The sequence below is a fragment of the Hevea brasiliensis genome, chromosome 1 (assembly GCF_030052815.1).
Source record: "Hevea brasiliensis isolate MT/VB/25A 57/8 chromosome 1, ASM3005281v1, whole genome shotgun sequence".
Lineage (NCBI taxonomy): Eukaryota > Viridiplantae > Streptophyta > Magnoliopsida > Malpighiales > Euphorbiaceae > Hevea > Hevea brasiliensis.
In genome coordinates this window covers 80,259,329-80,331,417 of record NC_079493.1, presented here as the reverse complement: position 1 = coordinate 80,331,417, position 72,089 = coordinate 80,259,329, and the positions used below count along the sequence as shown (strand labels likewise).

General features: G+C 30.9%; 2 protein-coding genes and 2 non-coding genes across 4 annotated transcripts; 1 reads left to right on the top strand and 3 right to left on the bottom strand.

Annotated features, from left to right (window-relative positions):
* Positions 1-10,593: 10,593 nt before the first annotated feature.
* Positions 10,594-10,700, bottom strand: LOC131169606 (small nucleolar RNA R71). The gene has a single exon (XR_009140504.1). It is a non-coding gene; the product is annotated as a small nucleolar RNA R71 (small nucleolar RNA).
* A 1,101-nt stretch (positions 10,701-11,801) lies between these two features.
* LOC131183180 (uncharacterized) lies at positions 11,802-12,587 on the top strand. The gene is made up of 2 exons (XM_058153415.1): positions 11,802-12,008; positions 12,096-12,587. Exons 1-2 carry the CDS (start codon positions 11,802-11,804, stop codon positions 12,585-12,587), a joined length of 699 nt encoding a protein of 232 aa, XP_058009398.1.
* A 7,608-nt stretch (positions 12,588-20,195) lies between these two features.
* LOC131169671 (U6 spliceosomal RNA) lies at positions 20,196-20,301 on the bottom strand. Its single transcript, XR_009140567.1, has one exon. It is a non-coding gene; the product is annotated as a U6 spliceosomal RNA (small nuclear RNA).
* Positions 20,302-43,549: 23,248 nt separating this feature from the next.
* Positions 43,550-45,064, bottom strand: LOC110647323 (E3 ubiquitin-protein ligase PUB23-like). Its single transcript, XM_021801092.2, has one exon. The coding sequence runs from the start codon at positions 44,970-44,972 to the stop codon at positions 43,710-43,712; it is 1,263 nt and encodes a 420-aa protein (XP_021656784.2). The 5' UTR covers positions 44,973-45,064; the 3' UTR covers positions 43,550-43,709.
* Between the last annotated feature and the right edge of the window lie 27,025 nt (positions 45,065-72,089).

The window sequence follows — 72,089 nt, the reverse complement described above, 5'->3', positions numbered from 1 at the left end:
GTTGGTGTGCACAAACCTCGACCAGTGTTTCCTTCCCTTTTCACGAGTCTTTGGTAGCGAAACACAATTTGAAGTGTTTCAGTACTAATTTAAACTGTCTCTATCGATGGTGTTTGGTAAATAATGCACTGAACTCAATTATTCACTTAATCACCTAATATACCGACCCTCGTTGCGTTTTAGGTAAATTAGGATTTAGTGTCGTTAATATGTCACATTTGATAGGGTTTTAGGTTTGGTATGTTTTACCAAAGTCATTTCCTTGCTTAGTGCATTTTAATGCAAATTCTTTGGATGACACTGGTTTGACCTAACCGGACGATCTAGTTCGCTCGGTTTTCGGGTCTCGGTCGAAACTAAAAACATGTAGATTTAGGTCTTATGGACCGCGGTGCAAAATTTCAGGTCAATCCGAGTTAAGTAGACCGAGTTATGGTCATTACACTCTTGCTGGTCAAATGGTACCATTTTAGGTCAATTTTAGGTCAAATTGGTCAATTCTGGTTCGGCCAGTTTTTGGATCCGAACTTGTGCAAGTTATTTGACTTTCTTATGGTCATTTCTGGGCTTTGGTGTCTTCATAAGACTTGTAGGTATGGGTCTTAACTATTCTTGGTTAAAATTTCAGGTCAATTGGACCTGGTTTGAGTGAGTTATGGCCTAAACACTCACTGCTGCCCAATTGGTCATTTTTCAGGTCCTAATTGCACCTAATCCGAATTGGTCATTTTTTTACGTCACCTTGCAAGCAGAATTTTGGCATGGTTTCTCAATGAAAGTTGGCACATTTTGTGCCTAGTTTCACCTCAAATTGGTCTCATACCAATTGAGGTTACACATTTAAGGTTATAGGCTAAAATGTGTACTGCCCTCAATATGCTTTTCACACCCCATTCAAAACACATATTTACCTTGCAAAGTTTACTTCCATACCCTACCAAATCAGTTTTGGTACATTACCAAAAGCACTTTCTACTTTACATTAACATTATTTTGGGCAGATTCCAATCAGCCTCAACACACCAATATCATTCACAATTATAATTTCTAAGTACTATTACAAACACCCTAACCATTACAAATTTTACACACACTTTACAAGATCAATCTACATACATATCATCAATCCTTCTAGGTTAATATTCTGCATACATTTCCTTCAATATATACCATTACTCAAGTGTCCCCAAGCTGCCACAAACCATTCTTCAACATCAAAGTCCGTCCATTTTACAATTTCCCATCCAAGTGCATAAATCACCACATAAACATGAAATAATTCACTAGGTTACTAATTCATCATGATCAACACCATTTCTCATCAATTATATGCACAAATATCTCATCAAAAACGTGACTCATGGCTGTCCAAAATGAAAACAACAATAACCCTTCAAACTCAAAATTTTCTTTCACCAAACTAACACCCATAACATGAACATAAACTTTAACAAAGAAATTCTCAAAAATGCAAACTTACCTTTAATTGTAACTTGCTAAACCTTCATCAAACTTCTCAAAATTAGTATCAATATCTTCCTTGTGATGTGTAGACAAAGTTTAATGAAGAACACTAAGAGGTTGGAGTTGAAAATGGAGAGTTAAGAAAGCTTGCATGAAAAATGGCTATGGAGTTTCCTTCACTCTTCAATTCGGCAATTTGAATGCAAATGAGGAAGATTACTTATTCAGCTGCATTTTAAGTGTACACATGTCCCACTATGTATTTAATTAATCCCCTTAGTGGTCCACTTAGTCACTTAATCATATAATAAAGTAATTATTCATTTATTCCACATTTAACCCATAATTTCCACTATTTATTTTAGGTACCACCAATTTAATTTTTCATTTTATTTTCTAAGTGTAATACTATTTATTTTTAATGGACATTTAGGTCAAAAGACACTTGATGTCAAATGACCATAATGTGGCATTCTGATTTTTCGTTTTGTCTGCTTTTCGATTTCTCACTTTTCTTTGTACTAATTATTTAATTTTTCTTTGATATTTCTAATGATATTTATTCTTCAACAAGGGTCTATTTATGTCCCAAAAATGTTTTCCAGGTTCCAACGGTCCACGTGACTTCTCACCCATCGTTAGGTTTCCGACTCGTTTAACTTGATCACATTTCTTTGCAATCATTTTTCCTTTTTTTCTTGTACTTTCTTTTCTTTTATTTCATTATTTTATGTCTCCTCACTCTCATTGAAGTGTGGTTCTAGGCATCCTAGCTGTCCAGGACAACAGAGCACTACCGAACTTAGGGGTGTTACAATTCTCCCCCCCTTAAATAAATTTCGTCCACGAAATTTTACCCAGTAATCATCTTACAATAGTCATACGTTTATTTTCTTCTTTCTATATGATCGTAAGACTTTTAACAATCTAATACAATGTTTACTTTGTTTGGATAACACCAATCTCCTCTTACTATTATGTTGTCTAATATTTCAGATCACGTTCCTTCTTGAATGACCCTTGAGGTCATATTAGAATCATTCATCGTGCATTGGTCCTCCGACCATTCTAGTCCATAGTCTTCCTCACATTCGAATATTTCTTTGTTACATATGAATCAACTGCTCAAGTCTCTACTTCCATAACTCTTTTATCCACAATGTTCTATAACTTACTTCCTTTTGTGAACTATAACCTTCGATATTTTAACTTTTGAGTTTTAGATCCCTAAGTAGGATTTTCAAACTTATTTCTAACAATTAAATTGCATAACTATGCCAAAACAGTTGGCAACTATTCTCATCTAGGTGTACTATCGGTTAGTACGTAGCTCTACACAATAATCTCAAGTTAGTATAAACATCAAGAACATTGCATAGTTACTACGATACATCCCAATAGATCAAACTTTGTTATCTTTTATTCTTTTTGAATTCACTGATATTCGAATCTTATTCTGATTACAATATCCATTAGCAATTTCTAACAGTAACCTCCTTGCCCTTATCAAGAGCAATTCCATTCTGCATCTTACTTTACGTCCTCTTGCCTTACATTAAGTAGGCTCACTAATTAGCTTTATAATTTATGGTGTGTTAGAAAATACTTTTCACGATAAACTCTTTCAAAACTAATTTCACTTATTATCACAATCCTTATCTTAAGGGCTAATCACTAATGCGTCAAAATTTATTCCTCTCAGAACGAATAACAACAGAACATATAGTTCTAACACTAATGTAAAAATATGAAAATTCCAGTCAAACAATACATATATATATCTCGGTTGCTAATTGAGAAAGTACATGATGTCAAAAGTCTCGTCTCTTTTACAGTATAGCGTATACTCGTTGAAGCATCACCTGCTTTGGCTGATTCACGGACTTCTAGGTGTACTACCCTTACCTCTACCTTTGCCTCTACTAAGCGATGGTGAACTCTTTGGGGTAGAAACTTGGGTTGATCCCTTTGGTGTAGTAAATGATCGATTTACACAATCCTTAGCAAAATGACCAGCTCTCCACAATTAAAGCATGCTCCTACGGCTCTATAACATACCCCACTATGTGGTTTACCACAAGTTTCACAAAGTCGATCGGCAGCGAGGTTTCTGTTGAGTTTGCTGATCGGATCGAGGTGGTTTCTGTCAAGAAGATCTATCTCTACCGGACTTCTTACTATCTCTATTGTATCCCCCAAAGTTTTTCCTCTTTCCGGACCACTAGAACTGACTTTCCCTCTTTTACCTCTCGATTTCTTTTTCTCAAGAGCTTGATTCAATTCTTTCTAATTCTAGTGCTTGAGAAATAAGTTCGAAGAAGTTGTTATGTTTGAATCCGACCACTTGTAACTGATACTAGGCTTCAAGCCGGTTTCAAACCTCTTACATCTCTCCTGGTAGAAAGTAGACTTCTTGCATAATGGCTTAGGCGGGAGAATTCCCTTTCATACTCCTGCTTTGGACTTAGGAATTCTTGCGTCTACATAAGCATCGGGACATATTTTTGAATTCCGAAGTCATTCCATGTTAGCACTGCAGTTCTATCGGGGATGGTTTTCCACCGTCATAAGCATCCCCACAGCAAAGATCAGTACTCAAATCTAAGCTCCTCTGCAATGCGGTTTCTTGAATACCCTATCCATCCTCTCTAACCATTGTTCGCCTCTAGAGGATCTCCTTGAACTCTGTAGCCCCATACTTCATCAATTTGTCATATTGTCTAGCGTGGTTGTACCAATTGGGACTTGAGTAGGCACATTACCATCCATTTGTTGGAACATTGCGTGCTCTTGAACCACGACATTATGTAGGCATGGGGCATCCTTGCACCTCGACCTCTATCGATTGATCGCGATCACCCTCTTCCATAGTCAATTCGAGGATTTTAGACCTCCTGTACAATAATACAAGGAGATTTCCTCCGTTAGAGCATATTTATAATGTAATGTGTATGTATCAAACAATGATATTGAGCAGTTGTACTGTGAAGAAAGAATATTCAAGTAACAAGTGAAAACAGAATTTAAAAACTGTGCTCTGATACCACTAAAACATGTCACACCTTACCCCTCTGTAAGGCATAACATGATCCCGTAGTATACCTAATGAATTACCAACTCCGTCTACTGATAACCCATTAAATACACTACAAGGGATTTTAAAAACTTTTCTTACTTCTTTTACAAAGGTGAGCACTATTTACAGTGTTAAAAACTTTGGTGAACTGAGGTGAAACAACTAACTCATTTGATTTATTTGGAATTTCAGAAAATTTTGGCAAGGTGCCATCTGTATTTTGGATAAAACAGTTCTTGAAAACTAAAAGAACTTCAATAATTTTCCAAATCTCAACTCCAATACATTTCTCAACACAACAATTTATCAACACAATTCCATAGGAATTTTTCAAAGTCCGAGATAAGGAAATATAATACAACTTTTACAATCCAAAACACTCATAATTAATTTACAACTTCAAGGTACAATTTAATTTACAACTGCTCAAAACCAAAAAGAAAATATACATACAGTGTCATACATTCTGATACAAAATGCAAAAAGCGGTATACTCGTTATACAGAAAAATCTCATTGGGGTATGTGCTCTCTACTGCGAAAGCTATCACGAGACAATGTCTCAGTGGTGCAACATTAACCAAATACAATTAAAATCACAAATAATAAATCATGTAAATAGTGGATACTTAAAACCATAGTCAAAATTAAGACAATAAAGGTCAATAACAATAAAAACTCCAATTCACAAAATCACAATAATTTTCCATAAGTCGATCAGTTTGAATTCAAAAGTATGTCAATGAGAGTTTAAAATCCATTTCACAATCTCACAATACACATCGATAAATCACAGATTAATCATGATCCATATTTCAATTCATCCCAAAAGCAGATTGATTATGAGGTATTGAATTCTTCCCATTTGTCGATGACTAATGATGTATTTCTTGGCTATCTTGGAATAATATGAGTACTCATTCTATTCTTCCTCAACGCACACACCTCAACACTTGAGGGAATTCAATTCATCCCACTAGACAAGCTAGAGAGGAATACAATCAATATACATGATAGCTGTGGTTTCAAACCATTTCTAATGCTTTTTAATCAATAAGTATCCATCAATGTCATTCAAACCATTTTTCACAGTTTCAAACTATTCACAATATTTTTCAATCAATAAATATTCCTCAAACACATTTCCACAATTTAAAATAATGATATACAAATAATCAATATTTATTTCCATTGAAAATAATTCAAAAGAAACAGTTGTTGTGCACAAACCTCTAATGACTGTCCCCCTGATCTGGACCCAGTGTTTCCTTCCCTTTTCCTGAGTCTTTGGTAACTGAGAAACACAATTTGAAGTGTTTCAGTACTAATTTAAACTGTCTCTATCGATGGTGTTTGGTAAATAATGCACTGAACTCAATTATTCACTTAATCACCTAATATACCGACCCTCGTTGCGTTTTAGGTAAATTAGGTTTTAGTGTCGTTAATATGTCACATTTGATAGGGTTTTAGGTTTGGTATGTTTTACCAAAGTCATTTCCTTGCTTAGTGCATTTTAATGCAAATTCTTTGGATTCCGACACTGGTTTGACCTAACCGGACGATCTAGTTCGCTCGGTTTTCGGTCTCGGTCGAAACTACAAACTTGTAGATTTAGGTCTTATGGACGGTGCAAAATTTCAGGTCAATCCGAGTTAAGTAGACCGAGTTATGGTCATTACACTCTTGCTGGTCAAATGGTACCATTTTAGGTCAATTTTAGGTCAAATTGGTCAATTCTGGTTCGGCCAGTTTTTGGATCCGAACTTGTGCAAGTTGTTTGACTTTCTTATGGTCATTTCTGGGCTTTGGTGTCTTCATAAGACTTGTAGGTATGGGTCTTAACTATTCTTGGTTAAAATTTCAGGTCAATTGGACCTGGTTTGAGTGAGTTATGGCCTAAACACTCACTGCTGCCCAATTGGTCATTTTTCAGGTCCTAATTGCACCTAATCCGAATTGGTCATTTTTTTAGGTCACCTTGCAAGCAGAATTTTGGCATGGTTTCTCAATGAAAGTTGGCACATTTTGTGCCTAGTTTCACCTCAAATTGGTCTCATACCAATTGAGGTTACACATTTAAGGTTATAGGCTAAAATGTGTACTGCCCTCAATATGCTTTTCACACCCCATTCAAAACACATATTTACCTTGCAAAGTTTACTTCCATACCCTACCAAATCAGTTTTGGTACATTACCAAAAGCACTTTCTACTTTACATTAACATTATTTTGGGCAGATTCCAATCAGCCTCAACACACCAATATCATTCACAATTATAATTTCTAAGTACTATTACAAACACCCTAACCATTACAAATTTTACACACACTTTACAAGATCAATCTACATACATATCATCAATCCTTCTAGGTTAATATTCTGCATACATTTCCTTCAATATATACCATTACTCAAGTGTCCCCAAGCTGCCACAAACCATTCTTCAACATCAAAGTGCCGTCCATTTTACAATTTCCCATCCAAGTGCATAAATCACCACATAAACATGAAATAATTCACTAGGTTACTAATTCATCATGATCAACACCATTTCTCATCAATTATATGCACAAATATCTCATCAAAAACGTGACTCATGGCTGTCCAAAATGAAAACAACAATAACCCTTCAAACTCAAAATTTTCTTTCACCAAACTAACACCCATAACATGAACATAAACTTTAACAAAGAAATTCTCAAAAATGCAAACTTACCTTTAATTGTAACTTGCTAAACCTTCATCAAACTTCTCAAAATTAGTATCAATATCTTCCTTGTGATGTGTAGACAAAGTTTAATGAAGAACACTAAGAGGTTGGAGTTGAAAATGGAGAGTTAAGAAAGCTTGCATGAAAAATGGCTATGGAGTTTCCTTCACTCTTCAATTCGGCAATTTGAATGCAAATGAGGAAGATTACTTATTCAGCTGCATTTTAAGTGTACACATGTCCCACTATGTATTTAATTAATCCCCTTAGTGGTCCACTTAGTCACTTAATCATATAATAAAGTAATTATTCATTTATTCCACATTTAACCCATAATTTCCACTATTTATTTTAGGTACCACCAATTTAATTTTTCATTTTATTTTCTAAGTGTAATACTATTTATTTTTAATGGACATTTAGGTCAAAAGACACTTCGGATGTCAAATGACCATAATGCCCTGTTCGGGTGGCATTCCTGATTTTTCAGGGTTTTGTCTGCTTTTTCGATTTCTCACTTTTCTTTGTACTAATTATTTAATTTTTCTTTGATATTTCTAATGATATTTATTCTTCAACAAGGGTCTATTTATGTCCCAAAATGTTTTCCGGGTTCCATGATCAACGGTCCACGCCGTGACTTCCCAGTGCGGTCACCCATCGTTAGGTTTCCCGACTCGTTTAACTTGATCACATTTCTTTGCAATCATTTTTCCTTTGTTTTTCTTGTACTTTCTTTTCTTTTATTTCATTATTTTATGTCTCCTCACTCTCATTGAAGTGTGGTTCTAGGCATCCTAGCTGTCCGGACAACACTGGTCACTGGAGCAGCAGAACGCACTACCGAACTTAGGGGTGTTACAAGTGCTATGCATGAATAATGAAGTAATGAGGAGGAGAAGGAATGTCAATTTGGGAGTGTAAGTGTCTTGTGCAAGTTGTGTATTGATGGCAGTACCTAAATTCGGTCATAAGTGCCAAATTGTGGACCCAATTGGTATGAGGCCAATGGGGAGTGAAACTAGACACCAAATAGGCCAACTTTCATGTAGAAATGTTGCCAAAATTCTGCCTAGAAACTAACCTTAAAAATGACCAAATCCGGAATGGCAACCTTGCAACCCAGATTTTTGACCATATGAACAGTAGTCATTAGGATGACCATAACTCACTCAAAACAGGTCCAATTGACTTGAAATTTTTACCATGGATAGCTTAGACATAGAGCTACAATTATTATGAAGACACCAAAGCCCAGAAATGACCAGAACCAAGTCAAATAGCTTGCACAAATTCGGGTACCAAAACTACCAGAACTAAAAGTGACCTAAAATTGACCAAATTTTGTACTAAAGGTGAAATCTGTCCAGCTTTAGTAAATTGATCATATCTTGGTCGATACAACTCAGAATGACCTGAAATTTTGCCCCGAGTGCAATAAGACATAGAGCTACAATTTTGCTTCTTTGACCAGAAGCTAAAAACCAAGAGAAATAGGACTTTAAGCTAGACAAATCTAGCACACCAAAAATTGAGAATTTGCATTTACATACAATGATGCTTGAAGCAATTTGGCAATCAATGCCAACTTATAAAAATGGTAAATTACACTATATTGGCAGCATATTGAATTACAATATGTGACATGTTGATGCTAGAAATAACTTATCCATAGTACCTAAAAAGGTCAACATATACATTGACTTATGAATTACATAATAGCTAGTAAGCTAAAAAAAATTGATGAATTAAACAATTAATTTATAATGTGCCCTAGTTTGCCTAGTTGACTAGTTTGGATAGGTTGGCATGCCAATAGGATTCTGACAGCTGTTCTGTAAATGGCTTCATGCTATACTGTGTTTTTACGGCTTATTATGCTGCACTGTGACTTTAATAGCCTACGGCTATACATATTGTATATTTATTCTTTGCTTATCACCAGATTGACTATATGGCTTTTTAGCCACACTATTTGCACACCGGGAGACACTTTGTAACCGATGGTGTGATGACCCGAGGTACTAGGTACCTAGTGCCAGTATATCCGTTTATCTAGTCTGGTCAGTATATAGGCTACACGGGCAGTTAATTTAAGCACTATTAAATTCAAATAGTTAAATCTAGTCTTCTGACTTACAGCACCACCAAAATTAGCACAAATTGAAATGTTAGCAAATAAAAGTAGAATCAACAATTGTAAAGAATACCGATGTCATAAATTCATTTACTTTATTTTAGTGTATATTTCTTTATATTTGGCACCACTAAGCAAAATTGCTTAGCGCGTTGCTTTTGTAACGTGTAGGTATTGGAGACACAGCTGGGGACCCCAGTAGACCTACGACCGGGTGAGACATTAGATCTGCACAGGAGTCCAGAGTCATCTGCACTGCAATGCATACATGGTAGGACTTAGGATATCTTGTATTTTGTACTTTTGTTGTATTTTTGAAATTCGGCCCTGTATTTTGTAATGTTATGAAAGCTCTAAAGTTTGCAATATTTTGTACATATTAAATAACATGAAGATTTTTTGGATATAATTAAATTATTATGGACTGTATTATGGAACTGTTTAATTACTGTGAAAGTCTATTGACTTTACTAAGAAATAGAGACTGTGAAATATTTGAGATTTTGATATTATCATATTAAACTGTTTTCAACAGGTTTGGAATGACAGTTTGTCCGAAATACAGAAGGCACCTTGCCAAATTTTTATTACTATTTTTGAAACACTGATTTTATCAAAGTATGAAAATAGTATCAGCATGATATGAATATTACATTAAAGACTTCTTAAAATCAAATTGTGTTCAGGAAATGAAATAATCACAGACTAGGTGTTTCGGCACGCCGTGTAGCACGCCTTGCTCGGCTATACTGTAAACGGGTGAGGGGTGTTACAAGACGCCAAGAACAAGATCAAGAAATTTTAGAAACTCTAGTCATGGCCAATAACAATAATAGGCCAAGACCTTTGAGGGACTATAGAGCTCCATCTATCCAAGGATTCCAGCCCAGCATTACAAGACCCACAGTGGAAGCCAATAATTTTGAACTAAAATCGGTATGGCTTGAGATGATTCAACAGACCCAGTTTGGAGGTTCACCTACAAAAGATCCACACTACCACCTCTAATGCTTTCTTACCCTGTGTGATACATTTAAGATGAATGGAGTATCTGATCAAGCTATAAGACTCAGAGCATTCCTATTCTCCCTTCGAGATAAAGCAAGGAAGTGGCTATTCTCTCAATCAGTTGGAACATTCATCACTTGGGAAGACCTCTTGCAAGCTTTGCTAGCAAGATATTTCCCACCTATGAAGACTATAAAACTAAGGGTTGAACTCAACACCTTTAGGCAAAAATAAGGTGAATCACTCTATGACTCATGGGAGAGATATAAAGACTTATAGAGGGAATGTCCACACCATGGCATAGAAGATTGGCTCCTAGTTCAGAATTTCTATAATGGGTTATTGCCCTCTACAAGGATCACAGTAGATTCAACTGTAGAAGGAGACCTGATGGAGAAAACAGTAGGAGAAGCCCTTGAACTTTTAGAGAGGGTCACTTATCACAATTATGAGTGGTCAAATGAAAGGGGGGATACAAGAAGAACAACAGGGATCATGGAATTGGATGCCCTAAGCATGATAAATGCTTAGTTTGACCAGCTCATCAAAAGGCTTGACAAAATGCAAGCCAATGCTATAGGGATGATCAATTAACACTACGACAGCTGTGGAGGAGGGTGTATGCCTTCAGAATGCAACAACTTCAATGAACTCTCTATAAAATAGCTAAACTATGTAAATAATGGAGGAAACTTTAACTAGAGGCAGCTCAATAATCCATATTCAAACACCTACAATCCTGGATGGAGAAACCACCCTAACTTCTCATGGTCCAACTTGCAGAATCAACCCATAAACAAGTAGTAAGGGTATAGACCATCGGCAATCCCAGGTTTTCAGAACAAAGGACAAAGCAGATGCAGCAACAGCCACCACTCCCTCCACCTCAATAGCCTGAATCAAAGTTGACTATGGAATCCATGATGGAGGGCTTCTTAACAGCCCAACAATAGTAGAATGAAATGATAAAGCAGTTAGCTTCCAAAATGGACCAATTAGCCACCCACAATAAGATGCTTGAAAACCAAATTACTCAGTAGGCAAGTTCTTCAAGCAAGGCTACTAGTAAATTGCTAAGTCAATCAGAGATGAACCCCAAAGAGCACTATAAGGTAGTCAGCTTGAGGAGCGATAGAATTTTAGAAGAACAACAATCAGAGGAAAAATCAACTAAGAAAACCTCTGATGAATCTGATAACCAAACAGAGGAGAAGGAGGAAGAAGCTAAAAAGGAAAAGGAAGAGGAAACAAAGAAGAAAAAGAAGTTACCAGAGCCATATCAACCTCCTCTACCTTTTCCCCAGAGATTCCAAAAGGCTAAATTGCATAAGTAGTTTGAAAAGTTTTTAGAAGTTTTACAGAAACTCTACATTAGCATTCCCTTCTTAGAAACACTTTCTCAAATGCCATCCTATGCTAAGTTCCTTAAAGAAATTCTTTCAAAGAAGAGAAGGCTGGAAAACTATGAGACTATTGCTCTTAGAGAGGAATGCAGTGCCATATTACAAAACAAGTTGCCACCAAAGCTCAAGGATCCATGGAGCTTCTCCATACCTTTCCTTATTGGCAACAAAAATATAGACAAGGCACTCTGTGATCTGGGTGCAAGTGTGAGTCTGATGCCTCTATCAATATGTCAAAAGCTGGATATAGGAGAGCTCAAACCCATAACAATTTCACTATAATTGGCTGATCAGTCTGTCAAGTACCCAATTGGCATCCTAGAAAACATCCCCATTAAGGTAGAAAAATTCTTCATTCCTATTGATTTTATTTTCCTGGAGATGGAAGAGGATATCCAAATTCCTATCATCCTGGGAAGACCTTTCTTGGCAACCGCCGGAGCTATCATAGATGTTAAGAATAAGTGGTTAACTCTCAAGGTAAGAGATGAAGAAGCAGAATTCAACCTGTTCAGAATAATGAAGCATAAACTTGAACCTGATGAATACTTAAAGGTTGACATAATTGACAAGCTAGTTAAAGAGGAATTTCACAAAAGACATACTGAAGGTCCTCTTGAAGCATTTATAGTCCACGACCGCACAACAGATAGTAAAAACACAGAAATTGCAGCTTGTGCAAAATCTTTAAAAGCTATCCCACCCCTACCCTTAGCTCAAGCTTTCCAGGTGGAAGAACTAAAGGAGGAACAACCTAAAAGCAAGTCACATAAAGACACCAAATAGGTAGAACTGAAACTTCTCCCCTCTACACTAAGGTACACATTCTTGGACTCAAATTCTAAATATCCTGCTATTATCAATGCTAGCCTATCTAATGTAAAAGAGGAAAAATCATTAAGGGAACTTATGACCCATAGTAAGGCTATAGGGTATAAAATAGAAAACCTGAAAGGGGTTAGTCCTTCAATTTACCTGCGTAGGATACCTATGGAGGAAAATAGTAAACCCACTATTATACATCAAAGGAGACTTAAGCCAAACATGAAAGAAGTAGTTAAGAAGGAAATTCTGAAACTATTAGATGCAGGTATTATATACCCAATTTCTGATAGTAAATGGGTTCGTCCAGTGTATGTAGTGTGCCTAAGAAAGGTGGGACAACTATCATTCAAAGTGAAAAGATGAATTAATCTCTATTAGGGTAGTCACTGGTTGGCGAATGTGCATAGATTATAGGAAATTGAATGGTACCACTATAAAAGACCATTTTCCTCTCCCTTTCATAGATCAAATGTTAGAAAGGCTAGTGAAACATTCATACTCTTATTATCTAAATGGGTATTTAGGATTTTTCCAAATTCCTATTCACCCAGAAGACTAGGAAAAGACCACGTTCACATGCCCTTATGGAACCTTTGCATATAGAAGAATGCCTTTTGGTCTTTGTAATGCCCCTGCTACTTTTCAAAGATGCATGATAGCTATTTTTTTTATTATATTGAAAATATTATGGAAGTTTTTATGGATGATTTTTCTGTCTATGGAACTACTTTTGATGAATGCCTAGCTAATTTATCTAAAGTGTTGCAAAGATGTGAAGAATTAAAGCTGGTTCTAAATTGGGAAAAATGTCACTTTATGGTAAAGGAAGGTATAGTTCTTGGGCACCTGGTATCAAAAAGAGGAATTGAAGTTGACAAGGTAAAAATTGAAATTATTGAAAAAATGCCACCACCAACAGCTGTCACACCCTACTCCTCAGTAAGATGTAATATGATCTCGTAGTACATCTAATGAATTACCGTACTTCGCCTACTGGTAACTCATTAAATATACTACAAGGGATCTTAAAACAATTTTCATTCATTTTTAAAGTGGTGAGCAAATTTTTTTTTTCTAATATTAAAACCTTTATTTGACACTAAGTCATAAATCAAATTTCAAGTCATTAAAATTTTTTCACAATTTTTACAAAAATTCCGGTAGAGTGCCGGTTGTATTTTGAGAAAATCAAACTTAAAACCTGTAAAGAAATACACTCCTAATGTTTTCAAACAACCACAACTCTAATACACTCATTTTCACATCCTCGTTCATCATAATCAATTCAATTCACTTATCAAGCCAACTCATCATAAAAGAAACCGTCCATAATTTTCAATTTCCAAAAGAAAGTAAATAATACATTCATTAAGGTACTAAAATTATTACTTACAACTAATTTGCATTTTCATTACACACCCAAAATAACATTTCAAAATTTTTATACATCTGCTCAAATAATTTACACACATATATTTACATGCATAATCAAAATCTAATATACAAGGGTATACCTATAATATACCCTAGGCTAGTCACAAGCAGTCTTCAAGGTGCAGCTGCAGGAATCTCACTCAACTGCTCTATCTTTACTCTCACCTGCGACAGCATACAAAGCTATCGCTGAGTGGTGAACTCAATGGTGCACAACTATAATTTAAAATGTAATACAATATACATTGACAATAATTATACCAAAAATTTTAGAATCTCGAAATTTAACCAATTTCCAAATGTCAAAATTTTCATTGCCAATAATAATAGTCACTTGTTAAAATAACCTTGATCAAATTTATCAAATCACAACTGAACAATAAAAATAATTCCTACAATTATGGAAATAAACAATTATTTTAACAAAATCATTTGTGCACAATCTCATTTAAAATCACAATTTCTTATCAATCAAAACCCATTCTTTATCTCACTAACTATGCAAGACTAATTTGAAAGGGCCATCTTCGGGGGCGATTCTAACTCCCTATGGTCGGGGAGGTCGAATCATCATGCACAGTACACAACATAATAATGAAACTTCTGAAAGGGCCAATGAAAAACTTAGATCTAACCTCTAATAAGAGGAGAATCTAAGCCTGTGCACATACCATGGTATTCAAAACAAAATAAAGCTAACTCCATTGTCTTCTCCACAAATGAGAGAGACGATTAATAACCTAATCAAGCATCTATAGTGAGATATAAAATAATATTATGAATCTCTTTATCTTTTTTTGTGAGCATAAATCACAACAAAATATTAATTCAAGATCAATTCCAATATTCCATAATTTTTTTATGCTCATCATAATCCAAAATAAAATTTTGTATTTTATTCATGCAAATTGCCCGTCACAATTCAGACATAATTTATCCAGTCCAAAATAATATTAAATAATTATTGAAATAATATTTCACAAAAACTAAACTCATGCTTGCTGTACCAATTTCAATAATCATTGAAATAAATCCCATAATTGATAAACATAGTGTATAAGGAAAAATAAAATCATTTAATTACGTAAAATATTCAAAACAAATTCAATTAAAAACTAGTTGTGCACAAACCTCTTTTGTCAACTCAATTTACTCAAACTTTCATTTCTCCTTTGAAGATCCCTTTCCAACTGAAACACATAAATTTAAAGTACTTCAGTATCCATTTCTAATACTTAAATTCCAACAATCTCTTTGCAGACATATCCTACCTATTACGATTTGTAAATTTCGGGTCTTTCACATTTTTATGTATGGTGGCAGTATTCATGGCACTATTCATGTCAAAATGTTGACTTTTCTATACTTAATAGGTTTATTAGTTCTAATTGCACCCATATACCACATTTTGGGTGTCAATTTTGTTGGTATTGATTGCCAATTCAATTTCTAAGTCTCCTAAGAGAAATTACAATTTTTCAATTTTTGCCCCTTATTTCCTACTATTCCATTGGTCTGGTTACTATAAGAATTTGGCTAAGCGTCCTGCATCAAAGTTGTTTCTTATTGTCTTAGCTTTAATTCCCTTTTTGAATCACTCCATTTGGAGTTTTGTAGCCCAAGTTATGCCTATTTTTCTAAGGCTGGCCGGATTTGGTGTTACCTAGAATTCTGAGCATTTTCTGGATATTGGTAGTTTTTGGTGTGCTGACTGCAGGTGACTTTTCAGATAGGTTATAGTCGAAATTTGGGTTTGTTTTCCTCATGAAAGTTATAGGGCTATGTCTCAAATTTCCATCGGTATAAGATTCAGGTCATTTGGACCTTCCTAGACCAAGTTATAGTCATTTACGTAACTACTGTTTATTTGGTCATTTTTGTACAGGGCAGTGTGCCCAAATCTGGATTTGGCCTAATTGTTCACTAAGTTATGGTTATTTTCTGGGCATAATTCCAAAATAAAAAATGGTCCATTTTGTGTTTAGTTTCATTCCCAATTGGCCTCACACTAATTGGGTTGGTAAATTTTCAGTTTTGGTCCTTGAAAGGGACCTAGGTCAGGCTATCAGCATACTGACCCTAACCAATCCGAATTGAAACTTCGTTCTATCAATTAACACATACTACAAATAGTCACAATTGACCATTTCTCAACTCAAGTAAGGTCATTTGCATCCATTGACCATTTTCTACAAATTTTCTCCCAAACTCTAAGTGCCAAGAATCCTAATTCACTAATTGTTATATCTCACTAAATTAAAGCATATAAACATTACCAATCAATTTATTCAAGTTCATGTACACCTTTAATTCAATCAAACTCAATCAATCTTACCACATCTCAAGTTGGCTGAAATTCCATGGAATTCTATACATGTTATTTTTGTTTCATTTTTAGCAATTTCTAACTTAATTTTTATGCTTAAACATGAATATAAAGAGAAATTTGGAAATAACTTCTAACTTAATTTTTATGCTTAAACATGAATATACAGAGAAATTTGGAAATAACTTCACTAACCTTATATGAGGCTTTCCTAACTTCTTATTTCTTTAATTTTCTTCAAATTTTCTGTTTTAAATCTTTTTCTTGGAGTTCAATTTGAGGATTTCTATAAGTTTTCTATGGGATTTATGTGGTAATTTAGGGTTACAAAAGCTCAAAGTGAGCTTTAATGGAGGGAAGGAAAAGAAAAAATGAGAGAGAAGAGAGAGGATGGGTTCACGGCAAGAAGAAGAAGAAAAGGAAAAAAAATAAATTTTCTTTTCTTTTAATTCTTATTGGTTCCTTTTTATGTTGCATTATCTCCCAATTTTTAAATTTTAAAAATTAATATTTATTGTATTATGGATGATGTCATAAACTTTCTTATTTTCGATTTTTCACTTCTTTTTCATTTCTTTTTCATTTACCTCTTCAATTTAAATCCACATTTCAAAATTTTCATTTCTCAGATTTTATTGGACAGTTAGGTCAGGAGTCAGCTCTAGGGGTGAATTGACCAAATTGCCCCTCGCTGGTTCAATCTGGTTTGCAAGTTATTTGATATTTCTTCTGGATCTCTGACCTAATTATTTGACTTGCTTAATAACTCTTTTTCGTGATTTTCTCTTTTCCACTGTGTTCGCAAATAGTCCTAAGGACCGCGACGTCACATTTTTCGATTAGAAATTTGAGTTAAGACTGACCTCGCAATCACTTCCCGAGAAGATCACCCATCGCTGTGACTCCTGGCTCATTTAACTTTTTATGCTTTGTGTTTCTTCTTTATACTTAACTATTTGGCAATTACTAATTATTTGCGTTTAGGGCTTATCTTGTTGTCTTAGATGTGATTCTAATCCCCTTAATTGTTCGGAAAGATACTGGTCACCGAAATAGTAAAAAATACCAGGCTATGTAAATAGGGGTGTTACGATTCTCCCCCCTTTAAAATAAATTTCATCTCGAAATTTTACCTAGTATCAGTCTCTGAACAGCTATGGGTGCTGTCCCGTCATGTCCTCTTCACGCTCCCAAGTAGCTTCTTGACCTAAATGATGGTTCCACAGCACTTTAAGCAATACTATTTATTCATCAATTACTCACCTCGTGTGCCAAGTTTCTTATGAGCTTCTGTCATAAGTTAGACTCAAATTCATTTCAATTTTAGAGGTAAGCAAATCTGTGTGCTAGTGGATCCACTTTTTCTAGGACCTCATATGATCCTATGGGTGAGAACTTAGTTTTACTCTTTTCTTATCAATTCTCTTGATCATTTAATGCAACCTTCAGTTTAGTTTGGAATATTTTAGTCTTTTCTTCCTATTGTTTTAGCAATTATTTTCCTTTGTAATCTTTTTTTTTTCTTTTCTTTTTTTTTTTTTTAAATGACCTCCTGGGAAGTTCTCCATTCCACTTATGGGACAAAACCGTGAGGCTTATGGCCAAAGCGGACAATTCCTCTAGTGGTTGGAGCCCGATCATTACAATTGGCATCAGAGCTGCTCGCGTGTCCTCTTGGGCGATGGTGGGGAAAACCACAGTGAGGACGCTGAGTCCCAAAAGGGGGGGAGAAAGGTCCCTTAGGCAAATGCCATATCAGCAAAGCACGGAGATGGTCTTGGGTCTAAAAAGTAATGATATAAAAAATGGGGGAACTAATCTCTAGAGGTGCCTTTTGGTTGAATGGCCTAGAGAGTTGGAAGAACTCCAGGGTTAAGCGTACTCACTTGAGAGAAATCCTAGGATGGGTGACCTCTTGGGAAGTTCTCCATTCCACCTATGGGACAAAATCATGAGGCTCATGGCCAAAGCGGACAATTCCTCTAGTGGTTGGAGCCCGATCATTACAATTGGTATTAGATCCGCTTGCGTGTCCTCTTGGGCGATGGTGGGGCAAACCTCAGCGAGGACGCTGAGTCCCGAAAGGGGGGGAGAAAGGTTCTTTAGGCAAATCTCACATCAACAAAGCACAGAGATGGTCTTGGATCCAAAAAGTAATGACATAGAAAATAGGGGAACTAATCACTAGAGGAGCCTTTTGGTGGAAATGGCCTGGAGAGTTGGAAGAACTCCAGGGTTAAGCGTGCTCACTTGAGAGAAATTCTAAGATTGGTAACCTCCTGGGAAATTCTCCATTCCACCTATAGGACAAAACCAATAGGCTTATGGCCAAAGCGGACAATTCCTCTTGTGGTTGGAGCCCGATTGTTACAATCTTCTTATTTGCCCATCATTGCATCTTTTAAACAGTAAAGGTTCTTCCCATGTGTAGAATCGTACATCATGCAGGAATTTCTTCCTTTGCTGGTAAGACGTGTTGGGTGGCAATCTCTTCGTATAAGATAATTCACAAAGTCAGCATACCATGGGGCTTGGGAGAATGCTAATAGTTGCTTATTAGGGAATGAGTCATCAATTGGCAAATCCTTAATGTCTCCTATGTCTTCTTGTTTCAGTCTTGAGAGATGGTCAACTACCACATTCTCAGATCCTTTTTTGTCCTTAATTTCAAGATCAAATTCTTGTAGGAGTAAGATCTATCGAATCAACCTTGGCTTTACTTCTTTCTTGTTCAAGAGGTACCGGATAGTAGCATGGTCTGTGTATACAATGACTTTTAATCCGAGTAGGTAGGATCTGAATTTGTCAATTGCAAACATCACAGCTAGGAATTCCTTTTCTGTAGTAGCATAGTTAATCTGTGCATCATCAAGTGTTTTGTTGGCATAGTAAATGGCATGGAACTTCTTATCCTTTCTTTGACCGAGGACTGCTCCAACTGTATAGTCACTTACATCACACATCACCTCAAATGGTAGCTCCCAATCAGGTGGTTGTATAATTGGTGCTGAAATTAAAGCTTCTTTGATCCTGTTGAAAGAAACAAGGCAATTTTCATCAAAATCAAAGGGAATATCTTGACTTTACAAATTAGTCAGTGGCTTAGCTATTTTGAAAATGTCTTTAATAAATCTTCTGTAGAAGTCTGCTTCACACTCCTTTGACTGCTGTTGTAATGATCGGGCTCCAACCACTAAAGGAATTGTCCACTTTGCCCATAAGCCTCATGGTTTTGTCCCATAGGTGGAATGGAGAACTTCCCAAGAGGTCCCCATCCTAGGATTTCTCTCAAGCGAGCACGCTTAACCCTGGAGTTCTTCCAACTCTCCAGGCTATTCCACCAAAAGGCGCCTCTAGTGATTAGTTCCCCCATTTTCTATAACATTACTTTTTGGACCCAAGACCATCTCCGTGCATTGCTAATGTGGGATTTGCCTAAGGGACCTTTCTCCCCCTTTTCGGGACTCAGCGTCCTTGCTGAGGTTTTCACCACTATCGCCCAAGAGGACACGTGAGTGACTCTGATACTAATTGTAACGATCAGGCTCTAACCACTAGAGGAATTGTCTAATTTGGCCATAAGCCTCACGGTTTTGTCCCATAGGTGGAATGGAGAACTTCCCAGGAGGCCACCCATCCTAGGATTTCTCTCAAGCGAGCACGCTTAACCCTGGAGTTCTTCCAACTCTCCAGGCCAATCCACCAAAAGGCGCCTCTAGTGATTAGTTCCCCCATTTTCTATATCATTACTTTTTGGACCCAAGACCATCTCTGTGCTTTGCTGATGTGGGATTTGCCTAAGGGACCTTTAAAATTTGGACCATTTCTCGATTTGTGCATGTCATCCTTGCGTAAGGGCCATGCTAATCTTTTCTGTATCATTCCAATTTTATCGGATGTTAAAGGTCCCTTAGGCAAATCCCACATCGGAAAAGCACAGAGATGGTCTTGGGTCCAAAAAGTAATGATATAGAAAATGAGGGAACTAATCACTAGAGGCGCCTTTAGGTAGAATGGCCTGGAGAGTTGGAAGAACTCCAGGGTTAAACATGCTCGCTTGAGAGAAATCCTAGGATGGGTGACCTCTTGGGAAGTTCTCCATGCCACCTATGGGACAAAACCGTGAGGATTATGGCCAAAGCGGATAATTCCTCTGGTGGTTGGAGCCCGATCGTTACAATAAAGGTCCCTTAGGCAAATCCCACATCGGCAAAGCACGGAGATGGTCTTGGGTCCAAAAAGTAATGATATAGAAAATGGGGGAACTAATCACTTGAGGCGCCTTTTGATGGAATGGCCTGGAGAGTTGGAAGAACTCCAGGTTTAAGCATGCTCGCTTGAGAGAAATCCTAGGATGGGTGATCTCCTGGGAAGTTCTCCATTCCACCTATGGAACAAAATCGTGAGGCTTATGGCCAAAGTGGACAATTCCTCTAGTGGTTGGAGCCCGATCTTTACAAAGTTGCATACTGTAGGAGGAAATAGAGAGCATTTTGCAGCACTGCCATCATCATCATATGGAGGACATTTTAGCACTTCAAAAACAATAGCCAAAATTTTGCAAGCATGGTTTTACTGGCCAAATCTATTTAAGAATGTGAGATCTTTTGTGTGGACTTGTGATCAATGCCAAAGAATAAGGAACATCTCAAGAAGGAATGAAATGCCACTGCACGATATACTTAAAATAAAACTATTTAATGTGTGGGGAATAGACTTCATGGGTCTATTCCCATCTTCGTGCGGAAATAAGTATATTCTGGTTGGTGTTGATTATGTGTCAAAATGGGTAGAAGCAATAGCCACACCAACAAATGATGCTAGAGTGGTCACAAAATTCCTTAAAAAAAATATCTTCACAAGATTTGGCACACCACGGGCAACAATCAGCGATGGAGAAAGTCACTTCCGTAATCAACAATTTGAAACACTATTGAAGAAATATGGTGTAACGCCCTCCCCGTAGATAGTCTGTACATCCTGCTGTTCTAACTACTAATGTCTGTTCGGACAGTCAGAATGCCAGGAACTACATTTAAATGATAGTGACGAGATATAAAATGATGGAATACATAATAAGAAAATACAAGGAAAAATAAAAGACATGAAATGCAATTAGGTTAAATGAGCCGTGTCCCAGACCCGCGAGGAACCCTAGAAAATAATTTCTAGGATTTAATTAAAAATTTACCGAGGTATAAATGACATTAAAAATGTCAAAGAAAATTTAATTAATTGGTAAAGGTGAAAATAAAAATAAAATAGACAGTATAAAAATTTAAGGAACCGTCGGATCGGGAATTTAATCGGTATTACCGAAAAAGTTTGACTATAACCCAAAGAGGGCCATTTTGGTAATTTGGCACCTAGAGTTGACTTTTGACCTAAATGTCCATTAAAAATAAGTGGTATTAAATTTTGAAAATTTCATGAAAATCTGAAATTATACATGTAAAGTAATTAAAGAGAAATGATGGGGTATAATTAGAATTATGAAAGTTTGATTATTTAAATAATATTTAAAAAGTTAGTGGGAATATAAAAGCTGAAGAAAACAAGAGTGCAGCCCACTAACTCAACTTCTTCCTCACTACCCTCAAGTGCCCGAAATCCCTTCTCCCACAAAACCTCCATGGACGTTCATGCAAGCTCCCAAATCCCTTCATTCTTCCATATGAAATCATAAACCCACTTCACAAAAGTTGGTCCTCACATCTTGCGTAGACTATAGGCAGTAAGAAAAACAAGGTTTGGTGAAGTTTACAAGGTTGAGAATTTCTGGATTTAAAGGTTTGTGCATATTTTTTCATCCTTTCTTCTTAAATTTTCGATTTGAGGTTGAATGGAGTTGATATGATGAGAAATTGAAGGTAATGGATGAGAGACTTGGAACCTTCATTTTGGTAGCCATATTTTCCATGGGAATTTGTTTAATTCTTACATGTCGATGATAATTTGTGATGTTGATTTAAGTAATTACATGCATTAGGATTTAATTATATGTGTATGTTTGAGGTTAGTGATTTAAATTAGGGTTTTGAAATAATTCTTGGAGATTTGTGTAAATGCTTTATTTTGGTAGCCTTGAAAGCATAAGAGATTGATAATTTCAGGTATGGAAAAGGTGAATTGTGATGTTAATGAATGAGTTATAGGTTAAGGGATGAAGTTACTTGTGATAGAAAATTTATTTCATGTGTATATTGTTGACCTTGACCAATTGAATTTAGTTTTGAATTGATTATTGGAGACTTATGTAAACTGCTGGAATTTGACCAAATTGAGACTTGATTGATGATAATTAGAAGTGCCATGTATGCAATTTGAAGTTTGGGAGTTGGAGGAATGAAATTGGAAGTGTTCTTTTATGCAGGTTGCGAAATTATTGAAAATAGTGTGTAATTTGAGCTATAATTGACCTTGTGTGACTCCAATTGGTATGAGACCAATTGGAGGTGAAATATGATCTAAAACACTCCATTTTCCATGTAGAAGTCATGTCCAAATTCTGCCTAAAAAGTGACTAAAAGTTTACCCTAATCCGGATTCCCATTTAGTGAACCCAAAAAATGACTAAATGAACAATATTCATTCATTTCGTCATATCTCTCTGTAGACAGGTCCAAATTGGAAAGCTTAGACATAGGGCTACAACTCTTATGAAGACACTAAAGCCTAGAAATGCCATTAACCAAGTTAAACTGCTTGCCTAAGTAGGGATACCAAAACTATCCAGAATTAAAACTGTCCAGAATTGCTAGACAAAGGCAAACTGACCAATTTTGGTATAGAAACCATAACTTGGTCCATAGAACTCCAAATTCCCTGAAATTAACTTGATTAAGTTGGCATACCATTTCTAGAAATGGTATAAATGACCATTAACTTCAGAATAGTATCTTAATCATATCTCCCGCTAGAAATCTTCAATTGAAATGAGCCATACCTTTCTGAAAAGCTAAGAAACATACCTTCAACTTTGTTTTAGACATTGTTCTCAACTTATAAATGTAAGAAGCTTAAATATTGGGTCAAAGCTACTGACCTAATTGAAATCCTGTTACTACAAGACACTTGAGTCCAGGTTAATAATTTGACTATAAATAATTCTACAATACTTAAAAAATCACAATAAAAAATTCTGAGTGATCATAAGACATAGAAAAATATATCCTATGAAGAATTGTAAACCTAAATATGGCAGTAACCTACTCAAATAAAATTTGCAAAGTATAATATCAAAATTGCCTAGTAAGGGAATTAAAATTCATGATTGACCTAGTTATGGTTATTTGACCATAACTTGAGTTTTATAAATCAAAATGACATGATTCAAAAAGAAAATTAAAGAGAAGACATAGAGAAACAACTTCCATAAAGGAAGAGTGCTAAACAGTAGCCACAAATTGTTCAAAGTGATATGCAAAAATTAAGATACTAAAATTGAACCTAATGAAAGGTTCTTGAAATAAATTATTGACTTATCCCTAATAAGTCACTACATGCTAAATTACATGAAATAGTGATGTAGGATCCACCTTTCCCACAATACATGGACATGAAGATTTTGTTAGAGAATTAATAATACTTAATTGCCCAAAGTAAACCTAGTTGGATCGATTGGTATACCAATTAGGGGCTACAGATAGTAGTACTGCCTACATGGATAATCATTGACTGAGAATGAGCTGAAAGAAATTAGGCAGAATGCCTATGAGAATGCTAAGATCTTCAAGGAGACCAAGAGATGGCATGACAGATGCATAACAAGGAAAGAAATCAAGGAAGGAGACCTTTTGTAACATCCCCACTGTACGTGTTCTGTACGTTCTGTTGCTCTAGTAGCCAAATAACAGTCCAGGTAAGTCGGAATGTCTGGAACTACACTTCGGTGATAGTGAACAGACATATAATGATGAAATAAATAAAAAGAAAATACAAGAAAAATCAAACAAAAATGAAAGAGAGAAAATGAAGCTAAGTTAAACGAGCCGGCACCACAGCGATGGGTGACCGCACCGGGAAGGCCGTTGCCAACCCCAGGACCGCAGGGAACCCTCGGAATTTAATTTTGAGACATAAATAAAGATTTATTGAAATGTAATTGACACTAGAATTATTAAAGAAAAATTAATAAATTAGTACAAAGAAAAATGAAAAATCGAGAAACAGACAAAAATCAGTGTTATCGAAAAATCAGGAATATAACCCGAAGTGGGGTATTTTGGTCATTTGACATCTAGAGGTGCCTTTTGACCTAAATGTCCATTAAAAATAAGTAGTATTAAATTTTGGGAACCCATGGAAAAGGAAATTAAATGTGTAATGAAAATTAGAGAAAATATGGGGGGATTAAATTGAATTATGAAACTTTGGATTATTAAAATGTTAATCTAAGTTAGTGGGGTTAGGTGGCACTATTTGAGGCACATAAGAACACTAATCTACCCATGTTTCATCATCTTCTCTACTCACCCTTCCCATGGCCGAATTGTAGCTTTAAGCTTCATCCATGGCCGCCCAAAATACAAGCTTTCATCCACCTATGATCAAGCCATCATTTCTTCAAGAGTCCTTTATTAAACTTGTTCTACACATCATGGGTAGCATGTAGGAAGCAAGAAAGAGGAGTTTTGGTGAAGTTTAATCAAGCCCAAGTTGAGGTTAGTGCTTAATCTCCCCATTTTCTTTCATTAGGTTAGTGCTTAATCTCCCCATTTTCTTTCATTAGATCTTGTTTTGAGCTTTGGGTGAGTTGATTTGTGAAGAAATTGAGTAAATTAATGTATATTTGGCGAGCCCTTCATTTTGGCAGCCAAGACATTCATGGGATTTTGATGTGTTTAAATGATGTAGATGAGTTTAAAGATGATGTTTGATATGGGTATATATATGGGAAGTGATAGGACTTGAATTGATTGAAATTGAGAATTTAAATTATGGTTTGAAACAATTATTGGAGATTTGTGATGTTGCTTCATTTTGGGCAGCCATGAACCCTTGTTGAGCTTGAGTTATTTTTACTTCTAATGAATGAAAATGAAGGTTGAATTGTCCAAATGAAAGTTGTAGTAAGTTTGTGCATAAGTATGTGCATGTAGTGTTTAGATTAAAGTGTGAAATGGAACCTTGAAGCCTTGAGCAAACTGCCATGTTTGGCAGCCCCTAATAGCATGAATTCATGTGTGAATATATGGTTATTAATGATATATGTTAATGTCAATTTGTGGGCAGCAAGTGTAAGTGATATTGAAGTATGAATATGTTAAAGTATATGTGTAATATTAACATTGAAGTATGTTGAATGTTGGTGGAAGTGAATGTTGAACTTAATGATGAATTGTGTGCATTGAGCACTTGAACATTCTGCCCAGAATTGTCGCTGAAATTGTGTACAATATATGTATAGAAGTGTTGTTGATTGAATATTGTAGTAATGAGGAGGAGAAGGAACATTAAATTGGGAGTGTATGAGCTTTGTGCAGGTTGTGTATTGAAGGCAGCACATAAATGAGGCCATAAGTGCTAAACTATGAACCCAATTGGTATGAGGCTAATATGGGGTGAAACTAGACACCAAATAGGCCAACTTTCATGTAGAAAGGTTGCCAAAATTCTGCCTATAAACTGACCTTAAAAAGTGACCAAGTCCGGATTAGTGCATTTAAGGCCTGAAAACTGACCATTTGGACAGCAGTTAGTGTTTAGGCCATAACTCAGTCAAAAAAGGTCCAATTGACCTGAAATTTTGACCATGAATATTTAAGACCTATATCTACAAGTCTTATGAAGAAACCCAAGCCCAGAAATGACCATAAGCAAGTCAAAAAGCTTGCACAAGTTCGGGTCCAAAAACCGGCCGAACCTAAAATGACATAAAATGACCTAAAGTGACCAATTTTGATACATTTTGACCAGCAATAGTAAAATGACCATAACTTGGTCTACATAACTCAGAATGACCTGAAATTTTGCCCCGCGTTCCATAAGACATAGACCTACATGTTTGTAGTTTGGACTGAAACCCAAAAAATGAGGGAACTAGGTCATCCGGCTAGGTCAAAATAGTACACCAAAATCCGGTAAATTGCAATAAAATGCAATACACTTGGAAATGAAATTGGTAACGTATACCAACATTAAAGGGCTATAAAATGTGACATATTGGTAACATTAGAATTGACTCACGTAGAGTGCATCAAGGGTCAACATTATAGGTTGACTAATGAAATGAATTGAAGGGAATAGTACCAAGAGAAATAGGACTTCAAGCTTGACAAATCTAGCACACAAAAATTGAGAAATTGACCAAATTTTGCACTAAAGGTGCAATCTGTCCAGCTTTAGTAAATTGACCATATCTTGGTTTATACAAATCAGAATGACCTGAAATTTTTCCCCGCGTGCAATAAGACATAGAGCTACAATGTTGCTTCTTTGACCAAAAGCTAAAAACCAAAGAAAATAGGACTTTATGCTAGATCAATCTAGCTCACTAAAATTGAAAATTGGTAATTACATAAAATGATGCTTGAAGTGATTTGGCAATGAATGCCAACTTGTAAAAATGGTAAATTGCACTATATTGGCAGCATATTGAAATGCAAATTGTGACATGTTGATACTAGAATCAACTTATCCATAATGTATAAAAAGGTCAATATTTTCATTGACCAGTGAATTGTGTAATGACCAGTAAACCCTGAAAATAAAGAAATAAATATTTAATCTTGTAATATGCCCTAATTTGCCTAGTTGACTAGTTTGGATATGTCAGCATGCCAATAGGATTCTGACAGCTGTTCTGTAAATGACTTTACGTCATACTGTGTTCTATGGCTTATTATGCCATACTATGATTTTAATAGCCTATGGCTATACAGTTTGTGTTATTATACTCGGCTTAATGCCTGATTGATTATATGGCTTTTTAGCCACATTATTTGCACACCAGGAGACACTTTGTGACCAATGGTGTGACGGCCCGAGGTACTAGGTACCCAGTTCTAGTATATCCGTTTATCCAGTCTGGTTAGTGTATAGGCTATATGGGCAGTATTTAAAACATTATTCAATTCAGGAAGCTAATTTAAGTTAAGTATAATGAAATTTCAGTGCAATTAAATTAAGTATTGAATGAATGAGTAAAGGAGATTAGCAAAAGAAACATAACAAAAATATAAATTTCAGAATCAGAGAGACTTGAAATACAATACGCTTAGAATAATTTGTATACTGGGTAGTATTACTGAAAAGTTATAAACTAAGCACTTCCAAAGAGAAACAAACTAGTATATAAGATCATTGATACTAGAAATACCATACCAAATTAAATTGATTCTTGAGTATCCAAATTATGATTTATTTCTTTCTTTATTTGTATATATTATTTCTTGTTATACTATTGCACCACTAAGCAGAAATGCTTAGCGCGATGGAATTGCTTCCTCGCAGCATCAAGGTAAAACCAGAGACTCGCCGATCGAGATTTTTGGAATCCAGATCTGCAGAAGTGTCAGAAGAATTGAAGGTTGTCACCTCCTCAGCAATGCATGTAGATAGGGCTCATTTTAAGCATGTTTTATAATCTGTACATTATAATTACTGCTATTATTGTAATGTGAATTAGTAACTGTAATTTTATTTGTATATTCTGTACTTGATAAATTTATGTACTTAGTTGGCAAATTATGCAAAATAATAAAATGTAAGAATTTTGATATATGAGTTAAGTATCTGATCATGATGATTCTGATTAAGATTGAGTATGAAAAATTTTGAGACTGATTCTGAGTTGTGAATTGGAGTAGATATTGAAATCGTTTTTGGCAGGTTCAGAAGAACTGTTAGTCCAAATTACTGCCAGCACTCTGCTGGATTATCATTGAAATTTTTGAATTTTCCAAATTAGTCAGATTTTAATAAAAGTAAAAATAGCCTAAACCTCAGATAAAGTTTTTGAACAAGTAAATCTAGAACTATAATGAAATCAGATAAGATTAGGTGCTCCGGCACGCCGTGTAGCACGCCGTGCTCGGCTACACTGTAGACGGGTGGGGGGTGTTACATTAGTGGTATCAGAGCACGGTTTAGGCGTTCCTAGGCAAAGATAAGTAGAAAGAACTAGTGTGCATACATGCATTGCATTCATAAGAGTCGAGGTGACACTATGCAGATTTGTTTACTTTTGATTATTCAAAGTTAAGATATTGACTCAGAGTCGCAGAGGGCATGAGAAAAAGAATTGGAAAACCTAGTTCATGAGGTTATAACGTAATAACTACGTAATGTTCTCGATGTTTGTATTGTAAGCTACAGATTACAGTACTGACATGAGATTATTGTGTAGAGCTACGTGCTTCCTCATGGTACAGTAAACTAAGAATATTTGTAAGTAATCTATAATTTGATACAGTTACTCCCGAATAGAGTACTATTGCGGGAAATAAATGTGAAAAAAAAAATTCTAGTCAGAAATTTAAAACTTCAGAACTAGCCTATCGAAAGACTACACTTCTAAGGTAGCTAGAGTCAGAGACTCGATTCTGATAATGTGGACTACCATTACCACAAAAATTGCTATAAGCTTTGAGAATTCAGTATGGCTATAAATTAGAAAGAACACCTTGAGGATGAAGAGAATCTCTCTGAAAACTGCTGAGAACGAAGAAATAATAGTAGTGGGTGAAAGGACAGATTTCTTGTCCAATGTCATCTCAGCTACAGTTGCAAGGAGATGATTGAGAAAAGGGTGTGAAGCCTATCTGGCACACGTGGTTGACACTAGGCAGGGTAAACTTGACTTGTCTGACATACCCAGAGTAAGGGATTTCTCTGAGGTATTTCCTAAGGAATTGCCTAGTTTGCCACTGGAAAGGGAAGTTGAATTTGCTATTGAGATTATGCTGGGTACAGCTCCAATTTTAATTGCTCCATATAGGATGGCACCTGCTGAATTGAAAGAGTTAAAAATCCAGCTACAAGAATTACTAGACAAGGGGTTCATACGCCTTAGTGTATCACTTTGGGGAGGTCCGGTACTGTTTGCAAAGAAGAAAGATGGGACACTGAGGTTATGTGTTGACTACCGGCAGTTAAACAGAGTAACAGTGAAGAACAAGTATCAGTTGCCTAGAATTGACGATCTGTTTGATCAGTTGAAGGGAGCCGGTGTGTTTTCTAAGATTGACTACCACCCTAATAAGGCAAATGTAGTTGCTGCTGCCTTAGGTAGAAAATCTATTGTAGCATTAAGATCTTTGAATGCCCAACTGTCCTTAACTCATTATGGAGTTATTTTGGCTGAGTTGCAAGTGAAGTCGAATCTATTATAACAAATACAGGATGGGCAGAAAACAGATGAGAAATTAATGGCTGTTATGGGCAAAATCACTGAGGGGAAGGAAACTGAATGTGAAGTGAAAGAAAATGGGTGTCTGTACTATAAAGAGAGAGTATGTGTACCAAATGATAAAGAGTTGAAAACCAGTATTCTAAAAGAAGCACATAACAGTGTGTATGCTATGCACCCAGGAAGCACAAAAATGTACCTTGACCTAAAACTCCGATGCTGGTGGCCAGGTATGAAGGACATAGTTGACTATGTAACTAGATGCTTGACATGTCAGCAAGTCAAAGCAGAACATCAAGTTCCATCAGGTTTGTTATAGCCCATAAACATACCTAAATGGAAGTGGGACCGAGTCACTATGGACTTTGTCAGTGGTCTAACTCTCACTCAGAAGAAGCATGATGCAGTATGGGTGATTGTGGATAGGTTGACCAAATCAGCACATTTTCTGCCAATCAGAACTGACTACTCACTGGAAAAGCTAGCAGAATTGTACATCAGTGAGATAGTTAGACTACATGGAATTCCACTTTCCAATATATCTGATAGAGACTCGAGGTTTACATCTAGATTTTGGAAGAAATTACAAGAATCCTTGGGCACACAACTCCATTTTAGTACGGCTTTTCATCCTCAGACGGATGGACAGTCAGAAAGAATAATCCAGGTAAATTTTGAAAATCATTGAGTTATCGCAAACAATAAACTGATAATAATGATAGTAATAACTGAATATGTGTGATAGGTCCTCGAGGATATGCTGAGAAGTTGTGTTATTGAGTTTAAGGGAAGTTGGGACAGATACCTTCCACTGGCAGAATTTGCATATAATAATAGCTATCAAGCTAGCATACAAATGGCACCCTATGAAGCACTGTATGGGAGAAAATGCAGAACACCTGTATGTTGGACTGAATTGGGTGAAGATAAGCTAGTGGGGCCAGACCTGATAAAACAGACAGAGGAAAAGGTGAAACTGATAAAGGCCAATTTGAAAGTTGCCTCAGACCGACAGAAATCTTATGCTGACTTAAGGAGAAAAGACATTGAGTATGAAGTTGGCGAGAAGGTATTTCTCAAAGTATCACCGTGGAGTAATTTAAAGTTTAGTGGTTATTTCCAAAAAAAAAAATCTCACAGGTTAAACCTTTTGCTTCTGCTCTGGTTTTTATTCTTGTGTTGCTTATTATTAAATGAGACTAACAATTTTCCTCCTAGTACTAATTATGAATCAAATCATTCAAATATTATATATAGAAGCCCAAAAGCATGAAGTCCAATGACAAGTAAATGCATTAATGAAGAAAAATAAATAGAGTATTGGTATTTAAAATAAACTAAGCTACATCAAATACCTTAATATCAAAAGTTAGTTCTCATCATCTCATAGCTAAACTCAAAATCCATGAAATAAAAATCCATAAAAATCAAAAGTAAAATAAAACTAAAGAAATAAAGGAAAGGAAAAAAAAAAAACCTCTAACAAGTGTGGGTTGAGTTCCCCTCCTTCAAGCTCCCAAATCTCCTTTCTTAAAATCATTCATCTCTAGTAACAATGGTGTGTTTTTGGGTGTTTTAAGTGGGAAAAATGTCTCCCCTCCTTCAGTTGTAGAAAATCCCCTCTCATTTCTATCTTGGACTCTGTTACTCCCCTTGGTGAGTTGTCACAAGCTTATTAGATGAAAAAGAGCTTTTCACAACCTCTAATGTGCCTTTCCTTCAATCCCACAAGTGCCCATGCGGGTTTTTAACAACCTCACAAATGGCCATGCAAGTTCCACCAATCTCACAGGCAACCATGTGATTCCTATAGGCACTTGTGAGATATTCTGCCTCTATGTACAATCTCCATTTTTTATTCATTCTTGCATAAAATGAACAAATTATAATTAAACAAAAGAAATTGACTTTTAACTTAATTAAACTATGAAATGCAAATAAAAATTATTTAAAAGACCAAATATTTGCAAAGATAAATAAAATTACCATTATAAATATCGGTATACTTCTCCACTCACCTATCACACTACCAAGGCCTTCCTAACAACAAGCGACTTGCATCCATGGGCACTACATCACATAGAATCTCATTTTTGTAATTCCATCCAATTGAGAAAGGAACTACAACTTGTTTGGTCATCTTGATTGGCTCCTTATCATTGAACCATTACAGCTTGTAGGGGTTTAGGATGCTTCAAGGTTGGCAAGTTTAGTTCTCTACCAAGGTTGTTGAAGTGGTGTTTATGCAACCACCTCTATCATCAATCACTCCACAAACTTTGCTTAGGATGGTGCATCTTGATTAGAATAAGTTTTCATGTTGCTCATAAACTTTTTTTGCTTGTGCACTAATAGAATGGTGAATAACAAGCAACTGACATTCATCAGCATATTCCACACATTCTTCTTCAACCTCTTGCACCTCCTCATGCTCATCTTCACTTTCCACCTTAAGTTGAACTTCCCTAAAAACCATCACCCTTTTGTTGGGGCATTCAGATTCAATACGCCTTAAACCAAGGCACTTAAAGCCCTTAATGTCTCTTGTATGCTTTAGAGAATTAGCTTATTCCACCTTCTAGTTGCCTTCGCTTGCCTTACTAGTAGCCTTATTGGAGCTTTCCCTTTTATTTACTAGCTTGGCATCTTCTTTCAAGGTAGGAACTAGAGAGGTAGATGGTGGAGTGGTAGTTTTGGCACTTGGTGATAGTGCACTTGGCTTGTACCCTCCTCTCATACATTACTTCTCCACTTTGATAGCAAGCTTAACCACATTCTGAAAGAAAACAAAAGGTTATAATTCAACAATATTAGTAATTTCATAGTTCAATCCTCTAAGAAAACAAGTAATGGTTTACTTTTGTGGTTCCCTCAGGTCACAACACATCATAAGCATTTTGAAATCTTTGACATAGTTCTCAATGCACATGCCTCTTTGCTTCTAACTTTAAAGCTTGATTGCACCCATTCTAAATACTCTTCTAGTGAACCTTTCACTTTAAAGGCAGGGATCTTCATTTGGATTCCCATTTTGTCTCCTATGTCCAGAACCATCATGAACATTGGGATCATCATCAACATCACCATGGTTTACAATAGCTTTTCCTTATGCATTGTTCCCTCTTGGTGCTTGAGAGGCCAATCTTACCAAAGCTTAAGTGATTTGAGTCAATTGGTTCTAGATTTTTTCTTTTTGCTCATCAAGCCTCATAAGATAAGCTTGATCTAAAGTCATGCCTCTTGGTACTTATGGTGGTACTTCATTATTGTCTAACATGTTGAAAATAGAATGTTCTCAACCTTTGCTCTGATACCAATCTAATGTGACTTAGAGATGCAAAGAACATAAATGTGACTTAGAGATGCAAAGAACATAAGGTGAATGAAAGTTGAGAATAAGGTATTGATGCAATTTGGCCAAAAGAAGAAACACACCAAAACCACACACAATCATGCAACTCTAAGCATAACCTCCACACTCCAAACAATAACACAATGAAATAACTTAATTCGAATCAAATTAAGGTAGTTTAAACTAAATCACATGCTAATAAGGATGGACCAAAGGTTTGGCCATTATTAAAACTCAATGAAAACTACTTGGATCCAACTCAAACTAAATAGATTGAATCAATTTCATGCTCTAGAATAAAGTCTAAGTTTTGGCCAACTTGCACAATTGATAAACTTGAACAAAACCATCAAATTAACAATTAAAAGAAAGGTAGAAGGAAGAAAGTTTTAGGAATTGAATATTTTTTTTATGAGAATAATTGCCACAAAAGAAAAATCATTGCCAAAGTAGACACCACACCCAATGAAGGATGATAAGTCTCAAACTTGCCGCACTTTAAAGAAAGTGATATGAGGAACAAAATAACTTCTTTATTAATCAATTCAATAATAGTTCTAAAATTGATAAAGGGAGGCATTTATATAGGCACTCTTACATAAAAATAAACCAACTAGGAAAAAGAAATATAGTTCCAGATAAATTAATAAAAGAAAAGACAAACCTAACTAGGAAACATAAAAATAAGTAGAATATTGGCCAATTACAAGCCACATGCCAATATTGAAGAAACAAGGTTGAGTTTGCCTTCTCTAACTTGGTCTTGGCTTGTCTTGATGGATAAAAATTCAGCTTCCACAAATCATGTCTTAATTTTAGGATTTGGATAAATTTCACCCTAAAATCGCTCCAAAGTATAAGGATAAGGTAAAATAAAATTTAATCTCTTACAACTAGCCCTATTACACACCAATTAAGTTCCAATGGGCCTAGCTTTGCTTTTCCATGGCCCACACATATAGCCCAATATATGCTTCAAAATTAGACCTCTTTTAGGCCTTATTCTACTTTCTCCAAATAAGCTTAATTTTTTTTTTCTATCATAGTTCTAGACCAAATCCTTATTCCTCATGCATTTTCCATGGGTTATTAACAAACCATGATCATCTCCTATGCGTGCATGGAGATAGCATAGGTGTGCCCCATGATATGACATCATAATGCTTAATGAATGAAAAAGAATTTGCAATTTGAATTTCAAACTATACACATATATTGTTTAAAAAAAATTGTACAAGGGCAATAGTGTAAAAGCATAAATTGTTAACGAATAAAATTGCACAAGTGACCCCATTGATCCATATTTAATGTTGATCAAGTTGATCACTCAATCATATAATTAATATAATGATTATACAGACTTGTGATTTTATTTTTTACATATTTTTTTTTTGTTAATTATTTATATATGATATAATATTATCAAAATATTATAAATATTATATTTAATTATTTAAATGAAAATATTAATTTTAATATTATTTTAATTAATTATATAAATAAAAATATTTATCAATTTAAGGATTATTTTTTTCATTCGACTATATTTTAAAAAAGTTATGTGTTATATTATTAACATATAAATTAACAATAAATACAAATTAGCTTATTGAATTAAATTCATTCAAACACTTATATTACTTTCTAAAAAAAAAGTTTGATTTGCATATAATTTATTTTAGTTTTCCATAATTTAAAAATAATGTTAACTTGCATAATGAGATTGCATAGCTAGATTAATGTGAAAGAAAATTATTTATAAAATTATAAAATAGAATAATTTTTAAAATATATTTTTGTTAGTTTAGTGCATTATAATTATATAATTTTTATTTTCATTATATTGATATCTTGAAATTTTATATTGTCATATTGTTTAATACAAATAATTTTAAAACCTATTTAATATATTTATTATTCAATATATTTAATAAGTATTTTTATTTTTTAAATTATAAATTATATTATAAATGTTATAAATACATTATATATATATATATATATATTCAATCAAGCATTTTTAAATATTTTATAATAATCATATAAGAATACTCTCAAATAGTCAATTCTTTTTCTCCTTTTCCTTTTCGTATCTTTCTCTTTTTTTATTATTTTGAAAATCTTAAAAACAACTATTTAAAATTAACAATAAGATAAGCATAACTTCTCACATAAATATATATAAAAATATGATTAGGCTTTTTTACAACTTCATGATCAAAATCAATAATCTAATTAAGATTAATTAACTAATAAATTAAGAAAAAAAATATATTCATGCATATAAGGATATTAACTAAATATAATTAATTTACATTTAAACTAAGTAAGCCGAAGAAAATTAAAATATCATACAATCACATCTAAAATGAACCTTTGGTTGTATAAATAATACTAATCATCCTAGATATTATTAGATGCATTAAAATTAAACAAGAAAAAAAAAGGAAAATCAATCTATCTTATCATATATAAATATTATTGAATTTGTAAAGTTATTGGTTTCATTTAGAGATGCACTGAGTCGGGTATTTGTGAATACTTGATCTGACAAAACCCTAATAAGGTGGGTTTATATAGTATATAGTCAAGTTTGAGACGGATTTGGTTTGAAAAATAATATCATGTCGAGTTATGGTTGATTTAATAAGATTTTACATATATTGGGTAATCATTACTAAAACTTATTGATATAAATAATTAATCAAATATAAAATACATATTTTTTTATAATAATATTTATAAATTGCATATTTTAAATAAATAGAGTTTATATATCAACAATATATATATATATGTGTGTGTGTGTGTGTGTGTGTGTGTGTGTGTGTGTGTGTACGCGCGCGCGCTCGTACATGTGTGTGTGTGTTATTATAATAGGTTAATTTTTAATAGCTAGTTAATTTAATTTTTCATTGTCATAATATTAAATTATCATGACTGTATTATACTCTAATTACAATAGATTTAAAAAATTATACAACTCAACTCAACTCAACTAAGCCTTTATCCCAAAAATTTGGGGTCGGCTATATGGATTCGCTTTTTCCACTCTAAACGATTTTGGATTAAATCCTCAGAAATGTGTAATGCTTCTAAGTCATGCTGTACTACTCTCCTCCAAGTCAATTTAGGTCTACCCCTTTTTTTCTTTCTATCCTCTAGCCTAATGTGCTCTACTTGTCTAACTGGAGCCTCCGTATGTCTATGCTTCACATGACCAAACCACCTCAATCTCCCTTCTCTCAACTTATCTTCAATTGGCACCACTCCTACCTTTTCTCTAATACTTTCATTACGGACTTTATCTAGTCTAGTATGGCCACTCATCCACCTTAACATTCTCATCTCTGCAACTCTTATCTTAGATGCGTAGGACTCTTTCAGTGCCCAACACTCACTACCATATAGCATAACCGGTCGTATGGCTGTACGGTAAAATTTTCCTTTTAATTTATTGGGAATCTTACGATCACATAAAACTCCCATGGCACGTCTCCACTTCAACCATTCGGCTTTAATCCTATGACTAACATCCTCCTCACATCCCCCATCTACTTGAAGGACTGAGCCTAGATATTTAAAGTGATTACTTTGGGACAGTGCCACTCCATTCAAACTAACTCCTTCCCTATCACCAGTTTGGCCTTCACTGAACTTGCAATGCATGTATTCTGTCTTCGTTCTACTTAACTTAAAACCCTTTGACTCTAGAGTACTTCTCCAAAGTTCTAGCTTCCTATTGACTCCTTCTCGTGTCTCATCTATCAGAACAATATCATCCGCAAACATCATGCACCAAGGAATACTCTCTTGTATATGTTTCGTCAGTTCATCTAAAACTAATGTAAAAAGATAAGGGCTTATGGCTGATCCTTGGTGTAATCCAATTGAGATCGGAAAATCTCTTGTATATGTTTCTTAAAAAATTATAAGAAAATAAAATTAATAAGATATATTAATTTAGTCAATTAAAATATTATAACTAAAAACTATAAATATAGTATGAGAATTACAAATTTATAACCAATAAAGTGGTTGTGATTAAAAATTTAAATTCTTGATTTTAATATTTACTTAAAGCTTATCAGTTACTAATATATATTTATGTATTTAAAATGGCTACAAATATGTAACAAATAAAATAATTGTCATAAATTAGATTAGAATTTCATATCTATTGATATAAATATAAATTTTTTATTTAAATAAATATTTAATTTTTTTTAATAATAATTTTGTAATTGTGTTAATTAAATAATTAATATTTTAATAGTAATTTTAAAATTATGTTACAGAAAATTATTTCAATTTTTTACAAGTGAATAGACCTTTCGTTCTTTGAAAAAAAAAATGCCTTTTATTTCTTTATTATTAATGAAAGAAAAAAAAAAGTATTATATATATAGTCATATAAAATCATTAACTATTTGAAAATATTTAACATAACTTATAATTTCAAGCAAGTAAAATTCTAATCATTTTACAATTTAAATTGTACGTAAAAATCCTAACAAAACTGAAAGTAACAAAGAATTGAGGAAAGAAAAAACTTGAGCAAAATTTTAATAATCGTACAATGTCATACAAGTATGCCCAAGACCATATAATCATGGCGCATCAAAGGTTCAATTGAATTTAAAAAATTATTAATATAATTATATTTCATAATAAAATGAGATTTGAATCTAAATAGAAAATCAATAAAACCCATAAAATTAAACACTATAAATTTAAAATAATAATTTCACTGATTTTTAACTATTTATTAAAAGTATAAATTATTTTGATCTTTTTATAGTGTCAATGGATTTTAATTTATTTTTATTATAAAATATTAAAAAATAAAAATATTAAATTTGTGACGCCCCTCACACATCTACAGTATAACCGAGCAAAGCATATCATACTTAGTGCCAGAGCGTCTTAACTTAACTTATTACATTTCTTATTATTCATATTTATTTTATTAATTTGGGTCAATTTATTTACCGGAGAAACTGACGAAGTTTTCTCTAATTTATTAATATTTTGACGAGTTATCACCTGATTGAAAAACAATTTTATAAATATTTTCATTCTCATATTCTCATTCAAATCATCAATTTAATCTCACTCATATAAATACATATGAAATTTCAAATCATTTCCGTACATACACAATTCAAATATGAAATTGCAAACTTTATTAATTTACTTCATGTGCATATTTAATGTAAAAAAATATATAATTTACATTACATGTCCAAAATTTAATTACAAAGTTTCACAAAAATTAAATACAAGACTAATGAAGTCTACCAAAATGTGCACTGCTGGATGAGGTGACACCGTGACCCAATGCAGATCAAGACTCTAATTCCCAGTTTAAGGCCTACTGGGCTCTCGCTCCTAGTCTCCAGTACCTACGCGTGGTAAACAGCAACGCGCTAAGCATAAAGTTTAGTGGTGCCAATATAAAATAAAAATAAACTAAATAAATAAATATAAGAAATTATACTATTAATTTATCAGACTGAAATTTTTTATAATTGTTTGTAATATCCTTAATTTTATGACTTATGTTTATTTCATGGTTACAAATCTTTAAAACTTATTTTCATTGCCCAAGTAACCTATACCAGTTGACTAGACTGGATAAACAAGTAAACTGACACTGGATACCTAGTACCTTGGGCTGTCACACCATCTGTCACAGAGTGTCTCCAGGTGTGCAACAGAATGGCTAACAAGCCAAAAAAAAAATATCGGGCATAAAGTCAAATATGTCAAGAGTATCAAAATGGCCAAAAGCCATAACATCACTAAATGGCACTAAAGCCATAAATGCAATCGAAACCTTATTGGCATGCCAACCTATCCAAATCAATCATTCTAAGCATATTAGGGAATATTAACAAAGTGGATTATTTAGTTCTTTGCACTTAATGCTTGGTGGTTACTATTCACCTTACTATTTATATATAAATGTTGACTTTTTCATAAATAATAGATATGTAAGTTCTAATTACACTATAATACCACATTTTGGATGTTACATTTGTTGGCATTAGTTGCCAAACTCAATTCAAGGCTCATTAGAAGTTATTTTAAATTTTCAGATTTCATTGCTTATGTTTACTATTCTATTGGACCAATCTACAGTGAGAATTTGGCTAAACTTTCTTCACCAAAGTTGTTCCTTAATTTGTCTTCTTTAATTCGCTTTTTGAATCACTCCATTTGGAGTTTTGTAACTCAAGTTATGACATTTTTACCATAACTGGCCGGATTGGTTCATTACCAGATTTTCTGGGCAAACTTGGTTCTAGCAGTTTTGGTGTCCTATTTTTGGCTAGCAATTTGAATTAGTTATAGTCAGAATTTGGATTTCTATTCCTCAAGAAAGTTGTTCTACATTGTCTAAGTTTTCCATGAGTTTAAAAATCGGGTCATTTGGACCTCTCTACACAATGTTATGACCATTTGAACAAACACTGTTCATTTGGTCATTTTCCAGGTCCAGAATTTTGGTTACCCGGATTTAGGCAAATTTTAGGTCACCTTAGGTTGGTTTTCTAGGCAGGGTCTCTACATAAAAAATATGACATTATGTCCTTAGTTTCATCTCCAATTAGCCTTACACCAATTAAAGCTACACAAGCCAAGTTATAATTGCCTAAACCTACTGGGATTAAGTCCAAAATTTTTGGCACAAGAGGGCAATATCTCTAATTCCAAATTCAATGCCACAATTACTTTCATTTTAGGGTTAAACTTTATCAAATGGTCACTAATTGACCATTAGAACACTACTTCACCATCAATTCAACAAAACCCTAATTTTGCTCACACCTTAATTTCCAAAGTTTCCAATTTTGCTCCACACATACAAATCAAAGTTCTAATACTTGTATACTCATTATAAACCATCACTATACTATTTTAATTCCATTAAAATTCATCAAGACCATCTTCAATTCATGGCTGTTGAAAATTTTGGGAGGTTCAAACATACATATTTTGTTTAAATTTCAACAATTCTTATCTCAATTCATTGTCTTAACAAAGAAATCAAAGAGAGGGAGAAAGAAATTGACACTAACCTTTCTTGAGTCAATTTCCAAGCTTGTTAAACCTCTTTCTTTCTTCTTCTTTTTGCTGCCTCAAGGTTGCTCAAGGTGCAAGGGTTAATTTTTGTGAAGGCAAGAAGGGTTTTTATGGTAGGATTTGCTATGGAAGGAAGCTTGTGTGGACAACCATGGAGGTTTCTCTCAAGGGTGTGGTTCGACCATGAGAGGAAGAAAGTGGAAGATAGCTTTTTCTAATTTTTAACTCATTTATCTCTTTTTTTGTCCCTTTTATAATTGCTTGTCTAATTTCAATTGGATAGAAAATTTAATAGCATCATCTTTACATAAGGCTTATGTAATAATTAGGATTTAATTCCATTTTCTTTTTCTTTTCCTTTCTTCTTTTTTTACTTATTTTTAATTAAATTTTTAGCAATATTTATTTATATTTTATATTATAAATCTCACTTAATTAAATGGATAAGTTGATCAAAAATCATCTCTAAAGGTGAAATGACCAAAATGCCCTTCGTTTTGCTTAATGAATTAAAATTGTTTGTATCGATTGACAAAATTTTCTTAACATTTTCTTGGCATTCTATTGTCATCTAAGGTTCAATAACTCTTCATTGGAGTCCCAAAAATTATTTCACAGGGTTTCCCACGGGTCTAGGGTTGCTAACTGTCTTTACGATCGCTTCCCGTTAGGTCACCCATCACTGGAGCTACGGCTCATTTAACTTTAGTACATTTCATTACTTATATTTTTTCGTAATTTTTCTTGTTATTATTTAAACTATTTATAACTCCTCACTCTAGTTTACATATAATTCCAGATATTCTGACTGTCCGGACAGACATTAATCACCGGAACAGTAGAATATGCTGACTAGCTAAAATGAGGGCGTTACAAAATTATAGTAAATATGATATTAGAAAAATAAAATAAACAAAAATATTATAATAAATTTATTAAATCTTAATTTTTTATTATTAATTTTAATTACTTTAAAAATATTACAAAATTAAAATATTAATGGAAGTATATTTTTATTTTATTTTATTATTATAATAATATGATAATTATTTTTATTATGAAAATGCACTGGGTGGAAATATATAATATGGCTAAACTAATTAATTTAATCCTAATAAATTAATTTATCTAATAATACATTAAAGATCATAGATCCAAGTCAATTATGAATTTAATTTCTCACTCCAAATCAAATTTATTGGCTATTTTTCTACATAATCTTTTTCCCTTTTTTTATAATTTTTAATAGTTTGTTGGTGGTAATAGTTTTTGTGTTATTATTATTAATATTAAGATTTTAAATTTTAGTGACGTTATTAAGGATTATTTACGGAGCTATAATTTCAAATAATTTTATGTATTTAGGATATAAATTAAATTAATATTTAAATAAATCATATTCCAATTTAATTTAAATTTAATTAATGTGTTTATAAATAATCTTTAATCATAGATTACAATTTTATTTTAAGTTGAATTCCATTAAATTAACAGTTAATAAATTAAATGCTATTTATCAACTAATTTATCTTTGTCTTTGTTATTAATAATATATTTTTTTAAGTATTATCCAATAACAATTAAGCAGTGTTTGTCAATAAAACTTATTATGGACTTTTGCGGCTTTAAATTTATTTAAATCCTAGTATTGATTCAACCCTGAATATGGATCTGACACCTGCCCTAGCCTACAAGGAAATAACATGGATTCATTTGGGAGAACTTAGCGTTAACCATGCTCTAAGAACTCGATTAAGTGTCTATTTAGTATTGAGTTTGTAGAGCTCAAATTATTTTTTTGAATAAAAATGTTATTTTAGATGCTGTTGAAAAAAATAGTTTAGAAAAAATTATTTTATTTTTTTAGTATTTTATTACTAAAACTTATTAAATTTAATTTTAAATTAGTTTTTAATACTCTTTAACTAATATATTTAAAAAAGTGATTTTCTCAATAACAGTTTTAACAGTAATACCAAATAGATCATATGTTAGCACTTGAAATCTGCAACCACTAGGGCTAAACCCAATTAAGTCCTACAACCCCAATCCTACACTAAAATCCTTCTTTTCCTACCCCAAATTCAAACCTACTATCTTTTGATTAAATAAGAATATTGCCTTTTAAATTCTTTAAAATTCTTGAAGGTAGTGTTTAGTATCAATGAATTTCACAAAATTTTGTGAAATTAATTCGTAAATCTAAAATTTTAATATTTAGTTAAATGAAATTTCATTTGAAATTCTTAATAATCAATTCTATAAAATTTATTATCGCTAAACCAAATTCTATCCAAATTAATAGAATTTACAAATGAATTTCAAACTTAAAATTATATATATTTCAAGTAACAAAATTATCCTCTTATTATATATCATTTTATTTTATTTATTCTAAACACAAAATTCATTTCATTTAAAATAAATTTCATATTTAATATAAAATATACTAAACAAAGAAATTTATTTATAATTCATTTGCAAATGAAATGAATTTTACCAAAATTTTTATTTGACAATTGTTTGGTAAGTTCTTAGGAGAGATAATATAGTTTTTCATATTACTGAGGTAATGCAATAAAAGTAGTTTTTGTTTCTTGAGATATTCTCTAAAAATAAAAGACTTTGTGAATTTTTTGGGATTTTGATTATTTTTTTATTTTTATATAAGCCAATTGGATAAAAAAAAATCAAATGTTTTTCCTAATTAGTAATTATATCCAAATTTTATATTTTTATCACATATCTCAATTTTTAAAATTTGAAGATATTGTATCTAAATATCACAATTTTAGGATTAGTTTTGTTAACCACAACAAAATATATTGACTATAAATTGTTTTTTTTTTAACTTTTTTTTTTTTTTGGTCATCAATCACTATTTCAGGTGAAAAAAATTCAAAATCCCTCTAATTAATTTTAAGGATTTGACTATAATTATTTTCAATTTTAAAATTTGAAATATATAATTTAAAAATATTTAAATATAATTACCGATTAGCAAAAATGTTTAGTCTTTTTCCATTCGATAAGCTTTTTTACACAAAAGATTTTTTTTTCTTGATATATTGAGTGTAGATTTCAGTTTCACGTTGATAATTTGGGCAGCTGAGCTTTTTTTTTTTTTTATTTCTTATTCTTTCTTTAATTTAAAATAATATTTTATTTTTTTTCCTAACATTTTATCTTTATCAAATTACTAATGCTCAATAGAGTATAACAATATCACATATGGTCAATGGTTTTAAATTGAAGGTTCGAAAACTTAAACAATTATATTGATGAGTTTTAATATTATAAGCATGGCAAATCTAAATTTTACGCAAACAAACAAAATAGAGTGTAACCATATCACATAAAAGTTTCCAAAATAAATAAATAAAATAGCAAAAATATCTTATTTCCATCAAGATTCTTGTTCTTAAACCATGTTAATACCTACTTGTATAATATATCTTAAACTTGTATTTCATAAGGCTTTCTTGTGTCTCCATTCCTTATTTATATATATATACAAAAATATTGATTCAATCAAGAAGATGATGGATAAGAAGACATTAAATGAGCGGGTATACAAGGAGAATTCTTCCAAACCCTAGAGTGCAACTTGAGGATCTCTCTAGCTCTCTCCCTGCTCTTGAAACTGATATCTACTTGCAGCACCAAACACAGTTTGGCCACAACACCAACCTGCAACATTTCTTGAAGAACCCTAGAAGTTGCGGAAAACCTGGAAATAGATCTCAAAATTCTCACAGCCCTGTCGCTTGCCACATGAGAAACCCTAAGAATTTTCTTGGAAACGATTGCTAGTCCAGCTCCATGCTTCAACAACTCTGCTCTTCCTTCAGCACAGCCACAAAGCAGATCCAAAACGATTAGTATTAGCTCACAAGCTCTCTTGTCTGATATTTCAAGGAGTAACTCAATCAAGACTGAAATTGCACCACCTTCTACTGCTTTTATTCTGTTTCTTCCCCATGGACATACCTCCACGAGCAGTTTCAATACTAATTTTGATGCTTGTTGTGAGATCTGATCTCGCAAAACCTGTACTATTTCTGTAAAGATGTGTGGTCTAATATTAATCAACTGCATTGGATCAGCTATTTCAAAGATGGACTTCAACAACATTGTTGAATAAGCCCTGGATTGATAGTTACTGTGTTTCAAGATCTGTGTTAATGACTCTATGAACTCATCACCACCATCATTTGATGATGATATGAGATTCTTCAATCGGTTTTCTGAGATTTTGAGATGATAAAGAATGGCTAATGCCTCATCGGTTACTCTTGTGAGCTCAGATTCATCAACATCATCTGCAAATATATCATCAACCAAATTAGAGTTTTCTTTCTTTATGACTGAAACCAAGAAATCAACTGCACCAGCAGCCTCAAGACAAGTTCTGTTCCTTTCACTTTCAAGCGTGATCGATCTGAGTTTCCTCAGTATTTTGAGCTGCAAGTGTGGAATCTTGGCATCATTGAGAAGTTTGGAAATCTGGGTTTTGTCAATGGGTGGTTTTGGAGTTGGAATTCGCTCGATCCCATGGGAAGAATTGAGAATGCACCATGATTGGATCAAGCGACAAAGGGTATGGTTTGGGGTTAAATCTTCATCATTCAAGACTTGCTTCGTGACAGGACAAGTGTTGTTCTTGCAAGAAAATAACCATCTTTCTATGTTCTCCCTATCGTAGGTGATCCCAGTGGAGACTGTAACTGGATCTCTCATGAGTTGCAGGGAAATCGGGCAAAGAAAATGACAAGGGACATCGATTTCATTCATTTTAGACCAAAAACAAACTTATATAACTCCAGCAAAAGAATCTAATTAATCGAATGAATGTCAAAGCAAACCAAGATGAACAGAAAATAAAGAAACTGAAAATGAGCTCTCAAGATGCCAATTAATGGTTTAGCTGTAGAGGTTGGAACGCTATGGGAAATAAAGGCATGGCAATTTATACATTGAGATAAGAGGTGATAAGCAAGTTGCTAACGTTAAAGTCAACACACGGAAATTGAGAGAGAGAGAGAGAGAGAGAGAGAGAGATGGGTATTAAATTAGAACCTTTTCCAAGGTTTTGGAAGAAGAAAAGTTTCAAAAGTTAGAGAAGAGAAGACTTTGAGGTTTTAAAAGGGTAATAAATGAGCATACGTTGTTCTTGGGGTAAGAGTCGGCGTTGATATTCGTGAAGAATTCCCATTTGGCGTTTTGACTTTCTCTTTCTACACCTACAAATACAGAAATGATCTCTTTATCTCTCTAGATCGCGGAGTTGCCATTGCATGGCTGGTGCCGACAGCCTTCCATGTGCCCCATGGTGCCCGCCACGCATTTCATGGCTGCTGTCCTTAATTAAATTCCATCTTTGTTTGTAAGCTAAGGATTCATTGAAAGTATAAGGTTAATGAATTAAAAAAACATTCTAAAAAATTGAGTAATTTGAAATTAGTGATATATTTATACTTTTATGGCTTTAAATTGAGTAATTTGAAATTAGCGATACATTTATACTATTATAGCTTTATATGTTGAAGTATTTTAAACTTTGATTTCAATCTGTTGTCCCAAAATAGTCCAAGAGGGGGTGAATTGGACTTTAATAATTTTTCGGCCCTTACTTGTAGCCTAATGAAAAATTGTGGTTTTGTTCAACTAAGTACTTTTCAATATAAAATGAAAAGTAATGTGTGCTTCAACAATGTGTTCCTAAGTTGCAATTCAAGCCTCAATCAATGTATATGGCAATATCTAACAAAGCAAGCATCATACAATATACAACTAAATTTTCAAGTCACTCAATATGTCCACAAATTTATCAATTCAATCTATTCAACCAACATTCAATATCATGTATATAAGGAAAATTTTAAATTGCACAAAAGTAAAGAGGTCAAGGTTAGAGAGATCAAACACAATGATTTTTATAGTGGTTCGGCTTAACTTGCCTACATCCACTCTCTCAAAGAACCCTCTTTGAGTCTTCTCTCCACTATTTGCTCTTTTGAAGGTAAGAGACCAAAAGCCTTTTACAACTTTTCAACACCAAGCTTTTACCAAAGTAGCTTGAAACCTTCACAAATGCTATCACAAGCACTTTCTCTCTCAAGCTTCAATAGGTGCTTGTACAACCTCTCTTAAATGCAATTTAATGTTTCAACACTCACTCTTACTCAATACAAATCAAACTATAAAGAAGAGATGAGTTGATTTGCCAATGGTAGCTCAAAATCTTTAAAGCTCTTGAATGAAAGTAATAAATGAAAAATCAATGTTGGAGTTCAAATGTAGGCTTTCATCAAGTGTAAATGAAGTGAAGAATGTGTATTTATAGTCCCAGATCATTTTAGATCGTTTGAAACCCTTTTGGAACGTTATACACACTGCCCAAGACAAAATAGCTGTTATTTTGTCCTTTTGTGCGAAATTGAGCAGCTCTGATAAATTAGCAAACTAATGAAATTTTAGGAGCAGTCAGTAAACTGGTTAGTAAACTAACTTTTTTAGCAAACTCATTAGCAAACTAAAAAATTTAGCAAACCAGTTAGCAAACTAAGTCAACAGCTGCATATCTCAACTTGCAATGTCAAATGATTTAGACCTTAAAAAATATTTCAATGGTAGTATCCAAGGTCATGATGAGAAAAAGTAATCAGAAAATAAAATTTCATTTTTGAGCTCCATATGACTAAATTCTCATCCATTCTTGTCACAAAAGACCTAAGACTCAATCTTTAATACTATGCCTTTCATACCTTTTCTTTGAGTCTTGGCTTCCATAATTTTGTCCTTTTCTCATTTTGAATTTGTCTTGAAATGCCTTTGAGTATCCTTTTTCCTTAGATACAACTTGAAAAGGTTCTTTATGCATAAGACAAAAAATCTACACATCACTTTGAAGTTGGGTTAGATAGATTCTCTTTGAGTTTTGTTATCATCAAAATCAATGCTCATTTTGAGCTACACGGGGTCAACAATCTCCCCCTTTTTGATGATGACAAAACTCAACTGAATCAACAATAAAAAAATAAAAGTGTGTGAAAGTTTATGTGAGAATGTGAATCCAAGCAGTATAGTATACCGAAAATGCTCCCCCTAAATATATGCGCATAATATCCAAGAAATCTATTTTCTGTACACAAGCTCCCCCTGAGTTTATGCTATAAAGCATATTCACAATTTCCAAAAAAAATTCCACAAATATTAACACAAGTATGAACACATATCCATCAACACAAGTATCACCACATTCATATCCATCAACACAAGTATCAACACATATTCACACACATATTCACATATTCATATCCATCCTATTCTCCCCCTTTTTGTCATCAATCAAAAAGGAAACAGGAGAAAATAACAAAAAAAAAATCATGTTAGCCTAAATGTGAACGCAGTAAAGGGAACAGTAGCAAACTAAAAACCAATATTAGCAAACAGACTAGTAAACTAAATATGCAAATAGGAAACTAAAAATCCAGATTAGATGGGAATCATTTAAGTCTTTTGCTCCTTCTAGTGGACTTGGAAGGCACCAACTTCTTCCTGGTCGATTTAGCAGCAGGTGGCTGAGTTCCTTGGTCAGCCACTTGATCACCCTTCTATGCCTCATCTTCATCAGAAGGTGGTTGAAGAGCAGCAGCGAGAGTTTGGTATGGACTTGACAAGGTGGATTTAGTCCTTTTTCTCCCTTTCTTGGCTGCAGGGGCAGCAACTGCAGATAGCTGAGTGGGAGCACTCTCTTGGTGATCCTTGAGAGAAGCTTCCTTCTGCTGTGTAGGGGCAGCAGCAGTTTCAACACCAGTTTCAACAACTTTTTCAGATTCTAGAGCCTTTTCACCATCCTTTGGTAGCTCACCTTCAGGTTCTACAATCTTTTCACCATCATGCTCAGTAGGTATATCAGCTGCAAGGCCAATTTTAGGTTCAATGACCTGTTCAGTAGCATGTTCAACAGGGGCTTCTACTGCAGGTTCAAGCTCAGGTTCAGCTACATGGTCACTTTCATGTGCCATAGCAGCAGGGGACTCACCAACCTTATTGCTTTCACCCTTGTCAGCAGAGACTTGAGTAGCAGCCTCAACTTTAGTTGGAACACCAGTTTCTTTGGCCTCCTGAAGATCCATAATTAGCCTCTTCAATTCCTCATTTTGAGTGAGCAGGTGACTCACTTTGTAGTCAACCACATCCACATATTTTCTCAGAATGTCAAGGGACTGATTGGTTGAACTAAATTGTTCATTGACAGTAGCTTTTATCCCTTGAAGTTCACTCAAAAATTCACTAGCAGAATCAGAACCAACCTTAGCAGAGGAGGAACCACCCTTTTCAAACCTTTTCTTTCTCCCATCAGTGTCTGAGTGTATTTCTCTAAGCACCATCAATTCAGTCCTAGAGCTTTCCTTAGAGACATTCACATTCAGCTCCGTAAACACAGCAGACAAAAGATGTGCATACAGCAGTTTTCCAATCCCATGAGCTTTGCACATGTTCTTGAAAATCAAATAAGCCAAATTCATCCTAACTTTATTCACAATGTGCCACATAATACACATGTCCAAGTGACTCAAATAACCATAGCTTCCAGATTTAGGACAGAAAATGTAGTTCACCATACAGTGAATGATTTTGATATGTTGAAGTGCTTTTGTGCTAGTGGACTTTTCATTTTTAGCAGTGTTAGCAGGGAACACCTCATTTTCAAACTCAACCAAATTGAATCCTGCTACCCTAGCAACATCCTTATGTGTAGAAATTTTGTTTCCATCATTGGGCGATTTCAAAGCCGTAGCTATCAGTTCAACAGAAACACCATATATACTGCCATTCAAAATCACCTCAAATTTATCCTCATCATCAACTGTTCTCAAGGTCCTATAAAATTCTTGAACAAGCCTAGGGTAATACTCATTTGCACATTCACACACATCCAACCATCCTTGAAACTCAAAAAGCTCTTTGAATTGAAAGTTTACCTGATTGAAGTATTCCCATTTGATAAATTTGCAATCCAACAGCGCTTTATCCACTGAACCCGAAGACTTTACGGCACGCAATTTTCGCTGGGTATCAATCCCTTGCTTTTGTCCCTTCTTTTTCTTTTCCGGCGTCGATATAGGGGATTCGACACCCTTGGATGGAGTTGAAGACTCACTTGCTGATTTCGAGGCAGGTAAGGTTTTCTTCCCTTTTAATTTCTTTCGCAATGTGGCGATAGGGACATCGTCGGAGGCCGCAGACAAAGCAGCTGTAGACAAAGCAGCCGCAGCAACAGGTGACTTTCGTTTGGTGCGAGCCATAAAAGAAATGAAAATCTTATAATGGTTTTTCGGTGAGTAAAGAGTGGAAGAGGAAAGGAGAGTCGAGATATTTGATGGGTTAGGGTATATTTTGCCGGAAAGAGAGAATGGGTTGATTGTGGGAGTTGTCGGGAATTGATGCAGAGGAGAGAGAGCGTGGGGGTTTCGTGTGGCAGAGGGTTTAAGTCCTCTTGAGTCCCGCGCTTTTCAGTGTCACTGTACTTTCAACTGAACCAGTTTTCTTACTTTTTATTTTATTTTATTTTATATTTCAAACAAGTCTATCTATCCCTATATGCACAAATAAACATTTCTACATGTCTGACACAGCACTGAGAATGTGATATCAAATGTGAAAGGATGAATGCATTGCTGGACACGCAGAAAATTTCAAGAACAATCACCTTTTGGTTTGAAATTTGAACAGTACATGATATAGCAAACTAATTTTAGTCACGCAATATTAGCATACAACTTAGTAAACTAATTTCACGAGTACACAAACAAGTTAGCTAATATTCTTTAAAGATTTCTTAGCAAACTTATATTACAGCAGATCACTCACATATTAAACAAAATGTAAAACATGAAATGATTATGAATTAAATTTCAAACAAATAGTTCACACATACCAATTTCCCTTCTAATTCTACAAAATGTTTCTTCATTAAGAGGTTTTGTAAAAATGTCAGCAAGTTGATTTTCAGAGGCAACAAACTCGATTTTGATATTTCCATTTTGAACATTATCTCTAATAAAATGATGTCTGATCTCAATATGTTTAGTTCTTGAATGTTGGACTGGATTTTTGATCAAGTTTATGGCACTTGTGTTGTCACACTTAATTGGAACAAGATTATATTTTAAACCAAAATCTTCCAATTGTTGTTTCATCCATAAAATTTGAGCAACACAACTACCAGCAGCTATATATTCTGCCTCAGCTGTAAATAAAGCTACTGAAGTTTGTTTCTTACTGTGCCAGGAAACTAGTGCAAGACCAAGAAATTGACAAGTACCTGAAGTACTTTTTCTATCCAGTCTACTTCCAGCAAAATCAGAATCACTATAACCAACAAGATTAAATGATTCACATTTTGGATACCATAAACCAATTGAGTATGTACCAATGAGATATCTAAAGATCCTTTTAACTGCACTTAAATGGAATTCTTTTGGACATGATTGAAATCTTGCACACAAGCAAACACTAAAGTGTATGTCTGGTCTAGATGCAGTAAGGTACAAAAGAGAGCCAATCATACCTCTATAAAGCTTTGTATCCACTTCTTTACCTTTTTCATCATTGTCAATTTTGATTGTTGAACTCATAGGAGTGCCCATGCTCTTCAAATATTCCATTTTAAATTTCTTTAGCATATCCTTGATGTACTTTGATTGATTTATGAAGATGCCATCATTCATTTGCTTAATTTGAAGTCCAAGGAAGAATGTGAGCTCACCCATCATGCTCATTTCAAATTCATTCTGCATAATCTTAGAAAATTTCTTGCAAAGAGATTCGTTAGTAGCACTAAAAATTATATCATCAACATAAATTTGCACAATGAGCATATCATTATGATGCTTCTTAACAAAAAGTGTTGTATCCACTTTGCCTCTTTGAAAATCATTTTGTAAAAGGAATTTACTAAGCCTTTCATACCATGTTCTAGGAGCTTGCTTTAAACCATATAAAGCTTTAGTAAGTTTATAAACATGATTTGGATGCTCATGATTTTCAAAGCTTGGAGGTTGTGCAACATACACTTCCTCATCAATATAACCATTTAAAAATGTACTCTTAACATCCATTTGATAAAGCATAAAATCCTTGTAACATGCAAAGGCACACAACATTCTAATAGCTTCAATTCTAGCAACCGTAGCAAAGGTTTCATCAAAATCAATCCCTTCCTCTTGGTTGTAGCCTTGAGCCACTAGTCTAACTTTGTTTCTAACAACATTGCCTTTTTCATCCATTTTGTTTGTAAAAACCCATTTAGTACCAATAATTGAATGATCTTTTGGTTTAGGCACTAAATTCCAAACTTTATTTCTCACAAATTGATTTAGTTCTTCTTGCATGGCAAGAATCCAACTTTCATCATTTTGAGCATCTTCAAAACATTTAGGTTCAATTTGTGAAACAAAAGCAACATTACCAAAATATCTTCTCAATTGTGCTCTAGTCATCATCCTCTGAGATGGATCATCAATAATGTCTTCTTGGGGATGATTTATATGGAATCTCCATTCTTTGGGTAAATCATCATGTTGGGGTTCATTTACTTGTAATTCTTCCAAATTTGGCATTTCTTCATTGATTTGATCTTCATTAGCATTATGGACATCTATTGTAGTTTCTCCTTGAGTTTCTTCATCTTTGTCATCAATTTGTTCCATTTCTTGACTTGATATTATATTTTCTTTTCCAAAAACCTGCTCATTATTATCATCACAAACATTTTTCCTTCTAATAGAAGGGTTAGTCTCATCAAACAAAACATGAATAGTTTCCTCAATAACCAAAGTTCTTCTATTGAACACTCTATAGGCTTTACTCTTTGTTGAATACCCAAGAAAGATTCCTTCATCGGATTTTGCATTAAATTTCTTCAAGTTATCCTTCTTGTTATTTAAAATGTAGCACTTACAACCAAATGCTTTGAAATATGAGATATTTGGTTTCCTTCCTTTCCATAGCTCATAGGGGGTCTTTTTAAATTGGTCTAATCAAAACTCTATTCAACACATAGCAAGATGTATTAACAGCTTCAGCCCAAAAGTATTTTGGCAAATTATTTTCACTCAACATAGTTCTAGTCATTTCTTGCAAAGTCCTTTTTTTCCTTTCCACTGCCCCATTTTGTTGTGGTGTTCTAGGAGCTGAAAAATTATGATTGATTCCATGTTTATCACAATATTTCTCAAACAAATGATTTTCAAATTCAGTTCCATGGTCACTTCTTATAGATGAGTTGCAAAAGCCTTTTTCATTTTGAACCATTTTACTAAAAGAGGTGAATTTTTCAAAAGTTTCATCTTTATGAGCAAGGAAAAATGTCCATGTATATCTTGAATAGTCATCAACAATAACTAAAGCATATGACTTTCCACCAAGACTAGAAGGAGTTACGGGTCCAAATAAATCAAGATGAAGCAATTCTAATGGCCTAGTGGTAGACACAATATTTTTAGATTTAAAAGATGCTCTAGTATGCTTTCCTAGTGCACATGTTCTACATTGAAATTCATTTTCATAATTAATCTTAGGAAGACCATTAACAAGTTCTTTCTTAGACAATTTTGAGAGTGTATGCATGCTTACATGACCCAGTCTTCTATGCCACAAATAACTAGAGTTATCAAGAGATACTAGACATGTACCATGATTAGTTTCAAAATTATTCATGTCAAGCAGGTAAACATTATTAGATCTATTGGCAATGAACAATGTGTCATTATCTAAGTTATTGATTGTACATAGAGAAGAAGTGAATTTTACCTCAAAACCTTTATCACAAAGTTGGCTTACACTTAGCAAGTTGTACTTCAATCCTTTAACAAGCGACACATCTTCAATACAAGGTTTGGTTCCTATTGTGCCATTTCCAATTATTTTTCCTTTCCCTTTATCTCCAAATTTTACGTATCCTCCATCTTTCATTGTGATTTTTGAAAACTTGTCCTTTTCACCAGTCATATGCTTTGAACAACCACTATCTATATACCATTTATCACTTTCCTTCATCCCTTTGAAACAAACCTGAAATTTAATCATTGAACTTTAGGTACCCAAGCAACTTTGGGTCCTTGGGGGTTAGTGACCTTAGGTAAGGTTCCCTTGGTACCCATACCTTCTTTACCTTAAGATGACCTTTCCTAAGTGCACAAGAACTAATCATATGACCTTTTTTATTGCAATAATAACATGTAACATTAGGCAAGGAGGATGTAGATGCTTTAATGAAATGATTCTTGTACTTGTCATATTTCATGAAACCATCAAAACCAATTTCATATTTCTCATTTGAAATTCTTTGGTTTCCAAGAAGTACATCTAGAGTTTCTTTTCCTTTTGTAAATTTTGCCAAATCATTTATCAAAGACTCTACTTTAGCTTCAAGAACTTTATTTTTCTCAATGAGCATTTCATAAGTTTCTTTTGAGGTTTTTAACTCTAAGTCTAGTTCTTTAAACAAAGCAATTTGTCCTTTGTAAAATTCATTTTCTTTATACACATTGGACATGGCAATATTTTGTGATTTCAATGATTCAATCTCTAAATTCATTTTACTGTATTTTCTCTTATAATTTCTATACTCATCATATACTCTAGCAAATGCAAGTTCAAGTTCTTCTACATTAGGAGATTCATAAGAATTTACCTCATTGTCACTTTCTTCTTCCTTTTGTGAACTCTTGACTTTCTCTTCAAGTGCCATCATACAAAGAAGAGCAGTCTCTTTGTCACTTGATTCATCATTTGAAGATTCTTCACTGTTGCTCCATACTACTTTCATAGCTTTCTTGCTCCTATCTTCTTTTCCTTTCTTCTTTTTGAGTAATGGACATTTGGGCTTAATATGTCCAGGTTTGTGACACTCATAACATACAATTTCTTCTTTTGAATCTCTGAAATGTTTATCCTTGGGAGTATACTTTTTCAAGAATTTCTTGTATTTGCTTTCTCCCTTCTTGAAAGCTCGTTTGAATTTTCTTGCAAGCATAGCCATTTCATCATCATCATCACTTGAAGCATTTGAGTTGTCACTTGAGTCAACTTTGAATGCAACTCCTTTCTTCTTTTCTTCATCCTTATTTGACTTGAGAGCAATGATTTTCTTCTTCTTTTGCTCATTTTCAACTTCATCTTTCTTGTATACCATCTCATGTGCAATGAGAGATCCAATGAGTTCATCATAAGTGAATGTTTTAAAATCTTTGGTATCTTGGATAACTGTTGTCTTTGCTTCCCAAGATTTTGGAAGTGATCTAAGAATTTTCTTCACAAGTTCAGCTTCCTCAAATCTTTTACCAAGTGCTTTGAGAAGATTTACAAGATCAGTAAACCTTGTACTCATATCCGCAATTGACTCCCCTGGCCTCATTTCAAACAGCTCATAATCTCGAATAAGAAGGTTTGCTTTGGACTCTTTAACAACATCAATTCCTTCATAAGTCACTTCAAGCTTATCCCAAATTTCCTTAGCAGATTGACATCCTGAAATACGATTGTATTCATTAAGGTCAAGTGAGCAATGCAAAATATTAATAGCTTTAGCATTTATAGAAATTTTCTTCCAATCATTGTCATCATATTCATCTTCAAGTTTTGGAACCTTTGAAGTTCCTGGACCATTCTTTTGAGGAACATGTGGACCATTTTTAATAATTCTCTATGCATCAATATCTACAGATTGTATGAAATTTCTCATTCTTACTTTCCAAAATGAATAATTAGTGCCATTGAAGAGTGGTGGTCTAGTGATTGAGTAGCCTTCAACTAATGGTGCGGGTATACCTGCAGAATTACTAGATGAACTAGCCATTGTGGATCACTCCAAGGTTGTAAGACCCTAAGCAAGAGAGACGAGCTCTGATACCAATTTGTTGTCCCAAAATAGTCCAAGAGGGGGGTGAATTGGACTTTAACAATTTTTCAGCCCTTGCTTGTAGCCTAATGAAAAATTGTGGCTTTGTTCAACTAAGTGCTTTTCAATATAAAATGAAAGTAATGTGTGCTTCAACAATGTGTTCCTAAGTTGCAATTCAAGCCTCAATCAATGTATATGGCAATATCTAACAAAGCAAGCATCATACAATATACAACTAAATTTCAAGTCACTCAATATGTCCACAAATTTATCAATTCAATCTATTCAACCAACATTCAATATCATGTATATAAGGAAAAATTTAAATTGCACAAAAGTAAAGAGGTCAAGGTTAGAGAGATCAAACACAATGATTTTTATAGTGGTTCGGCTTAACTTGCCTACATCCACTCTCTCAAAGAACCCTCTTTGAGTATTCTCTCCACTATTTGCTCTTTTGAAGGCAAGAGACCAAAAGCCCTTTACAACTTTTCAACACCAAGCTTTTACCAAGGTAGCTTGAAACCTTCACAAATGCTATCACAAGCACTTTCTCTCTCAAGCTTCAATAGGTGCTTGTACAACCTCTCTTAAATGCAATTTAATATTTCAACACTCACTCTTACTCAATACAAATCAAACTATAAAGAAGAGATGAGTTGATTTGCCAATGGTAGCTCAAAATCTTTAAAGCTCTTGAATGAAAGCAATAAATGAAAAATAAATGTTGGAGTTCAAATGTAGGCTTTCATCAAGTGTAAATGAAGTGAAGAATGTGTATTTATAGTCCCAAATCATTTTAGACCGTTTGAAACCCTTTTGGAACATTATACACACTGCCCAAGACAAAATAGCCGTTATTTTGTCCTTTTGTGCGAAGTTGAGCAGCTCTGATAAATTAGCAAACTAATGAAATTTTAGGAGCAGTCAGTAAACTGGTTAGTAAACTAACTTTTTTAGCAAACTCATTAGCAAACTAAAAAATTTAGCAAACCAGTTAGCAAACTAAGTCAACAGCTGCATATCTCAACTTGCAATGTCAAATGATTTAGACCTTAAAAAATATTTCAATGGTAGTATCCAAGGTCATGATGAGAAAAAGTAATCAGAAAATAAAATTTCATTTTTGAGCTCCATATGACTAAATTCTCATCCATTCTTTTCACAAAAGACCTAAGACTCAATCTTTAATACTATGCCTTTCATACCTTTTCTTTGAGTCTTGGCTTCCATAATTTTGTCCTTTTCTCATTTTGAATTTGTCTTGAAATGCCTTTGAGTATCATTTTTCCTTAAATACAACTTGAAAAGGTTCTTTATGCATAAGACAAAAAATCTACACATCACTTTGAAGTTGGGTTAGATAGATTCTCTATGAGTTTTGTTATCATCAAAATCAATGCTCATTTTGAGCTACACGGGGTCAACACAATCAAAGTGTGAAACAACTCTAAATATATGTTGCATGGGTATAATATTTTCCATTCATTTTCTGGAATAATTTTTTAAAAAATAAAATTGATAAATATATATATGTACATATGGATATTTGGGTCTTAATTTCTTTTGCTTTGCTTAAAAAAATATAATATCTATTCAACTTTAATTTGGATTGTCTTCTTATATTCTAAAGAATATGGGCAGCAAGAAATTTTGGGCTTGAATTTCCATTTATTAATACAATAAAAAATTTTGTTATTATAGTAAGAGATATAATTTATAAAAGTTTTCACATTTATCATGTACAATTCACATAGTATTATAGTTTATTTAATTTATTTTTTTATTATATCAAAAATTTATTTAATCAATTTTTGAACCTATAATTAAATTCACTAATTACCATTAAATAGGGGCAGAACTAGGTGAGAGCTTGAGATGGCTTTGGCCTTGAAAGTTTTTAAAATTAAAAATTAATCCTTAAATTTTAATATATTTTTTAAAAAAATACTATTTGTCTTCCAAAGAATTTTTAAATTAAAATTTTACTTATAAATTTTAATGTATTTTTTTAAAAAATTATTATTTGACTCTTCAAAATTTTTATGTAAATTTCATTCATATTTTTTTATATTATTCAATTTTTATCTCTTAATATTTTTTAGCCCCCTAAAAATAAACTTCTATTTCCTTCCTTCCCATTAAATATAAATTAGGGCTAACAAATTGACCTAACAGCTAAAAACTATATATATACATATATGTGAATGTGATATATCAAACCTAAAGGCAAATTTAATTATAAATTGTAGTCTTTTTAGGCTGCCCGCAAGCCTAAGCCTAGATAGCTTCAAAACCCTAGTGTTTTTTTTTTTTTTTTTAATTTAACATAAGAAAAGCTAATGTTAAGCTGGAGAACTTTTTTTTTTTAATATTGTTATAAAGGAAGGGAAAAAAAATATTGAGAGATTTTCATCGAGGGCATGGATTTAATATTTTAGGAAGCAAATACATTTAATTATATTCTTCACTTCATAAGATATGTTGGCACCTTTAATTATTAAATTCTTTTTGAATATGTAAAAGAGGGAAATGTTCTCACATGGTTTACTTTGTTTCTCTAAATATATATTTGACATGGCCTAATGATCTTAGCCTAAACATGTTTTACATGGTTAATTATTGCTTGGTCTATCCATAATATATACCCTAACATCTATAATCATGCATGCAGCCAATCCATGTAATAACTTTTTCTTTTTTTAATTTAAAAGGTTAATTTTGAATTAAAAAATGAAAGGTTGATCATTTATTCTTGACAACTATTATAATTTCCACTTATATATTAAGACTTGGTTATTTTATGAAAAATAAGTAGTATATAGAAAATATTTTTTTATTAAAATTGTTTTATAAGAAAATATTTTTTATGACAATATTGTATATTATTTGATTGTAACATTAAACTAATAATATGTGTTTTTGTTATGCATGTATAATTATTTTTACATTTTAATAAAATTATCAAAATCTGAAAAATGACTTCTTTTAAGTAGAAGAAGTCATTTTCTTTAATAATATATTAGTTTTTTCCTTGATCAGAAAAATATTTTTCATTAACTAATTTTCTGAATGCTCCAAACGTTAAATAATGCAAAAAATATTTTCTAAAAAAATATTTCTCACAAAACAAATGGAACCTTAAATTTTAAATTAAGTAATTTTTATATGATATATGATTTTTTTTTTTTCAGTTTATAAGTTAGAGTTTAAATTTTTTATATGATATCTCATTCCTCTGAAAATGATTTTAATATTATTAAATTAAAAAATATATATTAATTATTAGAGTTTAAAATTGATCTGAATACCCTTATTATTAATTTTATTAATTAAATACGAATTTCGTTACAGAATTAGGCAAGTACTTTCTCTCCTAAATAATTCTTAGATTTAGTCAAAATGGAAAAAAAATATAAATTTAATTAGTTGATACGCAAACCTGTAGATTGGATCCATTCAATATTTTTAGTAGGTTCATTTTCTATTTATCCTTTTTAATGAATTAAAAATATAAAAACACATAAGACAGGGAAAATTCATTTTCTATGTATTTAATTTGAAGAATAAACTATTTGATACCCGTCTTCAAAAATTAGCTGAAGATTGTATAACTACTAAGAAATGTTGCAATTTATTAAGCATTTTCATTAGTCATCACATTAAAGGTATATTGTTTTTAAATTGCAGTTTAATTATTTTAAAAATGATAATAGGAAACTAATGCATGTGCTTTTGCATTACGATTACTTTCTGTTGTTTCCTTTATCTAAAAGCAATTTCTTTCCTCCAATTAATATTTCAAAACAAAACCTCCCTTATATTATATTTTTCTGTTTACTTTCTTTTTAATTAAGTTAAATTATTAAGAAATTAATAGGATATATATAGCGAGAGTTTGTTAGATTTAATTTATTAATATTCTTATGCAGATAAATTTTATTTTTTTATATATTTCTTATTGATTTGCTAGATTGTTTTTATTTTTGTAACTAATAATTTTTAAAATAAATTATTTATAAAATTATAAAGTTTTGAGTTTGAATATATATATATATATATATATATATATATATATATATATATATATATATATATAAATGAAGGGTAGGAAATAAAAATAAGATAAACATTATTATTAAACTAATAATTTAATGCTAAAATTGTTTTGTTAATCATAAAAAGAGAGTAGTGTACGTATTGATAAAGGATTTAATATAATTGATTTTGATGCATAAAAATGAACTTTTTAAAATTCATTTTTTTATTATTTTTATAATTTATCATATTAATTGAATGTGAACATTTATAAATAAATTAAATAATAATTTGGGGTGAAATATTTTAATGTTTTAAAAAAATGAATATACAAAAAGTAACTCATAAATGATCAATAGCTTTCCTAGGCTAAAAGAAGGCCATGGAGGGTCAAGGTGGTTGTTTTAAATATGGTTGATTAAATGTGTTTTCTGACTTTAATTATATTATATAGATAGTTGTAAAGCATATTAATTATTTGTTTTTGCCTTAATATTTAAAAATAAAAATAAATAAATAAAAAAAGAAAAGCATATATTTACCAATACATTGATTAAAATTTCAGGTCAGAAATTTGGACCAGAAAAGTTTGAAACTTGTTCCAAATTACCATTCCAAATGTACAATCTGCAAGCAATAATTTCTCAACACTACAAGAAATTTTAAAAATAACTACAAAAATTACCGACTATCGAATTTCATTGGTAATTTGTCAACGATTTATCGACGCTTTACTGATAAAAAAAAATAAAATTTAAACCAATGTATACCGATGAAATTACTGACTAATTACTAACAATATAATTTCATAAATAAAAGTGACGCCTAATATTGACAACAAAATAAAAAAAAAACCAACAAAAAGATTCATTTGTAATTACCGACTAACTCATATTTGATAGGTAATATTAAAAAAAAATTAAAAGAAATTCAAAAACATGAAAAATTTTAAGTGCAAAAATTTTTTGTCAGTAATTACTAACGACTCATATTTTATAGATAATACTAAGAAGAAAATAAAAAATAAAATTTTAAAATAAATTATCTATAAAAATTTTTCATCGAGAATTACCAACGAAATGTATTTTGTCAGTAATATTAAAAAAAATAACAAAATTAAAATAAATTACTTACAAAAATCTTTCGTGAACTCATTTTTTTAAGTAATATTAAGAAAAAATAAAAAATAAAATTTTAAAATAAATTACAAATGAAAATTGAGTCTCGATAATTACTAACGAACCGTATTTAGTCAATAATATTAAGAAAAAAAAGGAAAAAAAATTAAAAAATCTTAAAAACTTTTACTTACAAAATTTTTTTATCGATAATTACTAACGAACTATATTTAGTCAGTAATTACCGACGACCGTATTTAGTCGGTAATACTAAAAAGAAAGTAGGAAAAAAATTTTACCTACAAAAATATTTCATTGATAATTATTAACAAATATGGATTTTGTCAATAATTCATCGATAAATCACAAAAAATGTAGACTTCTCATATCATTTGTGAGTAGATAGGAGATGAGTTAATTTCTCTATAAAAGGAAAGTCACTCCTCAATATATGACAATTGTGGCATAGACAATATGTAGGGCCTACTTTGAGCCTCACTAATTATTTTTTTTTAGTCATTTAAATCTTAAAAAATTAAAAAATAATTTTACATTTAAATTAAAATATTTAATATTTAATTTAAAAAATAATAAAAAATTTTAAAGAGTAAAAATAAATTAAAAAATTAAATTAAATGAAAATTTTAAATTAAATTAAATTAAAAAATTAAATTTAAAAGTTAAATTAAACTAAAAAATTAAATTAAAAATATGAAATAAAAATTAGCTATAAAAAGTTATCGTTGGTAATTACCTATAACAACTTATTATCGTTAGTAATTATCTATAATGATTGTTGTTGTTGGTAATTATCAACAAAAAGTGTTGTCAGTAAATAGTTAGTAATTTATCGGTATACGATCTCCCACGAAATTACCTAAAAAAAATCCTAATTTACTTAAGAAATAATTCGTCGGTAAATTTAGTGATAATATTTTTTTCGTCGGTAAAAATTACCTACGCTAAAATTAATGGACAAAAAAATTTCTTTGGTCATTCATCAGTGATCCTAATTATCAATGAAATATAGACATATTTGATCGGTAATTTTTATAACTATTTTTTTAATTTCTTGTAGTGCAAATTTGAGGGGTTTTAACAATATAAACTTCATCTTTAATTTGTATTATAAAACTTTCCAAAAATCAAATTAATTAATAATAATTCAACTCTCACTTATTCCTTTAAGGATTCCAATACTTCCATATTGAATTTTCATTAATTAAAAATGATCTCTCTACGAGAAGCTGCTGTTCTATAGCACTCCTTAATGCTGCAAATTATTGAGTAGTGATTGGCGGAGGTCATTCTTTGAAAAAAATGTGACATGTTGAATATTTCACCCTTTTTATTTTAAAATAATTTTAAATTTCATTGTAGAATAATTGTAAAAGCAATTACAAGTAATGTATACTTAATTATTTGAGAGCAGTAAGGCATGAGATTAGATCCCTAACTAAGCCGATCGACTATTATTTAGTAAATATAAAGAGGTCTTAGAAGAAAAATACAATGAAACAAAAAAATCCTCAATTTTGCATCTCCGAACTAATATGAAATAAAAATATTAGAAACGGCATAGAAATTCATCTTTTCACAAGGTTGACCCAAATGCAAAACGGTATTATTAAAAATATAGTCAACTAATTCTCAACAAATTATTTTAAGGCTGATTGCCAACTATTCCCACTGCTTTCTTTCTCAGTCTCACTTTCTCTTTCTTATTCTAAAAGAATGAAAAACTTTAATAATAATAATAATAATAATAATAATAATAATAATAATAACATAGCAGTGAAATTTTAAATATGTTTTGACAATTTCCCTTTACGATTCCATTATGTATTATTAACACACAATATTATTAAAGACTAACTACTTAATAAAAAAAATTATATAATTCTAATTATAAAATATTAACCAAAATTTCGATTTTATAAAAAACAAAATTAAGCTAAGATTTTTTGTAAGAAAATTTTCATTTTCTCTTGCTCGTTGTGGCAAGTTTGCTCCTATGGCTAGTGATGAGAACAATGGTGATATGGAGGCTAACATGGCTACTATCCCTACACCAAGATAAATATTTAAAGATAAATATAATAATTTTTTATATATAATTTTTTAGATTTAAGTAGTATTTGTTTCTATAATATATATATATATATATATATATATATATATATATATATATATATATATATATATATATATATATATATTTGTTTCTAATTAATATAAATTTTTTTAATATTTAATTAAATTTTTAAAATCTTAATTTTAGTAACTAATTTTTCAATCCGTCTCTAAAACTTTTTCTCTAAATTTAATAACATATTACCATCAATAATTGATTAAATTTTAGAGCCAAAATATCTATTTGTTGTGAAAAAAAAAACTTGTCTCTATTTATTTTATCAATATAAAATTAAAATAATTAATTATTATTTATATTGTGCATCACAAAAGCATATAAATTACAAAAAAATAAAATAAACACACAAAATATCAATATTTACGTGGTCCACCCTCTCAATATAGGGTTACATCTATAAGCATACTATCTTCCACTATTATCAAATATAAACATCAATTACAAGCTCTAAACTATACTACTCATCATTTTAATTACACCCAAGAGATCACTCACTACAAGCTGCTCATAGTAAATATATTACTTAATTTCTCTTATTTTTCTCTAGACATAACCCAATATATCTACTATTTTAACTGCTTTATCCACTATAAAAAGTGTCTTCAACTACATGGATGATAGTCCATTCATCTTGGACTATGTCATTGATCACTTTAGGCTGAAGCCTCTCTCCATCTATAGGACCACAAACCTTGAGCCAAAATATAATTATTTTTACTTATCTTTTAAATGTTTGTATAGTTTAACATATTTTTTATTAGTTTTAAAGATTACTAATGAATTAGCATGAATATTTTTCTAAAATTGCTTGTAAATAAAGTTAAATCATCAACAAATTTGCAGCTAAATTAATAACATTATATATATATAATTTTGTTTAATCTAGTTATATATTCAAAAGTAATAAATTATAGTTAAAAATTATATAATTTAGAAATAGCTAAAACTTAATTTAGAAATATTATGTATTTACATATATATAAAATTAAATCACGAGTACGTACAATTAATATAAACAATATAAATAATATATTAATAAAATTATTAAATATAAATATAAATATTTATAAAGATAATTATTGAATAAATTTGCAGCTAAATTAATGAATATATATATATATATATATATATATATATATATATATATATATATATATATATATAATTTCGTTTATATATATTTTATAGTTAAAGATTATATAATTTAGAAATAGCTAAAAATTAATTTTGAAATATTATTTGTTAATAACCTAATACTTATTCAAGTATGACTGTTTATGTAAATAATTACACAAAATTATTTCAATAATGAAGCTCCCAAATATCCTAATACTTACAAATTAAACTTGAATTGTGCATAAAAAAATGTAGTAAAAGAAAAGGACAGGAAATAATAAAATACGAACATAATAGTTAATTTAAGAACTTAACGAAACCCAAATTGACAAGCCTTTAAACTACAATGGTAATTTTATATACTCATAAACACAAAATCTGTTTTTATTAAATGTAAACAAAATTGAAGAACTTTGAAATTTTACCTTAAATTTTAAAAAAATTATATAATATTATAATAATAATATAATTAGCATGAAAAGTTTTCTAAAATTGCATATAAATAAAATTAAATCACAAGCACGGACAATTAGCATAGACAATATAAAAAATATATTAATAAAATTATTAAACTTAAAATCCGTTAAATATAACGCCATTTTATATATAAAGAACTTGAATACAGCATGAGAAAAGAATGTAGTAAAAGAAAATCACCAAAAATAGTAAAACACAAACAAAATAACTAATTTAAGAACTATAAAATTTTACTTTAATTTTAAAAAATTATATAATGTAACAATAATTATATAATTATTTTTATTTATCTTTTAAATGTTTGCATTATTTCACATAATTTCTATTAGTTTTAATTCAAGTATGATATTATATGGATATCCTAAAACTTAAAATTAAGCTTGAATAGTGCATGAGAAAAAATATATAAAAAGAAAATGACAGAAAATATTGACAAGCCTTTGAATTACATTGGTAATTTAATATACTCACAAACACAAAATTTATTTTTATTCATTAAATATAGACAAAATTGAGGAGAGAATGATGAAATTTTATTTTAAATTTAAAAGGAATTATATAATAAAATAATAATTATATAATTATTATTATTGATCTTTTAAATGTTTACATTGTTTAACTTATTCTCTATAAGGTTTATTAATTAAATGGCATAAATATTTTTCTAAAATTGGACATAAATAAAATTAAATCATGCACAATTAGCATAAACAACATAAAAAATATGTTAATAAAATTATTAAATATAAATATATGTAATTATAAATATAATTATTGAATAAATTTACAATTAAATTAATAACATTCAAAGTAATAAATTATAGTTAAAAATGATATAATTTAAAAATAGCTAAAACTTAATTTAGAAATATTATGTATTTATATATAAATGAAATTGAATCATGAGTACGTATAATTATTATAGACAATATAAAAAATATATTAATAAAATTAATAAATACAAATATTCAAAAAAATAATTATTGAATAAATTTGTAGCTAAATTAATAACATTACATATATAATTTTGTTTAATCTAGTTGCACATTTAAAAGCAATAAATTATTGTTAAAAATTATATAATTTAGAAATAGCTAAAAATTAATTTAGAAATATTATGTGTTTGCATATAAATAAAATTAGCTCATGAGTATGTACTATTAGCATATAGAATATAAAAAATATATTAATAAAATTATTAAATATAAATATAAATATTTATAAAGATAATTATTGAATAAATTTACAGCTAAATTAATAATATTATCTATATAATTTTGTTTATATGTACCCTATAGTTAAAATTATATAATTTAGAAATAGCTAAAAATTAATTTAGAAATATTATTTGTTAATAACCTATTTCAAAACTTAATGCTAATTCAGATATAACTTTTTATGAAAATAATTGTATAAAATTGTTTCAAGAATTGACTTCCCCAAATATCCTAAGACTTACAAATCAAGCTTAAATATTGCATGAAAAAAAATGTAGTAAAGAAAATGACAAAAATTAATAAAATATAAATATAACAACTAATTTAAGAATTTAACGAAACCCAAATTAACAAGCATTTGAACTGCAATGGTAATTAATATATTCACAAATATAAAATTTATTTTTATTCGTTAAATATAGACAAAATTAAAGAACTATAAAATTTCACTATAAATTTTAAAAATTATAAAATACAATAATAATTATTTAATTATATTGAGGTTTATTAATAAATTAATACAAACATTTTTCTAAAATTGCATATAAATAAAGTTAAATCACATACAATTATCATAGAAAACATAAAAATATATTAATAAAATTATTAAATATAACTATAAATATTTATAAAGATAATTATTGAATAAACTTGAACCTAAATAACAAATTATATATATACTTTATAGTTAAAGATTATATAATTTAAAAAAAGCTAAAACTTAATTTAGAAATATTATATATTAAATGCTAATTCAAGTGTGCCTTTGAACTACTTTGGTAATTTAATATACTTACAAATACAAAATTTGTTTTTATTCATTAAATGTAGACAAAATTAAAGAAGAAACAACGAAATTTTTCTTTAAATTTTAAAAACTATATAATATAATAATAATAATTATATAATTAGCAAGAAAATTTTTCTAAAATCACATATAAATAAAAATAAATCACGAGTATGTTCAATTAGTATAGACAATATAAAAAATACATTAATAAAGTTATTAAATATAAATATCTATAAAGATAATTATTGAATAATTTTGCAGCTAAATTAATAACATTATATATATGAATTTATTTAATTTAGTTGTACATTCAAAAGCAATAAATTATAATTAAAAGTTATATAATTTAGAAATGCTAAAACTTAATTTGGAAATATTATACATTTGCATATAAATAAAATTAAATCACGAATACATAAATTAAAATAGACAATGTAAAAAATATATTAGTAAAATAATTAAAGATAAATATTTATACTAATAATTATTGACTAAATTTGTAGCTAAATTATATATATATATATATATATATATATATATATATATATATATATATATATATATATATATATATATATATATCATTTTTTTTAATCTCGTTATACATTCAAAAGTAATAAATTATTGTTAAAAACTATATAATTTAGAAATAGCTAAAACTTAATTTAGAAATGTTATGTACTTGCAAATAAATAAAATTAAATCACGAGTATGTACAATTAGCAAAGGCAATATAAAAATATATTAATAAATTATTAAATATAAATATTTATAAAGATAATTATTGAATAAATGTGTAGCTAAATTAATAATATTATAATATAATTTTTCTTAATCTAGTTATACATTCAAAGCAATAAATTATTGTTAAAAATTATATAATTTAGAAATATTATGTATTTGGATATAAATAAAATTAACTCACAAGTACATATAATTAGCATATAGAACATAAAAATATATTAATAAAATTATTAAATATAAATATAAATATTTATAAAGATAATTATTGAATAAATTGCAGTTAAATTACTAACATTATATTTATAATTTCGAGTAATCTACTTGTACATTCAAAAGCAAAAAATTTAGATATGTACTTTATAGCTAAAAATTACACAACATTTTATAAAAGTAATTGCATAAAAATATTTTGAAGATTCGAGTTTCCCAAATATCTTAATACCTAAAAATTAAGCTTGAATAGTGCATGAGAAAAAGTGTAGTAAAAGAAAATAATAGAAAATAATATAAAAAAAACAACTAATTTAAGAAGTTAATGCTAATTCTAGTATGACATTTTATGAAAATAATTGCATAAAATTGTTTCAAAAATTAAAAAAACATAGTAAAAGATATGATAGAAAATATTTACAAGCTTTTGAAGTATATTCATAATTTAATATGCTTACAAATACAAAATCTGTTTTTATTCATTAACTATAGACAAAATTGAGGAAAGAGACATGAAATTTTACTTTAGGTTTAAAGAAAATTATATAATAAAATAATAATTATATAATTATCAGTATTGATCATTTAAATGTTTACATAGTTTAGCTTATTTTCTATAAGGTTTATTAATTAAATAGCGTGAACATTTGTCTAAAATTGCATATAAACAAAATTAAATCATGTTCAATTAGCATAGACAACATAAAAAATATATTAATAAAATTATTAAATATAAATATAGATATTTATAAAATCTAGTTATACATTCAAAAGCAATAAATTATATATGTACTTTATACCTAAAGATTATACCACATTTTATGGAAATAATTGCATAAAATCATTTTGAAGAATCAAGTTCCCCAAATATCTTAATACCTACAAATTAGGCTTGAATAGTACATGAAAAAAAGTGTAGTAAAAGAAAATGACAGAAAATAATCAAATACAAACAGAACAGCTAATTTAAGAACTTAATGTTAATTCAATTATGAAATTTTATGAAAATAATTGCATAAAATTGTTTCAAGAATCGAAAATATTCTAATACCTGCAAATCAAGTTTGAATAGAACATGAGAAAAAATGTAGTAAAAGAAAATGATAGAAAATATTGACAAGCTTTTTAAGTACATTGATAATTTAATATACTAACAAACCACAAAATATGTTTTTATTAGTTAAATATAGATAAAATTGAAGAAAGAAAGAGCGATGAAATTTTACTTTAAATTTAAAAGAAATTATTATATAAATAATAATTATATAATTATTATTGATTTTTAAATATTTGCATAGTTTAACTTATTTTTTATAAAGTTTATTAATTAAATAGTATGAACATTTTTCTAAAATTGTATAAAAATAAAATTAAATCATGTACAATTAGCATAGACAACATAAAAAATATATTAATAAAATTATTAAATATAAATATAGATATTTATAAAGATAATTATTGATTAAATTTGCAGTTAGATTAATAACATTATATATATATAATTTTATTTAATCTAGTTATAAATTCAAAACCAATGAATTAAAGTTAAGAAATTATATAATTTAAAAATAGCTAAACCCTAATTTAGAAATACTATGTATTTACATATAAATAAAATTAAATCACGTGTGCATATAATTAGCATAGACAATATACAAAATATATTAATAAAATTATTAAATATAAATATAAATATTTATAAAGATAATTATTGAATAAATTTGCAACTAAATTAATAACATTGTATATATATAATTTCATTTATATGTAATTTACAATTAAATATTATATAATTTAGAAATAGCTAAAAATTAATTTAGAAATATTATTTGTTAATAACTTATTTTAAAACTTAATGCTAATTCAAGTATGACTTTTTATTAAAATAATTGTATAAAATTATTTCAAGAATCGAGTTCCCTAAATATCCTAATATCTACAAATCAAAATTAAATAGTGCATGAAAAAAATATAGTTAAAGAAAATGACAGAAAATAACAAAATACAAATAGAAAAGCAATTTAAAAACTTAATGCTAATTCAATTATGGCATTTTAAAAAAATAATTATATAAAATTATTTTAAAAATTAAAAATATCTTAATACCTGCAAATCAAGTTTGAATAGAATATAAGAAAAAATGTAGTAGAAGAAAATGACAGAAAATATTGACAAGCTTTTTAAGTATATCGATAATTTAATATACTAACAAAAACAAAATATGTTTTTATTCATTAAATATAGATAAAATTGAGAAAAGAAAGAACGATGAAATTTTACTTTAAATTTAAAAGAAATTATATACTAAAATAATAATTATATAATTATTATTATTGATTTTTAAATGTTTGCATAGTTTAACTTATTTTTTATAATGTTTATTAATTAAATAGCATAAACATTTTTCTAAAATTGCATAATAATAATATTTAATCATGTACAATTAGCATAGACAACATAAAAAAATATATTAATAAAATTATTAAATACAAATATAGATATTTATAAAAATAATTATTGATTAAATTTGCAGTTAGATTAATAACCTTATATATATAATTTTATTTAATCTAGTTATAAATTCAAAAGCAATAAATTAAAGTTAAAAAATTATGTAATATAAAAATAGCTAAACCCTAATTTAGAAATACAATGTATTTGCATATAAATAAAATTAAATCACGAGTGCTTACAGTTAGCATAGACAATATAAAAAAATATATATTAATAAAATTATTAAATATAAATATAAATATTTATAAAGATAATTATTGAATAAATTTGTAACTAAATTAATAACATTGTATATATATAATTTCATTTATATGTAATTTACAATTAAATATTATACAATTTAGAAATAGCTAAAATTTAATTTAGAAATATTATTTGTTAATAATCTATTTAAAACTTAATGCTACTTCAAGTATAGCTTTTTTTGAAAATAATTGCATAAAATTATTTCAAGAATCGAGTTTCCCAAATATCCTAATATTTACAAATCAAACTTAAATAATGCGTGAAAAAAATGTAATAAAAGAAAATGACAAAAAATAATAAAATACAAATAGAATAGCTAATTCAAGAACTTAATGCTAATTCAATTATGACATTTTATAAAAATAATTGTATAGAATTGTTTCAAGAATCAAAAATATCCTAATACCTACAAATCATGGTTGAATAGAACATGAGAAAAAATGTAGTTGTCACGACCCAACCTATGGCTAGACCGGCACTAGGACCAGGACCTGCATAAAGCCCTTGAGGCCCATAGTAAGCCTTACTGTTCCCAAACCCATGGCTAGGCCCACAATTTAGGCTCAATATGCATATAAAATAATTTAAATTAAACTATTATAATTTTATTTCGGGTCAACTTAACCCAATAATTATCAGAAACTCAGATTAGGGGAACCCAGCTCAACCCTATTACATCATTTACATACTATTTAAAAATCATAAAATTTTTTGATACAGTTACACAAAAACTTAAATTCATACAGTTTCTAACAAGATTAATGCTACTGCTAGTACATGCAGAGTTCTAAATTGTAAATTTAGAGAATAATAAATATAATTAAGTAATTATTGATAATCTGCAAGAAAAGAAGCAGATTATCCTGAAAAAAAAAGGGTCTCCTCCTATAACTTAAAAAAAATAGGGTGAACAGGAGTTAGCATTCGACTCAGAGAGTAAGATGCTAATTTTAAGTACAATTTCTATAGCCATCTAAAGCTAATGCATCTAAAGAGTGGTGTCACACCTTACTCCTCATAAGATGTAACATGTTCCCGTAGTACACCTAATGAATTACTGTACTTCACCTACCGGTAACCCATTAAATATACTACAAGGGATTTTAAAACAATTTTCTTATATTTTGGAAATGGTGAGCATTTTGGTAGGAAATAAAAATATTTATTCAAAGTTTAAAACTAGAAAAAATTTCATCTGTATTTTGAGAAAACAATTCTTCAAAACCTGAAAATAGAAACACTCCTAATATATTTCTCAATCACAACTCCATTTGCAACCACCAAACTTCAAATCAACAGCAATAGCAACACTTCAATTAAAAATCCAAATTTCAAATCAAGAATTAATATCTCAAAACATTTCATAACTCATGCACATTACATTTTAAATCATTAATTTACAGTCATAAGTTAATTTACAGATGTAAAATCTCAAAAATAATATTATTACAATTTTATTTGTACAACTTCTCAAATTACAAAGATACATATGCATACTATCATATTTACATTAAACTAAACTACCAGGGTATAGACAAATACCCATATAAAAATTCTTCAATTGTGCTCTTCTCTAACTGTAGTAGCTCGCTCTGCTGCTATGTCCTTTACCCTATCTGCGACAGCAAGTTAAAGCTATCGCTGAGTATATAAATACTTAGTGGTGCACAACAAAGCATAAAATGTATAATATAAAACATTTATGAACAAATCCTCATTCAAAAATCTCATAATTGCATTTCACAAATTTTTTTCTCAAATCACATTTATAACAAATCATAATTTTCAAAGCTTAATATAGAGCACAACTTAATCAAATAATTTAATAAACATAGTGTTGCCAAAAAATAACACAACTTAGGCTATGACACAAAATTTCCGAACATGCCGTGTGTACATCACGACAAGGCAAACACCCTCACTAATCAAAATCAATGAGGGAGGTGGCTAGAGCTAATGAGTACTCATCCACACTCACCCCTCAGACTGGGAAGCCAGAGAGGGAGGAAACTGATCAAATATCGTACTCACCCCACAAGTGGAGGAGGAACATATTAATATTGTCATACCAAGTGTGAACTAAAAACAATTTAAATCAAGTTATTCAAATATTTTATACAATTCATAAATCATATTTCACTCTAAACTTTTCATTTACAAAGTAGGCAACACACTATTGTTCAAATAAGATTTTCAAAGTCATAACTAAATTCAAAACCATATTGTTCAAATATTTCCTATAAATCAATAATTAATTTTCATTCCAAATTTCTATTGTAAAATAGGCGACACAACATTCTCAAAATTCATAATGAACAAAAGCATTCACAATGTATAACAAATCAATTTCCATTATAAAAACTATAATTTAAACA

Excerpts from the sequence above, each read along its gene's own strand:
- LOC131183180 (XM_058153415.1), top strand. The coding sequence starts at position 11,802 with ATGCCATCCTATGCTAAGTTCCTTAAAGAAATTCTTTCAAAGAAGAGA. Across the intron at positions 12,009-12,095 it reads TCTGTGATCTGGGTGCAAGT|TCTGTCAAGTACCCAATTGG; the intron begins GTGAGTCTGATG and ends TTGGCTGATCAG.
- LOC110647323 (XM_021801092.2), bottom strand. The coding sequence starts at position 44,972 with ATGAATGAAATCGATGTCCCTTGTCATTTTCTTTGCCCGATTTCCCTG.